Source organism: Anas acuta, chromosome 9, assembly GCF_963932015.1.
Source record: "Anas acuta chromosome 9, bAnaAcu1.1, whole genome shotgun sequence".
Lineage (NCBI taxonomy): Eukaryota > Metazoa > Chordata > Aves > Anseriformes > Anatidae > Anas > Anas acuta.
In genome coordinates this window covers 15,044,755-15,113,771 of record NC_088987.1, presented here as the reverse complement: position 1 = coordinate 15,113,771, position 69,017 = coordinate 15,044,755, and the positions used below count along the sequence as shown (strand labels likewise).

Here is a 69,017-nt window from a genome sequence, read left to right as displayed (position 1 = left end):
TGCCCCCACCCCTAGATAGTGTGAAAGAATACAAGTAGCCAGTGGGGCAAAATACTTGACTTAGGTCGCCTTTGCGCTATGCTAGCAGTACTGGCATTGGTCTGTGTTCCTTCCTGACCACATCGTTTTGAGATCTTGGAAACTGAAAGTTGGATGGTGTCCACCAAGCAAGAGTTTTAGCAAAACATTAGAGTTTTCATCTCTCCAGGGAAAAATATGGTCTATTTCTTGGTCTGGAGGAGGGAAAATAGCAGAGGCTGTGCCTTGGTGAGCTTTTCTGGAGAAAGCTGGATTCCTCTGTGCAATTAGTCAAACGCTATGCGTCAGCCCTTCCCCGACAAATGAGGCATCCAGAGGTATGCGGGGAGTTCTTGTCACTTGAAATTCTGATCTTATATTTGGGGTTGTGTATTTATTCTTATATTTGGGGCTGTGTATTTATTCCTGGGCATAAAAACTGCGTTTGATCACCAGAAAAACTCCTTTGGTCATTTGGACGCATTTCTTAAGCTCACAGACTTTAGGGAAAATAATGGCACGTGAGTTCATAGCTCTAGGAAAGACAGCACAGGCCCCCAGCATCCTCCTGTGTATCGTGTTATCTTCTTGTCCCTCACCCTCAAGGCCAGTGGCAGAAAGCAATATTTCCTAGTTAATATTCACCCAAATGTTTAAAATAGCTTTCCAAGGCTGGGTTCCTGCCTCTCCTTCCCTGCCCACAACAGCCTGTTTCCAACATGCGGGGTATGGCCATGGTGCCCACGCAGAGGTTTCCCGTGTGCTGGGGAGGATGAACATCGTGTGTAGGACACTCTCTACCTGACCAGACCCGTGACCAGCTCTGACTGCTCAGAAAACATTTTGTGGAATTTCTCGGCATAATTAACAGATTGGAGGAAATTACTGTAAGTGTGCCAGAAGCTCCCCCAGAAAGTAGAGCAGAAGGATTTTTTGGCAGTTATACACCTTCAGCACCACGTTGGCCTACTAATATCAGCAAGACAAGGTTTAGGGGAGAGGTGATGTTCTGTTCGTAAATATTGGTGGAAGTTGATGCTTTTTTCTACATACCTGCCCTCACTGCTGTAATGAAACCAGTGATGTTATCCAAGACAAAATTTGCACTCAGCTGAAGCATCAGGAAAGCTGATATGGGAAACTGCGCAATCACATCGAGATGTGGCCAGTCTCGTGGCACAGGAACGAAGTGTGAGAAAGGAGGGTTCAAAACTGCGTGACTAAGGGATCAGCTGATATGGTGCTTTCTTTTCTTTTTTTAAAATGTACCTTTTGCTGGACTTCAGGCCATGCTTATGGTATCTGCATGCTTAGTCTCAGCACAGCAGGGACAGTGAGCTCCTCTTTTCCTGGCTACGGTCTCATAGGGCCACCAAGTTGCCTGTGGGGGAACCCTGGAAGGTCAGACCAGGTCCTCCTGCTTGCCCCTCACTCCTTTACAAGGTGTTGCCCTTCACAGCCAGCCAGGGGCCACGGTGCTCTTCCCTGTTCTCTCCCTGGCTGCCCTACTACTTGTCTGCTTTTGGATATTTTTTTTTTTTAGTGATTGCCTTTAGACTTGTTTCCTGTTCTGTGGACTTGTCCAGTCTTCCCTTGAATCCCCCTCAGCCCTGTCATCCTTCTCTCTGTTAATGGGAGAGAAGTAGGATCTGTGCTTTGGATCATCTTCTTGGCTTGCCTTTTGAAAGTGCCTGGAGCCTTGCAGGGGCTGAATTGCTGGTGGTACAGCTGGGTTTTCTGAGGCTAGGGGCATCCTGGACCACCCCTTCTCCAAAATAGCCCCCAGCCTGGGTTTGTACTGAGCCTACACCTTCCCCAGGAGAGCTGTCAGCCTTGGCTAGAAGATTGCATGAGAGGAAAAGCTCACCCTTCCCTTGCTAGTTACCCTGGTTGGTCACTCCCACCCCTGACCATCAGGGTCCTACTGGGATGGGGCTTTCTCTTGGAGTAGTGCTGGCAGGCACCACCTCTCTGGTGGCCAGGGACTGGAGGTCCCGAGCTCCTCTTTGAAATGCTGGCTTACCTAAAAGCTCTACTGAGATGCCTGCAACTCCTCTTGTGGAGGAGCTCCCATGGCTTCACTTGCCCCAGGAGCCAGGGAGTGTCTGGATGAGAGTGGGTGGGTGGCTGGGAGTCAGGGCGCTGGCATAAAGGGTGCTTGCTAGTGCAGGCAAGCTGCTGGGCCCTGCAACACGTGGTGGCTAGCCAAGTCCCACCTGCCTTGGAAGAGGCTTCCTTAGCGGGTCTCCAGGCAGTGCCCAGTGGCTGCTGGAGGACCTGCAAGCCCAGTTCGGGCATCTCAGAGGGATGCTGAGCTGCTGGGAGCACAATGGGTGAAGGAGATGCGCAGAGCCCAAGACAAGGCTTGGCTTGGCCGTACCCTCAAGAGCTCCCTTACCTTTTGGGGATATGGCAGCCAGCCCTACAAAGGGATTTGAAAGGCTCTGACTGCCAGGTGGAATTTTTTTTTGTTTTGTTTTTAATAGCATTGCAAACATAATTATTTTGGTGATTTTCACCCAGTTTTTAAAAAGGCTTTGTGAGAAGAATGAAGCTGTTGCCATCTGCCAGAAAGTCTCTCTGCACCATTCCTGATCTGCCCTTCAGAGGTCTTTCTTTATTCCTCTTAGCCAAAAAGATCATTAGTTTTTTTTGTTTGTTTGTTTTTTGTTTTTTGTCCTTCCGATAAACCTCCGTTTGAATGAAAGCTGTGTGGTTTCTGCGCCCAGCAGTGACGTGATGGGCTTGGAGGGCACACGATGCCTTCGAGGGTGTCCTGGCCCCGTGCCCTGGGAGGAGGAGGAGAACGGGGCCGTCTCATCCTTCAGCAATGCAGATTGCTTTTGACCCGGGGGAAACTTGGGGCAGAATGGAAGCCTTCTGTGTTACCTCCAGCCCCAGCACATGGTCGCAAGCCAACTCTTGGGTTTTGCAGAAGCTCAGCCAGCAGTTGATAAGCACGGATATCAACAAATTGAGTGCCCTGGGAGCAGTAATGAGAGAGAGCAAGCGGAGGAGGGAAGGAAAGTGGAATGGTTTTCTCTCTTCTTCCAAGGGGAAGATGAGACTTCACTTGTGCATGGCTGTTGCAAAGCCTCTGTGGGCAGGTGAGGAGGAAACAATGGGAAAACAGCCTGGATCTGCATGATTTCTGTGGCCTGGAGAGGGTGGGCTGTGTCAGGGGCAAGATCAGATGGACGGGAGGAGGCACTGGCCATGAGGGTGGTGAGATGGGGTGCAAGTGGCCTTGGTGGGGAGGGGAATGGTGCAACTGAATGCCCTTGGAAATGGTCTTAGACAAGAGCTTCTGGGGGAGATGCTGTGCACAGAGTACAGTGGAACAAATCCTCATTGACTGCAACGGGTGATGGTGCCACAGCATTAATCCAGGTGAAGAGCCGAGCCCGTTTCTTTAGTACTGTGTGTCATGCAACACCCAAGCTCTTCCCTCCTGTAAAAGCCCATCAATACCAAGCGATCCCCTTGACAGAATTGCGAAGGTCTTGGGGATAATTCAGCTTCCCAAAACTGAGATAGAGAAGTGTACAGAGAAGAGAAGGGCATCAGAATCTGTCGCTGCTGCCCCTGAGCCCGTTGTCAAGGGGAGGTAAGGGCAGTGCTGTGGTACAGCAGAGGAGGGAAGTAATGTACCCAAACATAGATTCACTGGAAATTGGGCTGCTTAATCCTCCTAATACCAGAATGGCTTCATTTCTCCAAACCCGGCTGACTGTCCCCCAACAGTTTGCTTCTGAGAAATGGCCTTCCCTCTAAACTGAGATTGTCTGATAAAATTTACTAATTCAGTGCAATGACTCCGTCATTGCTTGTTTGTATGTCTGCATGGTTTTGGAGTGCTTTTTAAACAGAGACTGTCTTTTGGGAAGTAAAAGAAAAAAACCAACAACAACAACAACAAAAAAACCTCCCTAAATCCAGCAGTATTCAGGGAAAAAAAAAAAAAAAAAAAAAAAAAGGGAAGAAAGGTAAGAACAAAACAAGAGCAGGGAAAATGTTGCATTTCCATTTCAGGAATTTTATTTGTTTAAAGAGGATTCATCCCCATGGAAGCATTTCCTACCAGGATCTGATAACCTCTCTGGCTTTCCACTTGGCTGCCTGTCCCCCACCACACACGTGTCAGGTGTTGCAGCACTGCCAAAGCCCTGGGCGATGGATGGGGACCACGAATGTAGGCTGCAGCCCTTGCTCTTCAGTTTTCTCAGACGTATTTCCAAAGCCCATGAAACTGGGGGGGGGTGGGGGGGGGGAGTTGCTCCCTATTATGGAGGAGAAAAACAAATTCAAGAATGGGATTGGTTAAGCTGACTGTTTGCCAATCTCATCTTTGCTGGAAAAGTCTTGATGAGGCGCTGTAGCAGTAGAGTAACCAATGTGAAAACCTGTTTCTGTAAAAAGTTCTTCCTGCCTCGTAATAGCCAACTGCAGGGTGTTCCCTGTGGAGCACAAATATTTTCGTCAGGCTAAATAATTATATTCAATTAGTTTTCATTAAGGTGATGCCAACCTGCCCCTTTATTAGCTGCATGGAAACTCACTTAGCTTCTGAGAAGGCTCGAAAACAATGAAGCTGGGAGAATATCCTACTCGCATCATGCTCCTTTCCATCCGCTACGCAAAAGAAAGGGACCACCAGACTGCGTGGGCTATGCAATTACTTTCCAGACTTGGCAAGGGAGGCTAGAGCGAGTTTAAAGTAATCTATCTCTACGATGTGTTTTCATTTTTCCCTCAAAAAAAAAAAAAAGGCTGGGATTGCTTCCAGATTGTTTCTCAGAGGCAGTGGTGTCACAACACTTTGGGAGGCAGCAGGGGTGGCTTCCCCTGTGCCCATGGCCAGTGTGGCTACCACTAGTTGCAGAGGCAAGCCCGGATCTCACTGATGGCTCATGGGCATTTCTTACTGTATTCCTGCGTCTCCCCAGCCTGTTCCGTAAATAGAGGGAGGATGGGGAAGTGGCCCACCCGCCCACGGTCAGCAGTGAGTGCCAGCACAGATAACAGCCTGCTGTTAGTGGGCTTTTCTTCCCAAAAGCTGAAATTCCCCAAAGCTCAAGCCGTAAGTAACATAAGAACAATGGGGTGTAATCACCTGGCATGTGAAACAGCCAAAAGTGTGTGGTGGTGTCCCTGTCGCTCCGTCTCTGCCTCAGGAGTGAAGAAGGCCATTGTGTGTCCCCTGCGCCGTGTCTGGCCTGCATATTGCTCATGTGCTGGACCAGCTGGGTGGGATACGGCCAGGATCAGGCCAGGTAGGGTACAGGGTCACATTTCTGGCCAGGGTCACCACTGGGGAGGAGGAGCGGAAAGCGCTGGAGCCCCATGGTGGCAGGTCCTCGGTCCTCACTTGTCCTACTTCTGGGCTGCTGGTTTCCATTTCCTTCCCTCCCCCTTTGAATCTAGGGCGCTTGTTTCCAGACTATTTGGGCTCACCTTGGTTTCCTCAAGTTCTGCCTTTTCTATTTGCTTTCTGCAGTTCTCCATTGTGTTGTGGCCCAGCACAATTCCCATTTAACTAGGGGCAGAAGAAGCCTCTCCAGGCCCGCTCTGGCCTGATCGCATGCTTGGTTGGAGCACGGCCTGTTGCAGCTGCTGACTTTCATCCCGAGTGCTGAACCCTTACCCAGGAGCACCCTTCTTACGAATGTTTGTTGTGGAGAAAAAAACAACACCCAGACGCATGTCTCCAGCTGTGTTAACCACCCTGGCACCTCTTTGCCTGGTCCCACTCCAAGCCCCGTCAGTGATGAGGGGAAATCCCCCGGTCAAACAACAGAAGGAAACCTACTGGCATTCCAGTCGCTCTTTCCAAAATATTTTTGATGGGGGAACACACACGCCCTTCTTTTGAGCCTGACAAGTGTCCTGTTTATCTTTCTTCTGAGACTCTACAGGATGCTGGAGAATGTGGGCAATGTCCCGGCATCACCTGGCCCAGGGAAAAGGGGAATTACTCAAGGAAGGGTCGAAATGAAGCCTTGTCTTGGCACTTTGTTGGGTCTGGAAGATGCCAGCAGCACAGGTAAGGCTTCCAGGGACAGGGGTTGCAAAAAATGGTCAGAAACATCTGAGTCTTCACAGTGAGGACCCGACGGTGCTGCTTGGGGACGAGATGATTGACTTGGCACTGGGGAAAGCATTGAGGCATGTGGCTCTGATTTTTGTGGGGCTGATCAATGAAATTCTGCTCTTGTGTGGCTGACCCGTGAGGAAGATGCCCAGTTTCTTGTATCAGGGATGTAGTGCTTATTTTTCCAAACATCCTTTGCTCTGAACCATTACATGGCAGAGCGGGGTGCACCACTGCCTTGGAACATCAGGAAAGCTCACCAGCTGTCCCCAGCTGCTTTAGCCATCCTGGTGGCACCACCTCCAGTGTCAGGGACCTGCTGCCTGTACCCATCGCAGAGGCTTATGCAATGGGTTGTGTTCATGCCAGGCTGTAACTTTCCTCCTCTTTCTCACAGATGTAATGGAAAGAGTTTTTTTTATAACATCTATAATTCCTGTTTATCCCCGGTTTTGGATTGTGCCCTTTGTTTCTTCTCTGAGAGCTTTCCTAGCTAGCAAGGTGAGTCCTGTGGGTGACTTTAGGCTTGTCTCACCTCTTAGAGGGGCAGATGCAGTGCCAAGCCTGACCAAAGATGACCTCCCAGAACCACTCAGGCTTTGGACAACTGTCCCTTCACATCCTGCGGCTCTTGGCAGCCTGGTCCTTGTTCTGGGTCCCCCCCCAGCCCCGCAGCCCCGCATCTCTTCCGCTGGCAGGAGCAGGGGTTGGTGCTGGTGCTCGGCCCTGTGTGCAGAGCAGGGCAGGCACTGAGGGCCAGGCGCGTTTGCGTGAAAGGCGTGGGGCTTGCAGCAGGCCAGGAGTGAGTCAGGGTCAGTGCTGACCACTTGGCTCCATCGCTGCTCTGAAAAGGCACAGAGATTGTTTGACAGGCGGTGGAAATAACAAAAGCAGGAGAGGAGCTGCTGTTTTTATGGCATTGTGTGCTCTGGCCCTTGGCTCGCCTGCACAGCCTTCCCTTGCGGGCAGGACCAGAGAAGCAGGTGCCTGAGACCCAGCCAGAGCTCAGACCGTGCATGTGCGAGGGCCAGCTGCTGCTTCAGGGGCCTGGAAGAGCGGACACCTTCCCCTCTCTTTCAGCAGAAACACAGATCTGAGCTCGCTTCTCCTCACCGGCAGCCCATGCCAGCAACCTCTGCAGGAATTATTTTTTTCTGTAGTTATTCTCTGTGTGAGTTAGGAACCTGCTCTCCACCACCTGGATGGACCAAATGAGGTGTCTGCTGCCGTTTGTGGAAGCAGATGGGGACTGGCTCAGTCTTAATTTATCTTCTTCTCCTGCCGCTGCTGCTTCCTTCATCTCCAGACTTGGCCCTTTGAGAACGAATCTCCCGGCAGGTTTTGGAAAGGAGAGGGGTCTCCTCGTGCCTTTGACCTTCTGCAGGCAGCTGAAGACATCACAGAGGGCTGCTTGGGTCCCTGGGAGACCCCGAATGCAAGGCCTCTAGGGATGGGAGGAGATAAGTCTTGCAGTCTGAGTCATGAGAGAGAGGAATTGTTGCTGGACTCCGCCTATTGCAGCTATGTTACAACTGCCTGGGCTAGCATGGGAGACTGCTGAAGCCCAGAGATACTGCCTGTAAGCTATGAGTCAGTCATTGTCCAGAGAGTCTCCAAGGGACAGACATCATCATATCTTCTTTCCTTGGCCGCCATCTCAGCAACTGCGTCCCACAGCTGGCCTGGCCGCTGCCTCTCCTGTTTTGTTTGCTTCCTCCTGGCTCCGCGCAGCGTGCTGTCGCCCGAAGGCAAAGTGCCGATGGTGCCTTTCAGTCTATCCCACCTAAATTTAAACCGCTATTTTTGTCTCATTGTCTCCTATTTTAAAGCAGGAGCCAGTAGCCAAGAAGTCACTTGAGGAAAGGTGTTGTCCAGTGTTTGGTGCCATGGCGAGATGCGCCGCTGCGTGATGGAGACCTCGTGCCGGAAAGGCCCCATCCCCCTGTGGGCACCATTTCTGTGAGGGACGCGCTTTTGTTTCTTACCATGGTTTCCCAAAGGAGTGGGAAGGCACAGGAGCAGGATGACCTGCTTCTCTTCCCATTTAGCTGCGGTGAGTGTTTCCAGTCAAGACACCCTTTCAAAAGAGTGTTGACACACAGATAACACAAGCAGACGCGTTTCAGGAAGCGGTTCCCAGAACTGGCTTAGCATTTCTTATTGGTGTGACCTGAACGAAAACTGTCCTCCCTAAAGAAAGAAAAGTGAAGCCAGGGGTCAAACAACAGGAACAGGCATTGAGGAAACGATCCCTAGCTGAAATTAATGCCCTCGCAAGAATAACATGCCTTTCGGCGTGAGTCAGAGCTTTTCCTTTCATGGCTCTTAGGGGAGCATGGGGGTGTGGGTTTTCTGCTCGTCCCTCAGGTGTCCCAGAAGAAGGGGTCTGTGCCGAATCAGGGGAGGACTTAGGTGGTTCCTTGCTGAAAGGAGGACAGCTCTCAGAAAGGGATGGCTTTGACATCCCTCACTGATGTAATACCAAAGGCAGTGCAAGTACATTAGTGGCCGTGCAGGTTTTTGTCATTTGTATCAGAGATTTCCTTGGCATTGACCAACCCTGCTAGATGAGGCTACTCTTAAAGACCTTAAATCAGGTCTTCAAGCAGATCTGAAGAAAGGAACTGCAGGACAATGTGGTCCAAACTGCCAGCCATCAACCCCGTGTGCAGGCCTTGGCCTCTGCCATCCCACCCACATGGTAGGCTGCTCCAAATTCCAGCGGGGATTTTTGGGGATTTTCTTCACTAGAGACCAGCAGCATCTCCTGAAGCCTTCCTTTCCCTCAGAGGGCGAATAGGTAGCTTGTTCCCTGAGCTGTCAGCCACTCCTGAAATTATTGCTCTTGGGTGAGCTTTAGTGGACCTCTGTTGTCCTGTCCATCACGCCCTTTGCATGTTTCAGCATACCTCCCCCTTATGCTTCCTCATGCCATTGGCTTGGTTTTGGGATGCCAGAGGTGAAGTGGGGCCTCTGTACAGCCAGCCAGCGTGGCTCCTGCTGGTGGAGCTCAGTCATGTCTTTTGCTCTGGGGTTGAAACCTAACGTCAGGTCCTTTAGCTAACGTAAAATATAGTTGTCAGATGCAGACTAGGTAAACAACATTCATGATTCGAAACAGTGAATGTTTAAGGTAAGAAATTCCAGCCTCATCAAGAACTCAATGTTTATCTTGGGCAAAGGGTTTCTTTTTGGTCGGAGTGGACCATCATGGCTGTCACAACTGCTTTCCTTGTTAATGTCTCATTTTTTGGGTGCAGTTAATCAGCTGAGGGGCAGAGGCATACTTGGCTGAGAAGTCTGTCTGTTGTTGGATGGGATGGCTCTGAAGCATGCACCAGTGAAGTTTAAAGGCATGCTGTGAACATCACCAGAGCTGACAGCTCTTCACAGGATGTATTTATTTCTTGATGCTCTGCTTCCTTGTTTGTGTGTCAATTGATCACTGCTCTTCTTGGGGGAGCTATAAATAATCAAGTTCCTTGATTTGAGGTAAACCTAGGCTTGCCTGGTAGTGCTGAAACCCCGGAGGCAGAGAAGTGTGTTTGGGCTTGGTCTGAACGCTTGCTCTGGCAGTCGATGCCTCCAGCAGTGGTGACAGTGGTCCACAACACATGGCATGGTCTGAGAGCAAAACTGTGTTCTCCAACAGGCTTCTTGGAGCAGTTTAAGAGTGTAGCAGTATTCATGGCCTTTGGGAAAGACTCAGAGTCGCTGCTTCTCGGGAGTACCAAGAACTTTAAATGCTGGCCAAAACCTCAGTTGTGCAGTTAGAAAAGGAAAATCAAAGCTGGAAAAGAAACCCAGCTGTGCCATGGGTCTTTGCTGCTGTGCCGACGATGGTGGCACACCAAGGTTCACACCCCCAGCTCTGATCTTCTCTGCACAGTGTCACACCATGCTCAGAAGTCTATGGTCTGCCTCTGATGCTCACCTGCAGCAAAGTTATGTCTAATTCAAATGAAGTGGTCCCTAAAGGGAGGAAAGTACTGGCTGTATGAACAGGCTGGTTTTGGACCCTTTAGCAGATAGACACCCAAGTGTCGAGAGGCACCTCTGGAGACCCTTTAGTTTGTCCCCATAAAATGAAGGAGAACAGGAAGTAAAAGATCCTGTTTGCGAAAGCTTATTTTTAATTATTAACAGTGGCAGCTAACTTTTCACTGAAATGATTGTTTAGGACTGTGAGCTAATCCCATAGCACTAAAAGCCGTGATCTAAAGGAAATGTTTTGAAATTGGGAAAGGGAAATGTTTCGGTCAACCTCAACTTTTTTCTTCAAATTAAACTTTCCAAGAACAGAGCTGTTTATCTGGATTTGGTATGGGAGTGGTTTGAAGTTTCTCAGGCTCTTCAGGTATATGAAATCTGAGCACAGCAGGGCTGGGATTTTTTAAATTATTATCTTTTACTGCTTTTGTTTTATTTGTTTTTTCCTCCCCACTTCTTTGTGAAAAAACTGATAGGAAAGTATTTCTGTCTTCTAGTACCTTTGTTTGTTCTCCTTCTCTTGAGGTCTCATAGCTCCTTTCACAATTTGCTCGTACAGGATGAAATGGATCCTGCTGGAATGCCCTGCACGCCTCTGTTTTACCTGTTAAAAAGGGTGCTTTTGTGAGCTGTGCCCGTGGTGCCAGCTTGGATTGCTCCTTGTCACCCAGATGTGGCAGCCGGATGCGTCCCTCCTGCTCCACACTGTGACGGTGTTTGGTGGCTCTTCGGGTCCCTGCTGCCCAAGTGGGAGCAGCCAGGGGAGGATGGAAATTGTGATGGGGTGATTCCGATGTGCATCAGCAGAAACAAAATGTCATTTCCATCGGAAAGTATTTCAAGGTGTTTCAGACTTTCAAGATGAAACAAAATCTTTCCTTGCAAAATATCAGTTCCAGCCATTGTTCCAGTTTGACTTGCACGTTCCAAGGAAAACAAATAGATTTTGAGTTGAAATGGCTAATGCTGAAATGGCCAACCCAAACCGAGCCTTGTCTACTGCACATTCAGGGTTAGGAGAGGATCCTATAATGAAAAGCGTTCTTGCTGTTCTCATTCCAACCCCTCCAAACAGCAAGTTTGCAGCACTTTTTGCACCACGGACATTGTGGATTTCATCCCTCCCTGGGGACACCCATATCCTATCTTAGCCTGAGATGGGGCATGAGCTGCCAGCAGCGTAGTCACCCCTCCCTGTGTCCAGCACCAAGTGTGTCTGAGCCCTTGTCTCAGTTTTAGTCTTTTAGCTGTGAAATACAAATGTTGAAGCCCCATGGGAAGAATCACCCCACCAAGGTGCTTCATGTGGGGACATGAGGTGCATGTGGCCACGGTCTGTCCTGGGAAAGCTACTTTGGTGTGTGAATGCAGTGATCTTATTTTAGGCAGGAGCAGGAGGAAGCCAAAAAGCCTCTGCACCAGGGAATGGGACCACAGGTCAATGGCAAAGCCCCCTGAGAAGGATCCTGTCTCCTTTCGGGACAAAGGAGAAGGAGGAAAGGATGTCTCCAGAGGAGGAGGGGAGTGAAAAGATTTGAACTGATTTGGACATGCACGAGTGGGTTTGTCAAAACCAATTTCCAGCAGAGCTCTGCAAAACACATGTCAGCAGGGCTGGTGACTGCCAAATCCCAGCCTCTTACTCATGACTGCTGCGGCGCTGCCTTTGCTTACATCCAGCGTGAGGAGAACAGGTTTTATTAGTTTGTTTTGGTTTGCCTCTTATTGAAATTCAAGCTGTTTTATTTAGTGCATTGGTCCTAACACTGTAAGGGCCAAACCACATGCACACACATACACACACTCTCTCTCTTTGGCAGAGGGAAATTTGTAAGGTTTTGAACCAAACAAGGAAATTTTATGAAACTTCCAAGCAGCTGAAAGTGCAAGTTAGATGATTATGCAACTTGTTTGGTGCTTTTATTGCCATTAGTGTCAAATAAATTGGTATATAGTACAATAAAAATATTTAGTGGAGACTGAACCATTTTCAGCTTCTCTGATGTGTGCCTGTCACGCCGTGTTTAACAGCGCCTGGAGCTTCAGGACCTGCAGTGGTATGAGGACAGTCTTGTGGCCACATGTTAGGAATAAGATGTGTTGAATTCACCCTTTTATCCTCTTTTTATTGAATATGATATTTTCCAGAGGGAAACTGCTTTAACTGTCCTTACCATGACTTCAGGAGGGATCTAATCAGAGCTGTGATCATCACACAGCATTGGACTATCTCCTTCCAGGTAATGGGATAATGCTCTTACAGCTTTTGTGTACTTAATTAACTTATTTATTTTTAATTTTTCATTCAAGTGGTGGCTACATGAGCACTCTGAGGTCTTCTAGAGGGGGCAGAGAAGCTAAATAAAAAATTTCCAAGGTAAAATGTCAACATTCCCAACAACCATCAGCCCTTTGGGAAGGTGACGATTTCTAGTGGGACATGACGGGTATGGGCACATGGATCTCACCAGGATCAAGGGAAAATTTATTTTCTGAGTGTTTTTGGATGCTGTTTTTCAGTAGGGAAGTGGTACTGCTTTTTCTCTATGAACTCAAATTTTCACAGGACACAGCTGAGGGATCCCAGGTTCATTCCTGAGCCAGGAGTCTTGTTGCCACCCTCAGTCTGCATCTCTCCTGCAAAAAAGGCAAAAAAAAAAAAAAAAAATTAAAGGAAAAAGGGGGAAGAAAGATAGGGCAAAAAGTTTTTCTCTGTTTTAGGGGGAAAACCATGATGATAGCAATGGCAGCCCTAGCAGCAGGTCTGTCTTTTCCATCTTCTGTTCCCTGGTGGCTTGACTGGAAATATTGGTATCGATGCCCCAGCTCAGGAGCAAAGGGAAGATGAATTTCTTGCTTCTTTGAGACAATGTTTTTAGCAAGCTTTGCATCTCAGCATTGAACAGAGCAGGAGGGCTGCCCTGCAGGCAGTGCATGATTGCAAAATCGCCGCTGCATCCATCCCACAGCAGCATGTCCAGGCAGCAGCCTGATGTGCTGGGATGAGCACCAGGCATTTTTACGTGATGGCCAGGGGTATCTTCACAACAGGAGGAGGACGCTGAAGCTTGGCCCTCCATTGGCTCCCTTAGCCCTTCAGCTGGAGGGACTGCTGCTTCTGGGCTGCACTTGAGAGCCCTTGTTGAGACGGATGATGCTGGGATGAAGCAAGGAGAGGCAGACAGGAAAGTCAGCCTCAGGGCCAGACAGAGCCTGTGGCTGTGTCCCAGAGGCCCTGCAGAAACCCGTGTGTCACCTGCTTCCTCCCTGTGCTGGGCTGTGCAGCTGCATGTGGGATGTCATTCTGCTTGGGGGCTCCTCCAGGTCTGGCTCAGTCCCACTGCTTCCCCTTGCCCATCAGGATGGCATCCCCATAGACATGCTCCCAGGTTTAACCACGTCCCTGTGAGCACCAGCGGGTGTTAGCTGGCAGTGTTGCTGCTGAACAGTGTCTTTTCAGTGTGAAATAGCAGGATTGCCCTGCCCAACCAACCTCAAGGCCCAGGAGAGTCTCCAAAGCTAACCTGCATCTGTCTGCCTCTTCTGGGTCCGTGGGTCCATGGAAGAAGCAGGTTTTAGGAATTTTACAAAAATATTGGGCTCTACCTTTCTTGGCTGCAGAAGCCTTGCTTAGGGGCACAGTTCCTGACATTTTTAGTGACTATGAAGTTTATTGGCAGCAGGCAGAGGTAAATCAGACAATCTCATCGTATCCACTTGAAGCAATTTCAAGGAAATGCAATCCTGCTTTGAATGGCACAGATCCTTGTCTGCCTCGTATAATTGCTTTTACTACAGGATACTGATGCTTCAGATTGTAAATCCTTTGAGGCAGGGACTGTCTCTTTGTTCTGGGCTTGCTGAACGCATCCTGCAGCGAAGGCCAGGGCCCTGGCCCGACTACAAACACCTGGTTATTTTGAGAACTGTACTCAGAGAGTGCCAGGAGGGCTTTGCAGTGGTGCCCAGAGGGTGCGAAGGACATGGATACCTACATGGCACAGCCCTACTGGGTGCTGGCCCCTGTGATTTGCAGAACCCATATTGCTCTGAGTGATGCACATCACCTTTCATCCTTGCTTTTACTCTTATATATGGCAAGGCAGCATTCATGGTGAGTTTGTTCAGCCATGGCCATGCAAATGGCAGAAGCTGGAGGGTGAAATATCTTAATTCCCATCTCTTACCTCCTTTTGCCAACCATCAGCGCTGCTTCTCTGGAAAATGCTGAGCAAAAAGCCCTGAAGCCTGCAGAATGGCACCCCAGAAAGCTGCTACAGGGAAAGAAGAGGTGGAAGAGGTTGCTGGCCCAGCTGGACCCACCAAAATAACCCATGCAGCGGGTCTTCTCCAGTCTGACCAACGAACCTTTGGTATGTTCCAGCAGGGACTCAGCTGGTGAGGAAACCCAAGGGGCCCAATTGTAAACCAGGCTCCTCAAAACAGAGGAGGCAGAGGGAAAAAAAAAAAAAGGGGCTGCTGAAGACCTGCAGCGTAAGGCACCTGACTTCTGCCACTGCCCTGCAGGTGTCCTGCCCGACTGACCAGGTTTGTGTAGGGGATGGAGAGCAGAGCGGAGCTGCTTCGTGCACATCAACCAGTCACCAGCACGGATGAATGTCCTCTGCTTTGGGGCAGCAGACTGGGGCAGCCAGCCCTTGGAAGGGAGGGATGCCTTGGTGCTGGCACCTCAGCTCCTGCCACCTCCTCCTTCACCCAGCCTTGGCCTCGCTCCCAGTCCCCGGGCGGTGTCCGCAGGGTGGGCGCCGTCGGGGTGCTCACGTCAGCCAAGCCTGTTCTTCAGGTATGGCCATCCACCTCCCTCCGACCAGTATTTCTGCTCCAGATCAAGCATAAATTGCTGGCAAATTAAACCCAGCCTGTCACGGTCTGTAATTTCCAGTGAAACAACTGGTGTGCACGGGCTGCAGGGCAGGGGGGGATTTCTGCTCTCCCACCCATCCCCATCAGAGGAGGACTGTCCTCCCCACCCCATACCATCAGCCCTGGGTCTGCAGGGGCTGCACGGGGCATGCTGGCCTGCAGCCCCGGGCACTGGGTCTGGGAGCGGTGGTTCTTAATCCGTGTTCCCAGAGCAATGCTTGTACTTGCAAGTCTAAAACCTTCTTGGAGCCTGGGGGCTTTACGTTTGTTTTTGCAGCGGCTTGCACTGCCCTGGTACTCAGGTGTAGCAAGAAAACTGGGGGTCATGCAGCTCCAGGAAGTTTGGTTTTGAGCTGTGCAATGTTCCTGGATAAATACAGGGACTGCCTTTTGCTCCGTTCCTAAGCCTGCTTTTGCAACTGCACCACCCACAAAGCAGGAGACCCAGCACGTCTTGGGTGATAACCTCGAGGACTGCTTGTTTTGTGAGCCTTAAGCAGAGCCCTAATCCTGCTTTTGTTCCTTCCTCTCTCTCGCAGAGCCTCCTGAGGGCTTCCCAACATGATGTGTCTCCCACAGCACCTGTCCATCTCCGCGTCTCCTCCCGCTGCTGAGGTCTGCAGCAAGATGCTGTCACTGCGACGAGCCAGGGCACGGGCTGTAGCTTCAGGTGAGGAGCAAGGAGGGTTTTGTGGCCACATCTTGTCTGCTGGGAGTGTGCGGGGCTCAGACGGTGGCTGGGCCATACCCCCCAGCCAGGTGCTGATGTCCGGCCCCTTCTCCAACCTGTGGTTTAATGCAGTGTCCCAGGCTGGGGGCTGTGTAGAGGCAAGTCTACAGGCTTTGCTCTTGCTGTTGGATCACATGAAACCCATCAAGGGGTTTGGGAAGCTGCTGAGTCTTCTGGATCCACATCTTTGGATCTGGGGGAACAACTGAGTTGCTGAGTCCTCGTAGGGGAGGTTGCTGGGAATGAAATGCCCGCCTTTAAGATCTGCTGGTCGAGCTTCCTCTAGCAGGGACCATCCCACTGCACCTGCAAGGGACCATCTTCCAAGCTGGGATGGAGACTGCTCCCTCAGAGAGAATAAAGAGCAGAATCTCCTCTTTTAGCAAAAGCTTTTTCTAGAGGTCAGGGCGATCTTTCCTGCTGAGTTGTGTACGTGCCTGTGTGTGAAGGCACTGTTGTGTTTTAAAGCCCAGTGGGCAAAGGATCATTGAGAAGAATAGGTTGGGAAAACCATGGAGGAACACTGATATGTGGACTTCAGATTTCGGTTCCTGCTGGATAGAAAAGCAGAAAGACAGAAAGGCAGTGTGGGCCTCACCCCATGAAAGCAACAGCCCAGGCCTGGTGGAAAGAAATAAGGTGTTTGATGCAGGGAAAGAGAAAAGCTGTGGTCATGGTGAAAGAGTTTGACCAAGTCTCCTTTCCAGCAGAAGTAACATAGCTCTTGAGGGCTCTGATGTTCTGCAAGCGAGGTGAGCATCCCTCGGGAGTGAAGAGGGACCTGCCTCAGCTCCTAAGACGCAGTAAATTTGGCCTGCCCATGAGAAATGTGCTTGAGGGGTGTGTATCAGTCGGCAGCTTATGGATGAGGGAAAGGGGATCTTCATCTCCTGAAGGACGAAGGAGCTGTAGAGCTTGGGCCCTGCAGGTCAGGGACACCCTGCAGGGAGAGGTACGAGGAGCCACGTGGCTGCGGCACGAGAAGACCTCACACCGCCAAGTGGACCCAAGGCCTCTGAGCTGGGGTTGCCATTAACACCCTGCTGCTGGTGTCTCCCCAGATCCGTGGTGGCCTTCCCAGCTGGGCGAGGGACCGACCTCGTGGTTTGCTGCCGCCATCCATCACCGCGGCGATGAAAAGCAGCCCCGCGCCGGCCGGCGGCAGCCGATGTCTTGGCCGGGCCCACGCGCTCCTCTGGCACTGGGAACTTGTTTCAAAGGCCAAGGAGGAAAGGCGGCCCCAGGAGCCGTGTAAAATGAACCAAACCCCATCAATGTGCGATTTCTCCTGCCAGGCACTGAGCGTCGGCGGTAACGCCTAACAAAGCACCACGAATTTGAAACCAAGCTCCCCTCCCCTTCTCAGCACCATAAATCACTTTCCTTCTGTGCACTCATTTGCAGGCCGAAAAACTTCTTGCCAAGGCTGTAGCACTGGAAGAACTAAAATGCAGCAGAGAAGCCTCAAAAAGAGGCAAGAGCCCTATTTTCTTGTGTCCGTCTCCTTTTCTCACCTCTGTTGCACCATCTGTTGTCAGAGGTCCATCATTTACAAGCCGTGTTGAAGGAAGAGAGCTGTGCCTACAGGAGCTAAATTAGTGTCTGTGGGCTGGGATTTCTCTTGCAGCAGGATGAAGGCTGGAGATGTGGTGATGCTCTGTGATGGTACCAGCTGGATGGACTTGGCGTGGGCTGACCCAGCGTCCCATGCAGTTTTGGGGACACTGGGGAAGATGCTGCATGCTTCCATGTAAGCTATAAATATATGTTTAACGGGTAAACACCTCGTATAAATGAAGCGCAAAAGTCGATCATGTGAATTCACACTTCAGTTGTGTTTTTAAGCTCAGAAATAATCCCTTTGGGCTGGGAACCCCATTCCAGCACCTTGTTAGAGCAGAGCTGGCTCGGGGCTTCCGCTGCAAGACAAAGTCCTCAAGACATGCATGCCTCTAATAGCTGAAACCTCCACAATTGGCCTTTTCAGTTTAGATTTGCCAGCTTTGCTTGTCTTATTCACTGTATCTAGATAAGCTGCCAAGTCTTGGGCAATGCTCATTGCTTGGGAAAAAGCTCACTGGAAGTTTATTTCTGTGGGAATGGACCAAGGCAGTGTGTGGAGTGGGTGTTTTGCTGCCTCTGGTGGGGGTCATGACATGGGGACGCTAGACCCACATACTGCTTCGCTGTGCAGAGGCGATTTTACAGGGAAAAGTGACAGCAGCTGCTGCTGGAGGTGGTTGTTATAACAAAGCGAGCGTCACAGTTCTGCAGAATAAACGGCAACAACAGAGCTGCTCACCAGCAGGTTCGGAGTTCCCTGAAAAATGGGATCAGCAGCATATAGGGCTCAATGGGGGTGAGCAGAGGAGCTGGCTACATTCTTGAGCTGAACTTTCCTATCAGCAAGGTCAACATTTCAGTGCCATCACAACTCTTAGGGCTGAGAGGTGGGTAGCAGGGCTTGGCATTGCATCTTGACCCTAAACCCAGCAAATCTGGGGATCGGAATAGCAAAAGTGGAGAAAAAAAAGATTGAAAAAAAGGATGCTTGTTTTGCCAGCTGCAGGTAGGGACTGTCTGCCTGTCCCTGTACATGGTGCTCTCCAGCCATCAGGAAGCAGACACCCAAAAGCAGCTCATTTTCCCTTGGCCATGTGGGTTTTTGCACCGCTCTGAAGCCCCAGGGCTGGTGGGACTGGTTCTGTGTCCCAAGAGCAGAGGGGAGCACGCGGGTCCCTCTCCCATGGGCGCAAGGCACCCTCTCGTGGTGAGCAGCCACCCGTTGGTGGCGCTGGGTGCCAGCAGGGCCCCTTCACCCAGCTCCTTGGCATCTACGCCCTCCTTTGCCAAGGATCCCGTGGGGTTTGGGGAATCCACATCATAGAGGAAGTGCTGCCCCCCACCCTGGCACTGCTCTACTCTAGCCACCCCCCGAGCAGGACCTTGGGGTGCCAGTGGGACCCAGTGCTCAGTGGGGACCCCCTCCCCAGGACCCACCAGTACTCCCACAGCAGAGAAACTATTCAGGGAGGTGAGGTTTGGGTTTTCCAGGCTCAGGCCACCCCATTTCCCAGGGGGCCCTCCAGCTCTCTCTCCCACCTCCCCGCTTCATATGAGGAAGGAAGATAATTTTGACAGAGTGCTAGAAGCTGGCTTCCCCCAGCCCTTCTCCCTCTGACACTTTTTCTCCCTCATGATAATAAATCAGTGCTTTGCATAAACAAAGCCCCAGAGAGGTATTACTTAAAACAGCACCCAGGAACCACACAAATGCAGTTTTTTCCACAAGAGAGAAGCAGGAGGAGTTTGGGAGCTTTTTTGTGTGTGTGCGTGTTGTTTGTTTTTTCCTCTGTGACTCCTTGCCAAAGGGAGGGATTTCTCACCACAGTCCTCATCCCCAAAAAGTCCAGATCCGGTGGGCGCCCAGCAGCTTGCTGCACGCTCACGTTGGCTTCCTGCAGCTTTAAAGTTCCCTCTACACCCAAAGGAAAAGAGGGAGGAGAAAGGGTTTCATCATCACTCCCGAGAGCAGACTTATAAAAACTTTGCGCTCACGCTGCCTGGCTCACTCGCGGGCTCGCAGGGTTTTCGGAGCGGGACGGGACACAGCGGGACGGCGCTGGCGAGCGCTCACCGTCTCGGGAGCCTGCACACAGAGCCCAGCTCCTCGGGGAGCCCAGGGAGGCCAGCACACCATGGGAGTCCACCCTGAAGCCAGCAAGTCCCCGGTCAACGTCCCCAAAAGCTCCAGCACCTGCTCCCGCGGTATCTTCTGCAACATCAAGGTAAGGAGCGGTGCTCCAGCGGCGATGCGGGAGGAGGAGGCTGGCCCCAAGAGCAGCCCTGGTGCAAGCTGCTGGTAAAGCAGAGGCTGATTGCAAAGGTGCAGATAATGAATCTCACGTCCTTGGTCCCGAATAATGCCGCGGAGGACCAGGGGCTTGGCATGCCGTGGGCTGTGGGGCTCGCCTGTCGCATCCAGGACACGGTGTGCCGCCGCTTAGGGAATGATTAACCACATCCTGGTGCGAAAGGAAAACACTGCCCTATAATAACGCCGATTCGCTTGAAAAGTTTTGGCGGGGAGAAGAGTGGTTTTGTGAACGGCAGGGCCGGCTGGCACATCCCCAGCAGGGAGGGGGACTTCCCTGCTTTGCCTTGCAGTGTTCGAGGCAGCCAGGAGCAATTTTGGGGTGCACAGCAGGAGAACAGCTGTGGCAGAGGGGGACCCTTTGCCTGGGTGTGCTTCCCACTGGTGTTATCAAACACGGGTGGAGGTTTGCAGCATGCCAGCAGTGCTGTGAGGAAGACTTTGTCCGCGCTTCCCAGCTAAGTGCAGCTTTGGGAAGCTGGGGTGCAAAGCGTCATAGCCCAGGATGGGTTTGTTTTTTATTTGTCGCCAAGTGACAATGCTTTGGGTTCGTGGGCGATCACGCCAGGAGTGCGTTGGCAGCCAGTCCATCCAGTCCCACATCCCCGAAGGTCCCTGCTGCTGTCTCAGCGGGTGACTTGATGGCCCGTTCTGGCTGTGAGCTGCAGGAGGAAGAGCTGGAGATCACTCCAGGTAATAAACAGGATAATGGAGAGCTGCATGTATGGGGGGTGCAGAGGGGACTGGTGAAAAAAGGTGGCCCCAGCCTCCTTCAGGCTGTGCTGGTAATGCCCGTGGCTCAGGTGGGTGAAGCTGTAAAAGCGTTGCTAAACTCAGTGCTTTGTTTAAGGCTGTAAAATTACAAGGATTAAAAAACAAGCAAGCAAACACAACCCGCCACCACCAAACGTAAATTTGTTTCTCCAAGGATGGTTGGTCAGGGGCTGCGTGCAGGACCCCTCAGTGGTGGGTGGCACCGGGGTGTCACGGGCAGGGTGACCCTGCAAGCAGGAGGTGCGTTGTTATATATATATTTTTTTGTTTTTTGTTTTTTGTTTTTTTCTAAATAGAGGGGAATAAACCTCATTTTAATACAGCCCCACGCTGGCACCATGCAGGATATTAAAGGATGGTTGAGGCTCTATCAAAGTACCCTCGCCGACATTGGATGGGTGATGTGTACTGTCTGGGGTGGAGCTGGGACAGCCACCCATGTGACAGGTTCTTGCTTTTAGGAGCAAATGTATATAAAGGGACAGGCAATGCCACCTCCCACCCTTTCCTGACCTGTTCACTCTTCCCATGTTGCAAGTTTTGCTTTAAAAATATATATACACGTTAAAAACACAAACCCTGCTTTGAGGTAGCAAGGCAGGCAGCAGCCTGACTGCAGCCCTCAGCACTCTCAGCCCCCTGAAAAGTGGCAGAAAATAAAAGTGTCGTGACTGAATTTCCAGGTTTGGGAAGCTGTTTTGCTCTGGGTGGGTCCTCGGAGGGCAAGGCATACAGCAAGGGGCTCGTTTGCATGAGGAGCCCTTGGTGCTGCGGATAACACCTTGTAAAGGTTGGTGTCCTGGCTGCGCGTGAGCTGCTGGCAGCCTCCCATCAGAGCCAGCTGCTGGGTGGCATCAACCAGCCCCGGCACCCTCCTGTAGGCGAGGGCAGCTTCTGGCCAGGGCGGTGTTTCCAATACTCCCCAATCCTCCTGTTGTACTGGGCTCCGAGTCTTAGTCCTGCAGCTCACATTCATTCTAGGGGCTTACGTGCCACGTTGTTTTCAAAGTGCCTTCTGCGGGGCTGAGGCTGGAAATAAAAAATGATTTTTTATGTACTTGCTTATTTTCTGTGAAACATCTTGCTGCTCCATGTTCCCGTTGCTCTGGGCTCCTTGTTGTTGCTGGCTCGGTTACTGCAGGCTTTTGGAGGTCAGGAGCAGGATGGTCCCAGGGCCAGGGTTCCGTCTGCTCCATATCCCCTGGCTGGATTAATGCTGCTCATCTCCTCTTTGCTTTGAGCACCCACTGAGGGGAGCTTGAAGCCCTCCAGAAGCTGCCCACTTGTCACCTTGAAGAGAGGAAGCAAAAGTCCCAAAGAGGGGCTGGGAGGCTGCTGCTGAGCCCCTGTCACCCCAGGAAGCCCGGACATCTCCGTGAACCCCTGATGGTGGCAGAGGGGAGGTGATGAGCGAGGGCAGCTGCTTACTTTGAAGCCCCACAGAGCATCCAGGGTTGTGCTGAAGGTGCTGGGACCCGAGGGGTTGCAGTGGCAAATGCAGGATGAGGCCAACCTTTGGTGGCAGCTGGTGGCAATGTAACACCCTGGGGCTCGTGGCCTAGAGGAATGAAACAGGCTGGAAAGGTGGAGGAGACATGGGTGGCTGGTCCTTCTGATACCCGAGCATGGCCATGGATGACCCCAGGCCAGAGCCCCAGCTGCTGTCCCGTTGTCACATCCATGCCCACCTTGCCCTTCTGGACAGCCACCGGCAGGTTTATTGCCGCGGGGTTCCCTATTTGCAGCACCTCATTCCCCTGTCAAACATTCTGGCTTCTTTCCCTTTGCTGTCTCTTTTGTGGTTTTGCACTACTTTAATTGATAGCTAATTGCTTGTATTAGATCCCCAGGGATGTGACAAGGAGAGCTTTACAAACGCCCTGGCACTTAGCTGGGCTGCAGTGGTTTTGGTCAGAGAAAGCAGGCAGGAGGCATCGATCCCACAGACCGTCCAATGTGGGAAGGGAGCCAGGAGGATAACAGGGGGTTATTGCCCCTCGTGTCAGCTGGAAGAAGGCTGTGAGGGGGATTTAAAAGCCCTGGGAACAGATTTAAATTGGGTGCCATAAAGGAGCCCAAGGCAGTGAGCTGCCTCAACAGCGTGTGCACCGAGGGGCTGGGTGCACGTGGCGATGAAGAAGGAGCAGCAGGGTCAGAGGGGCAGGTTGTTTGGGAAAAGGGCTGTGGGACTTTGCTTTAAGGCACTCCACAAAAACACAGCTCGTTGAACATGCCTCTGCTCGAGCAGTCTCAGCATCAACATGCTGGATAAGGGGAGGGAGGTGGGCAGTGTCGGGGGCTGGAGGAGAGGGGATGGCAAGACCAGGAGGGGACTGTGGGGTCCCAGAGGTGCCAAGGCTTCCAAGGACCCCAGGACGAAGGTGATGTGGCCGGAGGGGTGCAATGGCCCGCAGCGAGGTGCTCTGCCCTCTCTGGAGAGGCAGGGTGTCTTCTGCAGAACTGGAAGCCTTGGGGCCTGAGGGCCCAGCAGCTCAGGGCAAGTTTTGCCCTTTTCTTCAAAGGAACTGAAGGAATTTGCTGAGAGGGGTGTATTTCAGAAGCCTGCAGAAATAACGGTCGTGCTCTCATCCTGTTGGAAGAGATTAGGAATTGCTGTATGTTGCTGTTGAAATGTGAGGAAGAAGGGAAGATGCATCAAGCTGTTGGCATTTGGCCCACAGTATGGCTTTAGGTTTGGAGAGGGAAGCATTGAGAGGAGGTGGTTGTTGTGGGTTTGGGCTATGATGAACCAGGAAGATCAGAGGGTATTTCAGCACTGCTGTGCAAGGAGGGATTTGGGCAAATCTTTGTGGCAAAGAAGCAAGCAGAATGAAGGGCAAGTGTGGTGGCAGAGGGAGAAGTACCTGGTGTGGCTGGGGTCTTCAACATTTGTGGCTGATGGTGCTGGCGTCAGAAAGAAAAGGCTGGGCTTCGATGGATCCAAGACTATATTTATGTCTGTTTTTGTTGGGATCAGATCATAAAACGGAAGGACTGCCTGGAAGAACATCAGCAGCAGGATGAGGAAAAAGATGAGGAAGAGCCAGAGGGTAACTCAGGTTGGAAAGGTTAATGGGATCAAGGTCTAGGGACATGCAACAAGCTAATTTTATGAGGGGCGAGGTGGTTCTGTGCCCAAACACAATCAAGGAGTGGTCAGCAAAGATAAGATTATCGCAAGCAAAATGGGAGAGGAGTGTCACTGATAGGGAGCGCGAGGCATGGCCGGGGCTGAGGGTGTGTGAGAGGAGTGTTTGCATACGTTTGTGGGCTGGGGAAGACGGAGCGAATCTGAAGCTATCTTCGGGGAGATCGCGATCGGACTTGACGCAGCACAAAGAGAAGTGAAAGCAAAGGCCCAACCACACGGCTGACCTGCTCCCGTGGTGTGGCTGTGGGAAGAGATCTGCCTACAGACCTGCCCCGCGTTGTGCAAGCAGAAGGGTTTTCTCAGCGGGAGATCAGGAAGGAGCAGAGGCAGCCCGCGCACCTCACATCTGAAGGTCTGCTCTCAGCGACACCCCCAGCCAAAAAGCCCCTTCCCTCCTGCAGCGGGCACCTGCACCAGGAGGCAGGGCTGTGCTCCTCGCCTGCAGCGCTCCCGCTACAGCAGCCAAGCAAAGCCAGGCTTGCGGGGAACCTGCAAGGGCATCGGGACCTGCAGATCCCACACGTGTTCGCTGAAACGAGAGCAAACATTGGCTTTGCACTTGACAGTTTGTGGTTGTAAACCTCAGGTCACTTGGCAGTAGGCAGTCATTATTGCAACTAATAAAGTGGGCAGCAGCCTGCTTTAGACAATCCCGGTTTTATTTGTTTATATTTTGCAAGAGAAATAAAATTTTAGGAGCCAGCTTCTGCCATGGGACCATGCTCCTGGCTGTGAGGTGTTGTGCTAAGACGTGTTCTGCGGCAGGGTAGTTGTTACCCTTAGTAGAAATGTTGCTTTGTAATTTATGTTTCTTTTTTTTTTTTTTAATTACTTTTCCATCTGTCATTGGTGCTTTCTGGTAGAGATGTAGACAGCTGCATATAGGAAAGAGACGTTGAGGAGGGATGTATTTCCCCGCACGTGTCCATGTGTTTTCATTTCCAGCTGTGTTTCTTTTTGAATGAGTGATCGCAGCCACACGACTGCAGGAGAATCATTTAGTGCTACGAGTGTTGATCATAGACAAGCTCTAAAAGAAACAGCAGAGTATTGATCATTTTGGGGATGTTCTTATTACTTCCTAAAGCCTCACATGCATGCACACACTTCTCCCTTTTTTTTTTCCTCTTGTAAGTTTGGGAGAGTAAAGGGGAGGAAGCCTGAAGGCACTTCCCAAGAGGTGGGCAGGTTGGGTTCTCCTGCTTTGGGTTGGGACTTTTAGAGCTCCTCCAACACTTCAGCTGGGAGAAGAGGGTGAATTTCAATACAATGAGGGCAAATTCATGGCCTGAGATTCCCCAAAGTCAGCCTGTTGGTTTTCAGTAGTGTAGGACACTTTCCAATGAAGTCCAAAGATTTTGGTTCAGCTCTCAGGAGCCCCACATACAAGCCCGATAGTACTGCGTAGGCAGAAAGAGCTAACAGAGCGTCCTTACTCCTCGTTCTTTCTAAATATTTACTCTAGCCAGATTCATTGTGCATCTCCCTGCAGCAACTTCTCTTGGCCACGTCATACCTCAGTGTCATCAATCAGCTGAGAGCAGTTTGATGGCCTCTGCAAGGATCTCCGCTGCTTTTTACAGCTCCCCAGGCAGCTGTTGTGGCCGTCTAATAAATTAAGCTCTGGCTCTTTCCATCTATGTCGTTAGTGGCTGTTCGGTACTTACATGAGCAGTGGTGTGAGTGCATGAGAGCAGAGTCAGGAAGAGGAGGTGGCACAGGCTGGAACCTCTGGGGCTGCTTCTGGTGCCCCCAGGGCTCTGTGGGGAGGCCATGAGTGTGGGTCTTCAGTCTTAGGTAATTTAAGAGCAGTAAAAAGCAGCTCAGTTGGCTTTGTTTTGAAATTCATTGCTCCCACTATGGTCTTGTTTCTCCCCAAATTATTCCATCTTCTGGGAGGAAAAGCTCTTCCTTTCATTCCCATTTTACCCTTTGCTTCTTCAGCATTTCTCCAGCTTGTTCCCATTCTTCTCTGGGTTGTGGTTACATCCCTGTCTTGCAGACATGGGCATGGCTGAAGAGGAGAGAGTGGGACCCATTTGTGGGTCCCATTGGACACGGCTGGTTCTTTTTCCTCTCTCCAGCTGGGTTTTCCCCAAGCATTTTGTGGGTGCAGACCCCACCATGGCACATGTTCCCAATGCTCATCGCAGGGTGACCTGTCCCATAGGACGTCCACCTTCCCTGTCTCCAGGCAGGTGAAGAGACTGAAGAACGAGATGAGGGATGACTTTGGGCATGGGTGCCACTGCCGAAGCATGAAGCTGTGGAAGCAGAGCTAGGAATTAACCCTTGAATCAGTCCTCCAGGCAGTGGAGAGGAAGGGGCAGTGCCCATGCCGCACGTAGCAGCATCTTAGAATCATGGAATTATTTAGGTTGGAAAAGACCCTGAAGGTTATCAAGTCCAACCATAAAGTCAAAAGTTCATCAAGTCCACCGTCTTCCTGAACCCTTGTCCCTGCAGAGCAGTGCTGGGCTCCTTCCTGGAGGTGCTGTAGAAGCACTTCACTCCTCTGAAATATCCAGCGGCCAGAATTTCCTGACCTTGCCTTCACTCTGACCTGCGTCCAGCACATGCATGCTGGGCTTATCAAGCACATTTTGTTCTCTCTCTCGCTTAGCCTCTTGCCAAGCATTTTGCTGGCTGCCTTGGTGATGTCCCCCCAAAAAACTCTTGCAAAACAGCCATCTTTCATAACAGGCTTTTTTGAAGTCCAGTCTCAACTTACCTAAGTTAGCGGTTCATTAGGGCCAGTGACAGTGTTAACAGTGCGTTATCTTACATAAACAATAATGGAAAGAGAGTGCCACGAGATAAGAGCCCATGGCTTAGCAGACCCGGTGCATGGTGCAGCACAGTGCAAGTGCAGGCTGCCTACCAGCAGTGCCCCAAAACTGGCTGCTCCTGGGGCACGCATCCAGCCCCAGCAGCCCCAGCCTCCTCCTGTCCCCAGAAGCTCACCTAAAGGGCAGGCTCACCTTACCCCCTGTCTCTGACCAACTCCTTCTTGTCTGCTTTTTGGATATCGGAACAGGTTCAGCATGAGGCTGGTTGAACCAGTCTCTCCTCCCAGAGCCCTGATTTGGGATCGCCCACAGAGCTGGCATGTCCCCGCTTTGAACCTTGGTCCAGACTGTGGTGGGATCATCCCCTCTGCTCCTTGTGATGGCGTGGGTTTGTCTGCCTCATGGAAAAGCCTTGCCCTGGGTGGTGCTGGTCCCGGTGCAGGGAGCAGGGTGTCCGCAAGGCAGACCTCCACCCTGAGGCATTTTCTTCCCTTTTAAATAAAGTGTGTCTTGGAAAGGAGTCAAGTGCCTTGTATAAACAGCCTGGAGTCAGGACCGCTCGGCGCTCTGAAGGAAACGTCAGGATGATGAAGAGGGGGCTCTGTGCACGTGTCCTGGTGTGGGTGGATGCACGCCGCCCTGCGCCCCGGCTGCCTGCAATGGGACCTGCCCGTGGCTCCAGCACAACCAGGCTCTGATGGGAGCTCCGGGGTCACTGCTGTCTTCCTAGGAGTGTCCCCAGCTCCTTCACCTCCCACCACGCCTTCACCTCCCTTCAAAGGACTTTGCTTGGCTCTTTAAACATCCTTCCCTGTGAAGTGTTACGAAAGACGGATGACAGCGGCTCCCTCCCCTGCTGGGGTGCTCGGTGGGTGCATGGGGCCGGGGTGGGACCAGGTCGCTGCTGGGGGAAGCAGCTGTGACCGTGCTGCTGAGCAGCAACATGCGGGGAGATGGATGGGGACGGACTCAGAGCAGTTCTCTGCATCTCCACCAGCACCAGAGGTTTGCTGTTCCCTGCCAGAGCATCTTGGCTAGTACCAAGGCCAGGAGGTGCATGGGCTCCTTTTGGAGAGCGCTGCCACCAGCTGAGGAAGCTCCCTTATCACAGCTATTTGTGCTCAGATTCCTCAAGGTTTGGGCGGTCTACATTTTAGTTGGCACTGAGCCTGCTGAGCGCAGGGAAGGTCTTAGTCTCTCACCACCGGACAGCCAAAGTGCCTCTGGAAGAGGCAAGCTCCAGCCGCATGAGTCCTGGAGCTGTGGCTGTTTTCTTTTGCTCTGGCTGTTTTGGGTGGCAGTCCAACACCAGCTTCTTCACAAACATCAAAAAAAACCTTCATCTACCCTTCCCCTCCTGTCCTCTTGGCTCTCCCCATCCCTCTGCCTCTTCCTGCCTTCCCCCTCTGACTACAGCCTGCCCCATCTCCTGCCCCCATCCTCTTGTGAAGCTCCGTCAGCGTGGCTTCCGCATGGTCCTCTACCTTTGTCTTCTCCTGCCAAGCCCAGCATTTCTTGAGGTCCATCTGCAAGCCCAAGCACATCTCTCTCCCCGACACTTCTCTTCCTTCCATCTGCTCTGGGATCAGGCTGACATTTGCTGCACTAAATTCAGCCGTGGTGATCCACCCTCTTTCCGCCCTGCTGGTAAACAGCTCTGTTTCTGCAGCTAACGCCTTGCGCTGGGAGATCACTGCCTCCAGCTGCTCTGCGTCTTAGGCGGTCCCGGTCCTCCTCTGTTTCCCTAATGCTTCCTCATCCGAATGACTTCAGTAAGGTCTGGCCAGAGCCGCAGGAACAAAAATTAATGTTCTCTGGCAACATGATCCCCTCTCAGCTTCTCTTCCTTGGAGGAGTCACCTCTCTGCTTCAGGCCAGCCGAGCTGCGTTCATCGATTACGCATGAGCCCAGGATTTGGGAAAGGGAAGGTGACAGATTCAGCTGTCACCAGCAGGACCATGTGCTCAGAGGTGTTTTTGGGTGCAGGGTTGGACAGCTGGCAGATTTAGTGTTTGCTTAGCTTCAAGAGCTTGCTTGCTCTCAGCTGTTTCACTTCCATTTTGTCACCTGCCTGGCAGCATTTCCCACGTCGTGCCCCACGTTGCCACTTTGCGACTTTTTGTCATGGCAGAGTCCCAGATGGGGACCTTGTCCTCCCCTGCGCAGCTGCTGCAGTGCCAGCCATGCATGTGGTGCATCCTTGTGTCTACTGACACCCTGCCAAGATGTTGATGGAGAGCTTGGCCTCGTTCTTATGACCCCTTGTCCCTCTTTTTGCATTCATCATATCTACTTTTGTGTGGTCTCCAGGTTATTTACAATGTTTTCTCCTTCCCCTTCATCTCTGCCTTCAGGTTCTCTCCTGATTCTTATGCTTTTGGATGCCCAGCTCTGTCTTCTGCCTGGTGCCATCCCACCTTGCAGAAGCTTCCCAAGAAGCCACATCCTTGCTGTAAGGACACGGAAAAGTGGACAATTTAATTTTTATTTTTTTTTCTGTGCCGGACTTCATGTGATGAATCCGGGCTCCTGGCTGCTACCGCCATTTCAAATAAATAGTAATAAGGAGTAATGCCGGTCCCCTAGCCAAGGACATAAGGAATTTGTCAGCACTGCAGTACCTTTGATCCCCCCATCCATCATCTTGGGCTTCCCGACATTATCTTTGTGGGACACACTTCCGGTGTTCAGCAAATATTTGATTTCCTGTGAATTTAACTAAAAAGACCTTTTCCCTTTTTTTCAAAAATGATTTTAAAATACTTTTGGCACCATGCAGACACATTCCATTCCAAGAAAAATAAAAGAAAACTGTTCCAACTAAATATAGATCAAAAGACACTTGTGAGCTGCCTCTTGCATCCCCGGCCGAGAACGCTTTCCTCTCTGCGGCCACCCCGGCTCGTTGCACCGTGCTCCTGCCCCATAAATCCGCGTATTCCCTCTTCTGCTCTTGGGATGCTCTGTGTCCATCTGGCTTGGTTTCTGGCCTGACTGAGAGACCACCTCGAGGGAAAGGTGCTGTTTTTAGAACACTGCAGAGGGCTTCCAGCAGTGAGAAGACGTGGTGCATATTTCACCTTCTCCCTGCGGGGTTTTCAAAGTCTTGCACCACCATTTTCCTGCCAACACCCTTTGGAGCAGGCTCTGCCGATTTGCTTTGCAGCTGAGTGGATCCGAGGGTGGATGGGAGAGGCTGGGGCTCAGGTAGGTGAAAGCAGTGCGGCTCCGTTTCGCAGGCAGGTCTTCCTCCTGGGCTCACCATCACACAGCTCGGGCATCGCATCCTTCCTCTGCCAAGGGCTGCTGTGGTGCCAGTAATCATGAATATTGGCAGCAATGGAGCAGAGGAAAGAAAAAGAGGGCTCCTCGCCCTCTCTTCTGAACACCCGGTTACTCATTTGGCAAAGCTAATGAGTTAGGTATATGGATTCGTTGTGTGCTGGAGGTGCAGCTGTGCCAGCTAGCTTGGGTCCATGTGTGTGTGACTCTGAAATCCCTCGGGTGGGACGTGCTCACTGCATCAGCTGGGCAGCCAATGGGTACTGACTGGGATACTCTTTTTTTGCCCGCAGGTATTTGTGTTGTGCCATGGCCTTCTGCAGCTCTCCCAGCTCCTCTACAGTGCCAACTTCAAGAGCAGCCTCACCACCATCGAGAAGCGCTTTGGGCTCTCCAGTCTCTCTTCAGGTTTCATCTCCAGCTTGCATGAGGTAACTGGATTAGGTGCTTGTGCAGGGGCCTCACAGCGTGTCCAGAACAGGGGAACTTCCCAGGATAGGGCCTTGGGGTTGTTAACATCCAGTGTTTCCTTGGCTGTGCCTACACGTGCTGGATGAAACAGCTGTTGCTGTGTACCTGAACACCTCTTCTTGCTTTGCTTCTGCTCTCTCCAAGAGCCACCCCGTTTCTCCAGGGCTCCCAGCTCCTGACAGCCCTGTGGCAAAGGACTGTCTTTCACTGGCATCATGCTGTTGCTGAGCTGGCCTCAGTCTGAACTGTGGCCAAGGTGCTTCTGAGCTTCTTATGAAGCTTCAGGGTGGCGAGAGCCCTGATTTAAACCTGACATTTGATGAGTAGTCACTCCATGACAAGATCTTTAGGCAGTTCTGGATGCACAGGGGGATACACAACCCTTTGAGGTATATGCCATAAGAATATACACCTTCTGCTGTGCAAAATTGCCACCTGTCTGCTCTGTCAAGGCATGGAGACATACCGGGTATCATCTGAGGGCAGGGGGAGAGCCCAGCTCAGGACAAAGTGACACCTGAGCTGTTTTGGCAAGGCTCTAGAAGGGCACTGGTATGTGTGGACACAAATGCCTGAATGGAGGAGTTTCTCCCAGGCACTAACCACTTACTCCTCTGGAAAAGGTTTTCTGGTTCCTAGTGTCATGAGTTGTATCCCGTCTGGTAGCTCTTCAAGGCTAGCTAGGAAAAGACCTGCTGGGAGAGACTTGGTTGGTGCAATTATGCCCTGCAGAGTATCCCACCCCTCACCGCAATGATGCATCAGTAACCCTTGTGCTCCTTATCCAAGTTACTTAAACTTATTTGACTTTATGCCTGGAGATGTAATATCAAAACAAAAACCCTGCATGCCTTGGACTATTATCCTTTCTCATTTAGTCTGCAGCAATTCCAAGAACAAAAACCACAGAGACAAACAAGGGAGCCTATGTAAACATGCGTAAAAAGGATATTTAGACATTCACCAGGGTTAAAATGTTTAGCTTGTCCCAAGTTGACAAAAAGCCATGTAATGGCAATTTTTTTGGTGTTCATCTTCTTATCTGAATGCTGCAGTTCATATACAGAATAGACTGCGTGTTTTCTTATCTTTTAGCTGATCAAGGAGGATGGGACTGTAGATAATGTCTGCAGTTGCGAATGCCCAGTGTCACAAACATTTGCAATGAGCTGTACTTTGTGGCTTGGCTTGTGTCCTCTGAGAATCATGGAAATGAAGGCAATGCACTTTGTTTCTTTCTTGGATTTGGGGGAATCATTAGTTTATGCCACATCTTATGGGGTGGGAAGCACATGTGGGTGCTGAACAACGCCCAGGCCAGATCACGGGCAGGTTGTGAAGCAGTCTGTGATTGCAAGGGATACACACAGGCTACCAGAGACAAGGAGTTGTCCTGCTGGCTTTTGATAAGAAGACAGCAGTGAATTGTTATGAATACGCAGGGTGAAGCTGAGGGTTGCCCCATTCCTACTCTCGTGGGGGTCACAATTACCACAACTGGTAAGCAATTATGTGAGCTCTCCACCCACCTGGACATGGTCATGGGGGGGCCAGGTACAGAGCAGGGCTTGACCTTCTCTGTGGGATCTTCTAACCACCTCCTCATCTCACTGTGCTCTTTCCAGATTGGCAATGTGGTCCTCATCATCTTTGTCAGCTATTTTGGCAGCCGAGTTCACCGCCCGCGGGTGATCGGAGCTGGGGGGCTGCTGCTGGCGCTGGGAGCGTTCCTGGTGACCCTTCCCCATTTCCTCTCGGATCCCTACGAATACACCACCATTAGCACCGGTAAGTGCCCGTGCCCTTCCATGGGGAGGGGGATATCAGGAGAAAACAAAGCTGAGGAGCTTCCCCAGCTTCAGCTGTGGCCAACTGTGTAGTGCAGCAGAGAGGGTGAGCTGGGGAGGCCTCTCCTTACAGAAGCACACAGAGTACAGGCATCAACCAAGGGCCAACATTGCTCCTGGGTCTTGGAGTAGAGATGTACAATGCCTCCTCCTCCTCCAGGGCACTCCAGTGCTGTGCTCTGCCAGGTTTCATGCGACCCGCTCAGAGGCCCTGCTCCTCTGCTCCTTGTTTCTTCCCAACAAGTCTGATAGATGTGTAGGACATCTGAAGTGCTGAGTTGTCTGAGGGCCCACAACCTCGCAAGACCAAAATACGAAGCACAAACACTGGATGTAGCAATCTGTTGCATCATGCTGGGTGGTGACTACATTTCGAACCTGCCCTTCTTACCTGCAAGAGCCAAAAAAAGGCAATCAGTGAAGAGGCAACCTTTAATGCAAGTGAAGGTGCCCACCTCTATCACCCACTTCATCTTTTACCTTCACCTCAGCCTCCGCAAGGCTCTGTGGTTGCTGAGTCTTGCCTTTCTGGGAGCCTGCCCCATCACAAATCCATCTCCAGTGGCTCTGGGCTGGGTTTCCCGTGCCTCCTCCAAAAGCGTGGTATCCACCCCACACAGAACTTAAACACAGTGTTTGGAGGGAAAGGCTTAAGGCAGAGTTTTACTATTTTACGCCCAACTTCAGTATAGTTTTTCAACTCCTTCTGAATGTGATAATTACATGTGGGATCCCTTCTGCCTCTTCTGAACATGTTGTTTGAGCCACAGTTCCAGGTTATGAGTGTTTTGGTCATTGTGAAGTACCCAAATTCTCCAAAGATGCTCCTGAAGGCCTCCAGAGGGAGGCATCTCCCTGCCTGAGTCTGTGGGCTGTCCACAGGCTGCCAAGGCCCGCTCCCTCTCAAGGAGAGCCCCCAGACAGGCGTCATGGACATGCCACCCCCAGGAACATTTGTAAGGAGCCTCTGCATTGAGTAAGAGAAGTGTATCTTTATCAGTGTGGACACTATAAAATAGTTAGACTGGAATACTAATTATTTACCTTGTTTAATACGGTGTTTTTACCATACTTCTCTCCTGGCTATGCTCACCCTCCTCTTTCCAGATCTCTAAGTGTGTCACATCCCTGGTTTCTGCATGGGTGCTGGTGTCCTCCCAGCCTGCTCCTGAGCGTGCTGGAAACAGGTTTGCTCTCTGTAGCATCAGAAGAGGTCCAACCACAGCTCTGAAGCTGCAGGGCTTGCTGGTGGTGACGGCATCATCACTAATGACTGCCCAAAGAGCCAGGGAGAGAGTGTGAAAGTGGTGATGAGCAGAGGTGGGGCAGCAGACAGGGGCAGGAGCCCTGGGATGCGGGCGATGATGGGTCTTCTGTTTATGTCCCCTGTGACTGCAGAAAAATTGCTTCCCTTCTGGTTTCTGAGGGGCAATAGTGCATTTCCTGGGGATGCCCAGAGGTTCTGCAGTGCCTTGAGGTTTCCTGAAAGCTGAGCTGGGTTTGTACCAGAAGTCTCAGTCACATCGGGCTTATCTGCTCCAGACAATAATAGCTACGGCATGTGGTCAGCCTTCACGTGCTTCGAGGGCAGAGGAATTTATCTGGCTGACACAAAGGCTTGAAAGAGCAGTGCTGATGTGTGTGCATCCTGGTTCTTGCCTGCAATCAGGGAGGCTGCTCCCGGTGCCTTGAGGAGGGTGGAGACCCCCATGAAGTTGTCAGGGTCTGGCTTTGAACAGACGTAGGCTGCTCCTGAGCACTGGGAACAACGGAGGTTGGGTGGGCAAGGTGTCCTGCTTGGGGTGCCACCCCACGGCGCATTGCTCCTGGTCCCATGAGGGAGCAAAGACCATCAACACTGACAAACCAGTCCTGGATTAGGTTTGTCCTCATTAAACTTCTGCAGCTCTCGCTGCTGCTGCAGTAAAATCTTTATTAGCTGAAGAGGCTCCTTCTGTCTGGCAGCACAGACCCTTCTGACAGCGCGGCTTTGAATGAACTCACACCAGGATTTTTGTGGTGACCTACTATTAGGAATGTGCCACCGCACTATGCCAGTGAAAACCCCTAATCACCTGGCAAATATTTGTTTCCCTTTTGTTTCTGCTTGCTCAGAAGTGTAGAAAATCCAGAGTTATTATATTAATGAGAAAGATGTGATAGAAATGTTGAAACAATTACAAACAATAATAAACCCGAATGGGAAGAGCTAACATGAGAAGAGCAGGGATTACTCTGTTTGCTCTACAACACCGTCAGTTTGCATGCAAAACAGGTTTTTCCATCAGTGAATATTTATACTTTCCCACCGACTCCAACACTGTCGGTCCAAGGGCTTTTGTCACTTGGCTGAGCCCAGCATTGCTGTGGCTTTGATGAAGAGCTTTTTATCCTCCGCTGACAGCTTGACTGTGACTCACTGGAGCTGGGCTGCAGGGCCGACCTTTCTCCTCCACAGTTGCAGCAGACAAGAGAAATGACTTTGCTTCCTTCTTTTCTTATCAGCCTGCCCTCGAGTCTGATAAAAATCACAGCTGGTCTCTTTGCTTCCCTGAGCTGAGTGCCCCAAAGGATGGGGAAGGGAGAGATAAGTGCTAACTAAAGGGGTTGATCCATCCAAACCCCAACAGACAACAACGTGTCTCCTCCTGTCAGGCCACACAGTACCCGAGCAAGGGCAAAAACAGCTGTGCAGAAGAGGAATTAGGGATTTAGGGTCAGCCTGAGCGGGTTCCTTCACCCTGTCCCCCTGCAGCTGTGGTGATGCAGGGGTTGGAGAAGGCAGGATGCATGCCCAGCTTTGTAATGTTCATCCCTTTCCATTCCAGGTAACAAGACCAAGGTCCAGGCTGAGCTCTGCTATGCAGAGAACAAGTTTGTGTGCCCAAATGCCACCCAGGATCCCCAGAAGGAGGCCAGCAGTGTGTGGGCAATGATGGTCGTTGCCCAGCTGTTGGCTGGAATCGGGACGGTTCCCATCCAGCCCTTTGGGATATCCTACGTCGATGATTTTGCAGAAGCAAACAATTCCCCGCTGTATGTTGGTAAGTGGAAGGGGCATTGCTCTTACATCACTCTGCTTCACAGAATCACAGAATCAGTGGGGTTGGAAGGGACCTCTGGAGATCACCTGGTCCAACCCCCCTGCAAAGCAGGATCACCTAGAGCACATTGTGCAGGATGGCATCCAGGCGGGTTTTGAATATCTCCAGAGAAGGAGACTCCACAACCTCTCTGGGCAACCTGTTCCCGTCCACTGTCACCCTCACAGCAAAGTGCCCCCTTATATTGAGCTGGAACCTCCTGCACTTCAGTTTGTGCCTGTTGCCTCTTGTCCTGTCACTGGGCGCAACAGAAAATAAATGGTTCCATCCTCTCTACACCCTCCCTCAGATATTTTTATACACTGGGGAGGCCTCCCCTCAGTCTTCTCTTTTCCAGGCTAAACAGGCCCATTTCTCCCAGCCTGTTCTCACATGACAGGAGCTCCAGTCCTCTAACCATCTTTGTAGCCCTCCTCTAAACTCACGCCAGTAGTTCCATGTCCCTCTTGTACTGGAGAGCCCAGAACAGGACACAATCCTCCAGGTTTCCTTAAGGCCCTAGAGCTGAGCTGGAGAGGTGCTCATCTGGAGCACCTGTGGCCTCCGGGGCAGAGGCTGAGCACCCAGTGGGACTCTGATGAGCTCAGTCTCCATGAAGGTGCTGGGCTGCCTCTCCCCTTGTTAGTCAGTTACTCCCTTTATGGTTATATTTATGGTGTGAGCGTGAGGAAGCCGAAGAATCGGGGCAAGGTGAAGATCGTGCTTTAACCAGAGGTATGACAGCCTGCAGGAGCAAATTAACACAGGTTTTGCAGCAATGTTGACATTTTTGCTATGGAATTGGCCACGAGTCCCTGTCCAGTGCAGGCTCCCCAGCTCAGGAGGGCTTCTGATCACAAAGAGATAGGTGCTGGCTTCCATGTTAAACTGCATTTTTTTTCCCTGTGAATGCCAGAGCCCAGCTGGGGCTGGTGTGTCTACGTGAGATTTGAGCTTAGTTCACAAGTTTATTTAAAAACTTGATTCCTCCCGGTGATGAACAATGTCCTTAAAGCAGCCAAAGGTGTCAGAGTGATTTAGGAATCAAAAGCGGATGTTCCAAAATAAGGTAAGCACTTAAGGAGAAGGAAAAGCCTTTGGGAATAGACTCCCAAGGACTGGCTTCAGACAAGTGCTCAAGGGCTTGGCAGGGTCTCCAGACCCACCCAGGCATGCTTTGCTTCAGGCTCCTGCTGGATAGGGCTGCCGCACCACGTACGAGCTCTGGAGCAAGTTTCCCATGCAGGCATTAGTTGCTTCTTGCGACTCAAATATAGAAATTTGTACTGGCAAAATGAGTTTTTTTCTTTGTCCCTTTTTCTTGCTAAGTGTCTCAGAAAAAGCCTTGGTAGTAAGAAAGGACAGTCAGAGTTCCCATTTGTAGGTGGTGTGTCCTTGCTGAGGACCACAAAACCCTTTTTTGTCTGCTCAGCACCTGCCAGGTGACATTTCCACGAAAGATCTGGCACACTGAGCTCACACGGGGCTCAAGTTAGCAGTCACACAACGCTGGGACTCCTCTGAAGTCCTGGCTGCCATCTCTTCCCGTGGATGAAGACAAGAGACTTGGTTCCTAGCGTACTGCAGCACAATGCATCCCTGTCTTGGAGAACGGGGCTGGCTTGGTCTTGACTGCATAGGTGGTCAGTTTAGGCCCATAGGAACATCCATGATGAGGGGTATGGCTACTGTGCATCTAGGTTGCCTCAGAACAATATAAATATTTGTTTTTTTTATGTTTTTTATGTTTTAGGTCCCAGTGTCTTCCCATGAAAGGGGGGAACGTTAATTATGTGTGAGGTTAAATTCTTCTCTAAAGATCCTACCCTTAAACAACTGGGTTTATGCTATAGGAAAAAATGAGCTGCGTTGCCTATTTGGGGAAAAAAAAAAATAAAAATAAATAAAGTTAAAACTAGGAGCACAGCCTGAGGCACAGCAATGGGACTAGGTGCTTTCTAGGTGCTTTCATACCCAACATGCTCATAAGCCCCAGACCAGCAAAATGCACAGAAATGGTCACCGTGTCTCAGGCAAATCGTCTCCTTTTGAATCAAGGAATTTATTCCAGGAAGAAAAACTGAATACTTTCATTCTGAAGACTTTAAAAGGAAATATTTTGACCTTTTGGGATGGGTTTAACTTATCTGTTTTTTGAGCAGAAATAGTTCAGCAGAACCAAGGGTGATTTTCTGCTCTTTCTGCTCTTCCTGAATCAACATATTTTACCTCCCCTGATGTTTTGACCAAACATTTTTGCTCATTTCTAAAAGGCTGAGATGATGGCTTTGCTTCCTGGCCCTTCTGTGGAAGATGAAGGTCTCCATCACCTGTGAAGCTCAGCGGACATTTTATGAACTTTTTATGGATATTTCACAGGAGGACAGAGCCTTATTTGCAGTGCAGCTACTGTTACCTCCTCACTCTCTGCTCCTTTTTTCAGCCATCCTCTTTGCCATTGCGGTGTTCGGCCCTGCTTTTGGATACCTGTTGGGGTCTGTGGTGCTGCGGCTCTTCGTGGATATTGGAAGAGTTGACATAGGTGAGTATTTACCAAGTAGGGGTGGTTTTCCTAAAAGCCCTCTGTGAATCAGAAGTCTGCTGTGAGAGAACCGGTGGCAGGAGCGCATGCCTTGCTCTGGTGACCCACAAAACCTGCTTTCCTGCAAAGCCCTGACCTCGAATAGACCCCCCGAAGTGCACTTCTCTGCTCCATCTCCCCATGAGAAAGGCTACAGCTGGACCTGAGGTCACCACTGGAGCAGTGCCCTTCAGTGAGGGCATCTCAATGTCCATCTCACCGCGATGGTCATTGCCTCCCACCGCTCCCATGCTGAGGAAGAGCCGCACTGCCCCGGCACAATGCTGTGAAGGAGCAGGAACATCTGAGGCAGCCAGTGAGGGAGAAGACAAGCATGGGGCAGCCACTGCCCTGCGTGTGCATGGGAAGGCTCGAATCTGCTCAGCCTCCTCCCCACCGCCCGTCACCAACATCCACAGAGATGGGACCAGGTCAGCGCCACCGGAGGGTTTATTTTCTTTATCTGCGACGTGTGCTTGTTATTCCTGGTAACTTAATCACTAAAGAATTCTCCCCAGCTCCACCATTAATGTGGCTTTTCCTGTGTTCCTCTGAGAGATCAGAGCCTGCCTGACATTTTTGTCTGGTGCCTGATAAGAATAATAAATGAGCCTGAAGCAGGAAACGGCAAAAAGCCTTGGCTTGCTCCCTGCGGCGGCAGACGGATTTAGCATCCCGTGCCCAGTCGCTCCGTGATGACGTCCAGTCCCGGAGCGGATCGGTGCCGTTTGGGGAAGCAGGGTGATTGTTTCGGTGGGGCGTTGGACCCTTCGTGCCACACCCGGCACTATTCCTGACGGTTGTTCCTCTCCCACCTGCGATGTGCTGACGATGGGGAGATGTGCTCGCCACGCCAAGCCAAGCAATCCTTCGCCCTCCTGCCAGCAGTGCTGGCCCAGCAGGATGATGTCCGCAACGGGGATGGAACGGTGTTTGTCTCCTCCTTTTTCCGGACAAAGGGTGTGAGCACCCGGAGTTTTGTCCACTCGGAAACCAGTATCATTAAAAATGCTCCTCTGCCAGCACAGGGCTCTGCATGTAGAGAGTTACCAAGCCTGGAACAATGGGAGAGGAGATGATTCCAGGAAAGCAGCTATGCCCTTTCCCGGTCCCCGTCTCGCCTGGGCAGCCCCAGCAGATAACGTGCTCTAAACCCAACCGTGTACCCGGGCAGAGGAGGATGGAGCCAGGGCCCCATAATCACCAGCTGGCTGGAATGCCTGAACCTGTGCCATCAGTGTGCTTCGATGCTGACTACGCGCATCCTGTGGGCACTGGGAAGGCTCCGCGTTGTTTAGGTGGGGGCCGGTGAGGTTGGCTTCTGGCTGGGGGAAGAGAAGGAAGTCAACCACAGTCGACCATGGAGTGGAGGGACCCGCACCCAGGGCTCATCTTGCTACGAGAGCTGGCGCAAGCTCTCACCTCCCTCCATTTGCCACACCAGCAGGGAGACCCTTGGGGTGCACCCACATGTCTTTGTGCTCCACCGATCCATATTTGCATGGGCATGGGTATTTGCCTCTTTCGCCATTGGGCACGCAGAGGCAGAGCTCTGATGATCAGTCTTTGTGTCTTGCAGCAACGGTGGCCTTGACACCGAAAGACCAGCGGTGGATCGGGGCCTGGTGGCTGGGGCTGCTGATCTCCTCCGGCTGCTTGGTGCTTACATCCATTCCCTACTTCTTTTTCCCTCGGTACATGCTGAAAGGAGAGGTAAGACCCCACCCTGGGTCTGGGCGATGTCTTCTCAGGGTTCCTGCATGCAGCCCACCTTGGTAGGGCCCTGTTCTCGGTGACTTGGCCCTCCTGGATTGTCTGACCTGCTTCTCCCCCTGCCTGCTGGCAATGGCCAGATCTCAACACCCCACTGCAACACATTCTGCGAGGTCACTCTCACTGTTTGAAACATGGGCTTTTTTCTTTGAAAAAAATTGTGGCAGAGAAAAGTTTCCCATTAAAACAAATAAAAAAGGCAGAAAGCTATCGAAACATTCCACTTCAGTGTTTTCAAAGCCAAGCCCCACTAGTTAAGCCTCAAAAAATAGTGTTTGGCGTTTTTTTATTTTTTTTTTATTTTTTTTTTTTTTTTTGAACTTGTGTAATCATCAGTTCTTTAAAGGTCAAAATGAAACCCCAAATATTTCAAGATTACAGTCTGAGGACCCATCAGACTAGAACTGGCCTGTCTCCAACTTCCATTTCCAGACTTTTTGCAGAATTTAAGAAGTGATATCTTCCCTTTCATCAGGCTTCAAAGCTTTCCATGCTCTTAAATATCCCCAAGCGTTTGTCTTGCTGCTCTACTCAAGGGCTGCAGTGATTTTTGGAGGTAACTCACTCCTTTGCTGCAATGGGCAGGAAAACTATTGGTCTCAGCAGTGGGTCAAAGGCGTCTGTGATGGACTCTGCTGCTCCCTGGCCTCACTGCACACTGGGACAGCACTCACCAGGCACCTGTGCTCCTCTCTCAAGGCAGGATGCTCTTCTCTCCCCTCCCAGGACCCCAACTCGGAGGCTGGCATGCTGAGGAAGATGGAGAAGAGGGGGCTCGAAGAAACCTCCCTGCTGGAATTTATAAAAAGTAAAGTGTTGGCACTTAGAGGCGAGGGTGAATGGGCAGAGTCCACCACATCGCATTTTCACGCTTATCTCCTCTGCGCTGGGTGGAGATGCCAGCTCAGGCACCTCCAGGGTTGCAGAGTCCTTCCCTAAGGACTACTGGGGGTTGGACACTGCCTCCTCCTTGCTAAAAGTCACCAGCACTGAGGGACCATTTAATGACTTTTCTTAGGTCCATAACAACTTCTTTACAGCTGAATTCACCCCTTCTCTCCCTCCCTAGCCACTGCAGTCATGTTCTGCGACTGTCAGCTCCCTCTTCTCTGTTTCCCTGAGCTTTGATGGATGGCAGCCAGGGCTGTCCTGGCTGGGCAGGGGGACACAATCCCTGCTCTTTCGTCTGCTTGCACCACCCAGGGATACGGCTCCTGCTTCAGAAAAATAAATGCACTGGGGCTGCTAAGTGCTCAGGGGCTTGTGGGTTTGGAAAGCATGGCAGGAAGGGCCATAGGCAGAGCTGGCCCTCATCCTCCCATCTCAGGGCAGTCTGGCTGTGGTCCTGCAAGTTGCCTGGCCAAATTGGTGTCTCCCCTTCAATTTTCTCATGTCCTTACACATCCCCTGTTTAGCCCACTGGGAATAGTCTGAAGGTGGGATATTTGGCAGTATGAATTGCTGATATCAGTACCACATTGCTAAAATACATTTTTCTTGCTGTTTCCCTGCAGGATTCCCAAAGGTCTTCCTCAAGCTGCTCCTCAACCCCCTCTTCATCCTCCTCGTGCTTGCTCAGTGCAGCTTCTCCTCGGTCATCGCGGGTCTCGCCACCTTCCTCAACAAGTTCCTCGAGAAGCAGTACGGCGCCACCTCCTCATATGCCAACTTTCTCATAGGTGAGCAGGGGCTGGATACTTTCATTCACTTGCTCCCGAGGGTCAGAACTGCTCTCGTTGGAAATGTGCAGCCCTGCTACACAGTTGAAGCAGGTCTGGATCACTCTGATGCTGAAAGAAGCTAGCAAAAAGCAAGCAATTTCACACCGAAGTTTGATCTTGCATCTTCATACTCCTGAGGATGCAGTGTCTCATAGGTGTCAACAGCCCTGGGATTGAGTCTGTCCTGGATAACAGTGGAGTCTGTGGATTCTGCCAACCACCATGAGCTCCTCAGAGCCACCACTTCCACCCCTTGCCAGCAGAGAGGAGCTTGGCAGGCAGGACCCCTGGCTGATGCCTTTATTCCTCTGCAGGAGCTGTGAACCTGCCAGCAGCAGCACTCGGGATGCTCTTAGGAGGAATCGTCATGAAACGCTTTGCCTTCTCCCTCCGAGCCATCCCCCGGTTCTCTGTGGTGGTGCTCGTTTTCTCCATCCTCATCTGCCTGCCCATTTTCTTCATGGGCTGCTCCACGGTGCACATCGATGGCATCTACCCCTCCAGGTATCGCAGGGTTGTTTCCAGCTCTGTATTCCTCCCTTCTCCAGCTCTTGACCTGATTATCTGGGTGGGGGGGGAGGGTGTACATGTAGATGGAGGCCAAAAGGTGGTAAACATCACCTCCTCCTGGATCCTGCTGCCTGGAGCAGATCTAAGCACTATACAGCACAGAAAGGAGGCATTTATTCCTGAGTGTTCTGTACCAAACAAACAGGGTATATTTTTTCATTCTAACCCTGTATTTCTAGGGGGAAATTAGGAGTGTCAGTGACCATGTCCACAAGGAGCACGCTCCGTTCCAGCTAGACATCACCTTTCTGCTTGGCTGGGTGGAAACTTCTGGCTGTCACCACATCTTTTTACTTACTGAAACAACATTTAGATTCCAGCCCGGGCTTGCTGTCAAGTACATTGTACACAGGCCGTTTCCCAATGCACTGCCAGCATATCAGCAAGGGGCTTTCAGACATGTTTCCCTTTGCCAGTGATAAGCCTCCTGCCTCACAGTATGGTGGAGAGGTGAGGGACAAGGTAGTTCCTGCACTTCAACCCTTGCGCACTTAAAAACCACTCAAATAACCACAGTGAAGAAAAAAACAAAAACAAACAAACAAACAAAAAAACGAAAAACAAACAAACAAAAAAAACAACAACAGTGTTCTGCAAACAAACTCACACATGAACTGCAAGTTTCTATTTTGTGCTGAGGTGTGTGCTGTTAATACCTGTATAACAGCATGCATACTGCTAATTAACAGTACACTGGCATATACAGTTAATTCAGGAGCATATGAAAACCCACCAAGGCACTGGCATGCCAGCTTCTTGTGAGAGAGCAAGGCTTTGGACCCTCAGTTCAGAATCAGGTGCTACATGTGCTAAATTTTGGAAGGCACCTTAGCCTCACAGCACTCACCTCTTGCTGCCAGCATCAGCCCCGCTGGGACACACCAGTGCTTATGGGGTTTGCAGGTGGAATGGGGAGCCGGCGGAGGGGCTTGCAGGAAAAGAGGAGGCAGGAATAAGGCAGGGATTTATCTCACATTTACAGCCAGGGTCCTTAGCTCACAGACCTAGCTCAACCCTTGCTTTTTCTGCAGTCCTGTGTACCACATGGGATGGGAGAGATGAGGCTGTAGGGTTTGGGGAGCTTGAGGTGGATCCTTCCACCTCTAGCAGCTCCTGAGATTGCAGAGATGCTGGTATCTACACAGGGAGAGTCAGTCCACGAGTGGCACGGGGCTGCTTGGGAAAGCCTGTGATGGAGTTGTCCGTGCTCCCTCTTGCAGCAGCTGCCTTGTGCTGACTGGAAAGGAGCTAGGAACACAAAACTGTTGCCTAACACACCCGAGGGGGTTGTCTCCTTGGTCGTCACATCCAAGCAGACCCGTCCTTCTCATCAGGGACTTTGCTAGAGGCTCACTTCCTGACAACAGCTGGGTTCTCCACTTCTCATAGTCCCAGCTTTGACATCCCCCCCGCTTCTCCTTCTGCAACACCTGCAAGAGTCCAGTTCAGCATGCAGGCTGCTCTGACTGCTTGTAGCTGTGGCCTCATATTACGGCAGAAACTCCCCCCCTTGCAACAGCAGCAATGCTTAGGCATGAAGCCCCCTCTCCCCTTGAGCTCCAGCTCGCTGGGAGTTAGGTATCTATGCCCACCATCCCCAAGGAAGGGTCAGGCAGACCGCGCTGCTCCAGCAGATGAAACCCCTTGGGCAGGGAGGCAAGACAGAACAGATAATTCAGTTTGTCCTCTTGCCTTTCACACTGTCATCAGGTTTGTTTGGAAGTGAGCCTGCTTCCAGTTGCTGTCTGGATGGCGTTTCCAGCTGAGGCTCCTTGCACATCTGTTTGCGTGGTTTTGGATGAAGCCCAGAAAACATTTCTCCAGGCATTTGCTGATTAGTTTTCAGCTGGGAAAAAAAAAAAAGAGAGAGAGAGAGAGAGAGAGAGAGAGAAAGTGTGTGAGCACTTGTTTGCAGACATAACATAATTATGGACTGCTAAGTTCGCTGTACACTGCAGAGGTACCTGCAGGGGATCAGGATCTGGCACAAGGCCAGCCTGCTGCTGGCAGCATCCCAGCGCACATAGGAACAGGGAAACTAGCTAACGCTAGTAAGAGGTCTGAGAAGATACTTTCTTGTTTTGTTTTGTTTTGTTTTGTTTTGTTTTTCCTCCTGTCCTATTTCTTCATTTTATTTATTTTTATTTATTTTCTCCTCTTTGGCAGAACATCGAGTTCCCAGCCACAGGTTAAGGCGCCGAGTGGGTGCCACTGCTCCGAGCACATCTTTCACCCGGTGTGCGGAGAAAACAACGTGGAGTACATCTCACCCTGCTTCGCTGGCTGCACCAACAGCAGCACTAATTCCTCTGCTCCCAAACAGGTGGTGAGTAGTGGGATGGGAGCATGGCCCCCAAGCCAAGCCATTGTGTCCATGCCAAGATCCAGAGTGTTTCCAGGTTTTGGTTTTGGCAAGGTGGAGTGCACTTTGCTTGCTGGTCACAGCAGAGGCTGCTGCAATGCTGTAGGAACTTGGACGTAGTAATGTGGTAGAGCTGTTTGGAGGGAGATCTGTGTCTACCTGGAGGGCTGGACTCCTGAAAAGGTGTGATGGAGGAGACCAAGTTCCCTTTGGCTGGTAAAGGGCTGGCTGGAGAGCATGAGCATGCCATTTTCCCAACAATTTAACATTCTGAACAAGTCGCCCATAAAACACCTCTAAGTAGAGCAAGAACTCCAGTGCCTTCAGGCATCTGATGCTCACGCCGAGCATTCCTCAGTGCTCAGTTGTGCCAGCTTTCCCATTGAGCCCTGTTTAGGGAATGGCTGGAAAGCCCTGGCAGTCTGCTGGGACAAATGGGAAATGGTGGCACGTCCCCTTGCAGGAGGCTGGGACGCTCAGCAGGATGCTGTGGCCATGCCTTAAAATCAAAGCTGGTGCTCTCACCGCTCTTATGCAAAGTGACGCGGCCTGGTGCATTGCTTGACTTTGGGAGTTTTATGTGTTTTTGTTGTTTTTCTTAAAATGTTTCCAACAGACCTACAGGAACTGTTCCCAGATCTCTGCCGGGAATGGGTTTTCCTCCGCCAAGACCGGCTCCTGTCCCCTCAGTTGCTCCCACATGCTCCTTCCTGCCATCTTCCTCATCTCCTTCGCCGCCCTGGTAGCCTGCCTGTCCCACAACCCCCTCTACATGATGGTTTTACGGTGAGCAATGGACAGGGGGGCCTGCAGAGTAATACGTTTGAGCTGTGTAAAGGTCTGAGAAGGAGAAGGGTGCTTTCTCACCAACTGACCAAGTTTTGCAGGTTTCTGTGCTCATCAGAAACTTGCCCATGAGGGTCTGCAAGAAGTAGGATCCCCCTTGTTTTAGTGCTTTGAGTGCTACTGCAGAGAGACCCCCCCACTCTCCTCCACCACCCTTGGAAATCAGGGCAATTTCCTAAAAATCAGTGTTTACTATTTCAGCAAGGCTGTTCCTTGAGTTTGATGTACTGGGAGAACCAAGCAGAGCATTCCTTAAAAACAAAACATTGTGTTTTATCACCTTCTTGACTTTTCAACCCAACCCCTCCTCCCTGGTGCAAGCTCATCCCACCACTCCAGGGTGCCTCTGCTTCCCCTCCCCAGATGGAGGAACTGAGGAGGAACTGGCTTCACAGCTAAACCTGGCAGTGAAACCAGGAGAGCTGAGCCACCACTGCCACCAGCTCTGACCTCCTGTGGCTTCTCCCCTGCAGGGTGGTGAACCAGGAGGAGAAGTCATTTGCCATCGGCGTTCAGTTCTTGCTAATGAGGCTGCTAGGTGAGTGTCCATCTCCTAATGAGGCTGAGGGAGGGCAGCAAGGTGCTCAGAGGCTTGCTGGAGCCCCAGGAGGTGTTGAATCTCCTCGGGGACAGTGAGTAAAGCACACAAGCAGGCAGCCTGACTCGGTCCCCTCCTCTCCAAAGCTTGGCTGCCGGCTCCAGCCATGTTTGGTGCCCTCATCGACTCCTCCTGCATCTACTGGCAGAAACAGTGCTCTCAGCGCCGCTTCTGCGCCTACTACAACAACGACTTCCTCCGCAACAGGTACCTGTCCCCAGCCCCAGTACCTGAGGCTGCCATGGGACGGTCCCTCAAGCTGGCACAGCTGGGGGGCCACCTCCAGATAGGACATGTCCATCCTCTTCTCTTAACAGATACCTGGGGCTGCAGGTGGGGTACAAAGTGGTGGGCACTGTGCTCCTCGCCCTCATCGGCTGGAAAGTGAAGAGGAGCAAGGAGTACAATGTACAGGAGAAGGCAGCGGGACTGGTGTAGCCTGCCCAAGGACTGACTCTGCACCTCCCATCCTCACCACAACTACCTTGTCTTTTGGGGAGTTTTGGTGGTATTTTTTTGTTGTTTTGTAAGGGAGCAACTTCACGATAGCAGCTCTGAACTCCTCTCGCGACACACACAGCAGCCGGTGACCAGCCCGTGGCAATGGCATCTCTGTGCTCCCGGCAAGGGCTGGTCCTCGCCAGTCCCATTTTGGCTGCCCACCTGGGACACATCATGAAACAGCTCCTCCCAGGCTCTTGATCCAAGTCTCACCCATCGCTTCAGGCTCCCCAGGGAGCAGGAGGTAGATGGGACTGGAGCGCAGCCCTATCCTGTATACCCAGAGATGCCAGCAGTGGTCCTGGCCCTGCTCCACTGTGACTTTTCCAGCCAGGGGATTCCCCCTGGCAAGGACAGGAGCAGGGTGAACGGTTGCCAAGTCCTGGGGGCTTCCCTGTCTGCCCCTGCCCACCCCTCTTGCACAGGTCAGCGTGGACGCGCACAGGCATTGTGAAAAGCCATCAGTTGCGGTCTACTACAGAACATTTTGGGGTGGGTTTGGTTATTGTGTTGTGTTTTGTTTGGTTTGTTTTTTTAATAAAGGTCACTTTTCCAACTGCAGTGGTTTGTTGATCGCCCCCCACCCTGCCCAGAGCCATCCCCAGCGGCAGGCAAGGGATGGCCCTCAGCTCCTGAAAAGATGATGGGATGGGTCTGGGACTTGGTGAGGGGGACTTGCAGTGGAGCCAGGAAAGGGGATGAAGCTGGGAGAGGAAATGGAGCTGGGATGGGAAAATGGAGCTGGGCATGGGAGATGGAGCCACCATGGGGGATGGAGCTGGGCTGGAAGCGGGGAAGCTGCCTTTGGTCATGAGGCTGCCACAGGGAAGGGGCAAGTAGAGATGGAGCCATGCTAGGGGCTTCAGCACAGTAGGGAGCCTTGGGGGATATTCAATCCCTGCTGCATGAGATCAAGGAAGGGCACTCCTGGGCTTTACTGCTGCCAGACCACATGAACTTGTCACACATGCAAAACAAAATCGTTTGTTTGTTTGTTTCCCGGTGCATAAAAAGATCTACTGGTTTGAGATGAAGGGAAGACACAGGGTGGGAAGGAAAGCTTCCCAAACTGCTGTCCAGGCATGACAGGGTGGTTCCTACTGCTCCCGACATGATGGAGGCATGAGGGATGGCTTTGATTTGAGAGCAGGCTGTGTTAAACCACACATTTGCTGCACGAATGACTGCAGGCAGTTGCGTTATAAAGGGAACACCAAACATTTAATCATGTAGTAAAAGTGGCTGCCACAACCAGCCCGTCCACAGGAGAAGCCCAGCCATGCTGCCCAGCAGAAGACCCTCACGTGGCAGTGAGCATTGTCTGTACACCTGGGGACCCTGTCATCGCCCGGTGGAATGGTGACAGCAGCCAGGAGCTTGTACAGACTCAGACACAGTCACAGGCTAGCCATCTGGCCATCAGAAGGCCAAGCCCACCTGGCAGCCTCCTTCACAGCTGCCCCGCTGCTCAGGCCTGGCTGAATGGACGCGCTTTGGTTCAGGTCCCTGCAAAACCACCGGACACACAGTGGGCTCGGGCTTGGAAGGCACCTCTGCAGGTCACCTGCTCCAACCCCCATGCTCAAGCAGGGCCACCTGCAGCCACGTGGACACTGGGCACCACTGAGAAGAGCCTGGCTCCATCTCCTTTGCACCTTCTCTTCACATATTGAGATCCTTCAGCCAGATCCCCACAGGCCTTCTCCACAACGAGCAGTCACGGCTCTCTCCAGCTCTCCCCAGAGGACAGATGCTCCAGTCCTGCCACCAGCTTGGCTGCCATTCACTGAGCTCCCTCCAGTAGGCCCATGGCTCTCCTGTCCTGGGGAGCCCAGAACTGGACCCAGGCCTCCAGCTGGGGCAACTCCAACAAGCCTTGGGCTCTCCAGCTTTCCTCCCCAGGGCCTCAGCTTCAAGCTTCCCTGGCGTCAACTCCAGGAGGATCCTGCCAGGCCATTTCTGGAGGGCAACACCACCCTCTGGTGCATCCCTATCTCCTCCCAGCTTGGATCAGCAGCAGACTTGCTGAGGGCACGGCCTGCTCCGCCCTGCGCATCATTCATGAAGAGGCTGGGCAGGACTGGGCCTGGACGTGACATTGTTGCTACTTCGTGTCCCAGCCTCGCATCTCTAGTGGGTTTCTGTGGCAAGGTTTTGGTAGCAGGGGGCAATAGGGGTGGCTTCTGTGAGAAGACTCTAGAAGCTGCCCCATGTTAGATAAGGGCCCCGCTGCTGGCCAGAGCCAAGCCAACAAGCAACGACTCTGTGAGAGCATATTAAAGACAGGGAAAAAAAAAAAACAAAAACAAAAACCAACCAAAACAAACATGTCTACACAGCAGCTGGGAGAGGGAAAGGAGTGAGAAACAGCCTTGCAGCCCATGGAGTACCACAGTGGAGCAGGGGTCCATGCTGCAGCCCGTGGAGGAGACCACGGGGGAGCAGGTGGCCCTGCACTGACAGAAGCTGAGGCCTGTGCAAGACCCCTGCCAGAGCAGATTCGGGGCCAGCCTTGTAGCCCGTGGAGAGGAGCCCATGCAAGAGCAGGGGATGGAGGGGAACTGCTGCCTGGGGGGGACCCGGGCTGGAGCAGTGTGCTCCTGAGGGATGGAGCCTGTGGGACGGAGCCATACTGGAGCAGTTCTCGAGGAGCTGCTGCCTGTGGGAAGCCCACGCCGGATCAGTTTGGGAAGGACGGCATCTGTGGGAGGGACCCCACGTTGGAGCAGGGGACAAGAGTGACCGAGAAGGAGCGGCAGAGACGAAGTGCTACAGACTGACCGCAGCCCCCATTCCCCCGTTCTCCTACGCCACTCGGGGGGAAGAGGTGGAAGAGGACGGGTGGGGGAAAGGTGTTGGTGCTGTTGTTTCATTTTGTTTCTTTGTTTCTCACTTCTCTGCTTCTCCAGCAGCCCGTGAGCCATGTCCCTGTGCCCTCCTCACAAGCCACGAGGGTTTCTCCCTCGTGTTTTCTCTCCCTGTCACGCTGAGGAGGGAACGAGACAGCAGCTGGGTGGGCACCTGGCCGCCAGCCTAGGCCAAGCCACCACGGCCATTCACGGGGATGAAGAGGCTGCACCGTGGGCTTGGAAGCCCAGGGGGTGTCTGTGAGGCTGGGGGAGCTCCTGGGCCCTGCCGCATCATCCACCACTCCATGGTCTCCTAGTGACACGGAGGGAGCACTATGACACCAGTGACACAGGCGAGGCTGTGAGGGACTTTGCGTCTCTGGTGAGCGCCAGGCGTGGAGGCAGCAGCTCCTGGCAGCGAGGCGAGGCCAGGCGAGGCGAGGAGTTGCTGCGCAGCATGGCTGCTGGAGAGGAGGAGAAGGCCCCTGAGGCACAGGAGGACGGTGAGAGCAGATGCCCCAGCAGCTCCCTGGAGGTGGAGGGCCCTGAGCACCCCCTGGGGCTGTGCAGAGCCGCTTGGGCTGTGGACACCCGGGGACGCCCTGCCAGGAGCCCCCGAGCAGGCCCTTGCGGGCGTCCCTCGGGGACACCTGCCAGGTGCTCAGTGGGGGGATGCTCTCATCCATGGCTGCCGCCCTGCCTCCCCCAGAGTGCGTGCTGTGCCACCGCTCGGACACCAGCTTGGATGGCTGCGGGCCGATGTTGAAGGTGGACGGCGTCTGCGCCCACGTGCACTGCCTGGTGAGCTCCCCGCGGCTGCCCGCGCCTTTCCCCGAGCCCTTGACTGGCACCTGGAGCCCACAGGCCTGTGTCATCCCCAGCGCGCTGCTCGCTGGCTGTCACCTCCTCCTGCTGCGCTCCCAGCACAGCCTCCCCACCATGGTCCCTATGTCCTTGCCCTGAGCAGCTGCGGGGCTTTTCTGTCTTCCAGTTTCCAGCCCAGGGCCTGTACCAGCGAGGCCCTGAAGGGGAAGGAATCTTGGGATTCCGCTGCGCGGATATCAGGCGGGTAGCGGGTCGGGCAGCTCGCAAGGTGAGGGCTTTTTTGGAGCAGACGAGGCTTGTGGCAGCTGAGCCCAAGCCCTGGCAAAGAAATCCTCGAGGCTCTGGACAAGCTCCGGGCAAGTCCCAGTGGCCCCGGCCACGTCCCTGACGGGGCTGCTGTGCTCTTTGCAGCGCTGCTGCGTCTGCCGCAAGAAGGGGGCCACCGTCGCCTGCCGGCAGAAGCGCTGCTCGCGCCGCTTCCACCTTCCCTGCAGCTCCCAGCGGGGCTGCATCTCGCAGTTCTTTGGGAAGTACAGGTACGAGCTGCCCTAGCTTGGGCTGCAGCCCCCTCAGCCTGCGCCCTGCAGGCAGAGTCCCCGGTGTGGCACGCGTGGTCCCTGGCCTCACTCAACTCTTCCGTCCTCACGCAGCTCCTTCTGCTGGGAGCACCGCCCGCAGCAGACCGTGGAGACGCTGCAGGAGGGGCACACCACGTGCATCATCTGCATGGAGGTGGTGGAGGACAGCCTGTCCTACACCACCATGGTGTGCCCCTCCTGCAAGCACGCCTGGTTCCACCGGGGCTGCATCCAGGTAGGAGGCCCTTCCCTCTGCCAGCCCGCAGGGACACCATGCGCCCGCAGCGGCGTCCTGCTCACACGGGGAGTCTCTCTTCCACAGGGACAGGCGCTTCGGGCGGGCCTCAGGCACTTTGCGTGCCCCCACTGCCGGGACTGGGAGCGCTTTGTCCCTGAGATGCTTCAGATGGGAATCTGCGTGCCAAACATGTGCGTTCCTTCCTTCCTTCCTTCCTTCCTTCCCACCCCACTCAAGGCAGGAGAGGGCACAGCCCCAGGCCCTAATCCCTCCAGGCAGACTGTCCCCAACAAAAGGGGCTGCCTGGGGGACAGCAGGACGCTGGCCTGCTGCCAGGGATGCCCCTGAGCCCTGTCCCAGCATCAGCACTGACACTTGCTGAGTGCCCCATGAGCTCGTGACCTTTCTTTCCTACTTTCTCTTGAAGAAAGCCGGCTTGGGAGCAGGAGGAGGAGCTGGCACTGCCACAGCTGCATGGCCGCTGCGATGCCAGGCAGTGCCTGTACAGGGGAGGCCGGGAGCAGTGGGAAGAGGAAGGGTGAGCATCCACAGCAGCAGCTCCCCGGCTGCTGGGGGCTGTGAGCCACATCTCCAGCAAGCCGTGCAGTGGCTGCTGGGGCTCTGCCCAGGCACCTTCCCCTCTGCTGGGGTGCCATGAGCAATGGTTCTGGAGCCCTGGGGGCCTTTGTGGCGCCACTGCCTGCTGGGCTCTGCGTGCTCACCAGCACAACTTCTTCCCCAGGCCCTGGCAGCTCCTGCTCTGCTCCTCCTGTGCCGCCAGCGGGACCCACCGCCGCTGCTCCGGCCTTGCGGACACCACCCAGCAGTGGGAGTGCGCTGGCTGCGCTGGCCCGGGCACTGGTAAGGGGCACGGCGCGCTCAGGCTCGGGGCGGCAGAGCCCTCCGGGCCCTCTCAGGGAAGGACCGCAAAGCTGGGGCCTCTGCAGGCCAGGCAGGGTGGGCAGATCTGCTGACCTTCCTGCCTCCCCTTGCAGCTCCCAGCTCCTCTCCCTCACCACCGGAGAGGAGAGCCGGCCGTGGCAGGGTGCTGCCCCAGCGCCACAGCCCCTACAGCCGGCCACAGCACTGAGCCTGCAGGCACGCCTGGTTCCACCGGGGCTGCATCCAGGTAGGAGGCCCTTCCCTCTGCCAGCCCGCAGGGACACCATGCGCCCAAGCAGCGTCCTGCTCACACGGGGAGTCTCCCTTCCACAGGGACAGGCACTTCGGGCCCTTGCTCTGCTTCTCCTGTGCCGCCAGCGGGACCCACCGCCGCTGCTCCGGCCTTGGGGACACCACGCAGCAGTGGGAGTGCGCTGGCTGCGCTGGCCCAGGCACTGGTAAGGGGCATGGGGTGCTCAGGCTCGGGGCAGCAGAGCCCTCCGTGCCCTCTGCAGGCCAGGCAGGGTGGGCAGATCCGCTGACCTTCCTGCCTCCCCTTGCAGCTCCCAGCTCCTCTCCCTCACCACCCGAGAGGAGAGCCGGCCGTGGCAGGGTGCTGCCCCAGCGCCACAGCCCCTACAGCCGGCCACAGCCCTGATCCCGGCCTGGGGACAGATGCTCCATCCAGGTGTCCCGCTGCCAGACAGGGTCAGGCTGTGCACTTGCGGGCGTCCTTCACGGAGAGGACCTCAAGGAGGTGCTCAGTGGGGGAACGCTCGCACCCAAAGGCAGGCGAGGGGTGGCACTCAGCTCCTGCCGAGATGAGGGGATGGAGCTGAGACACGGCGAAGGAGCTGGGACTTGCTGAGGAGGAAGAGCCATGGAGCCAGGATAAGAGATGGAGGCGAGACCAAGCCTGGAACTGGATGGGGAGATGGAGCTGGGTCTCCGCGACAGAAATGCGCCTGGGTGTTGGAGCCAGGACGGAGATGGAATTGGGATGGTTACAGAGCCACGCTGGTAGGGAGAGAGCTTGGGCAGGAGATGATCCCTCAAGCTGGAAGGGACCCACCAGTGCTCTCCTAGGTTTGTAAACTGTCCCTACAGCGCAGAGGCAGGTAGTTAGCCTAAGCCAGAGCCTGAGAACAATGTTTACCAGGAAGAACAAAAACAGCGCACAAAGCTGACCCAAAGGAGAAAACAACTCCCTTGTTTCCCATTCTGCTCTTTCCCTCAGCCACTCAGCACACAGTGTGCTGCAGCTCGCTTGCATTTTCCTGTGCATTTTCTTGTACAAATAAAGTGTGTTTGGTTTCTTGTCTATGTGATTATCACTTCTTGAACACTCAGACTAAGACATAAATACACACAAAACACCCATCCCGCAAAAAAAGAAAAAAGAAGAAAGGAGGCACTGCTATTTAAGAAAACAGACCTGACCACCAAGCAGGAAGGTGACCCCCAGTGCTGTGCTCAGCAGAAGCAGAGCCTCAGCACGTGGGCACTTGAACAACTCTGAGAAGAGTCAAGGCAGAGACAGACCAACCAAATCAGGACTGGAGCACAAACAAACATTTAGCCAAAGACTTTTTTTTTTTTTTTTTTTTTTATTAAAGGAATATATTTATTAAAGAATAACTTAAAAGTGGTCGTGGCCTTGAACTACCTTCTCCTACCAGAAGCTGATGCTCAGCCTCCGCTTTGGAAGAAGGCTCTATGCAGAGTTACCACCCAAAGACAGCAATATTCTCCTTTCAGCATTATGGATTGAAATACGGTGTCCTGTGAAGGGGCTCCAGCAAAGAGAGTTCAAGCCAAACAAGTTGCAGCAATGGTCTGGCTGCAAATAGAAGGATAGATAGAAGGCACTTCATCAATATAAGCCTCCCCACCTCCCATAGGGACACAACACCTCCTGGCTTGGTCTGGAGGCCAGCCTCGCCTCAGCTCTCCCTTGCAGTCACCAGCCAGCCTGGAGCTTCCCCTGCACAGGAGGCCACAGCCCCTTCCTTGCTCAGGACCACCCCCAAGCACTCCCAGCTGCAGAGGAAAGGGCCAGGTGCCCACGAAGACACACCAGGTTCACAAGACTACAAGTGCCAGGCCCAGCCCCATCGCAAGCACAGGTCTTTGCAGAAAAGGCTCTTCTTGCTCTTCCCACCACTACTAACCCTTGAGAATGCGACAGGGAGGCAGAGGATGCCCAGAAAGAAGGGAGAAGAACACGACGCATCAGTTGAGCGATTAAGGAAGCATCAAACCAGAGATGTCTGCAGAGGACAGAAAAGCTCTATCAGGAACCATTCAGTCCCTCCTTCCCTCAAACAAAAGAGGAAGCAAGAAAAATGGAGGAAAAGCTTCAATGCAAGAAGACCTTGCAAATCCAGAACGGCATCCTCCTGGCAGCGTCCTTCACAGCTGCCCCGCTGCTCGGGCCTGGCTGAATGGCTGCGCTTTGGTTCAGGTCCCTGCAAAACCACCGGACACACAGTGGGCTCGGGCTTGGAAGGCACCTCTGCAGGTCACCTGCTCCAACCCCCATGCTCAAGCAGGGCCACCTGCAGCCATGTGGACACTGGGCACCACTGAGAAGAGCCTGGCTCCATCTCCTTTGCACCTTCTCTTCACATATTGAGATCCTTCAGCCAGATCCCCACAGGCCTTCTCCACAACGAGCAGTCACGGCTCTCTCCAGCTCTCCCCAGAGGACAGATGCTCCAGTCCTGCCACCAGCTTGGCTGCCATTCACTGCGCTACCTCCAGTAGGCCCATGGCTCTCCTGTCCTGGGGAGCCCAGAACTGGACCCAGGCCTCCAGCTGGGGCAACTCCAACAAGCCTTGGGCTCTCCAGCTTTCCTCCCCAGGGCCTCAGCTTCAAGCTTCCCTGGCGTCAACTCCAGGAGGATCCTGCCAGGCCATTTCTGGAGGGCAGCACCACCCTCTGGTGCATCCCTATCTCCTCCCAGCTTGGATCAGCAGCAGACTTGCTGAGGGCACGGCCTGCTCCGCCCTGCGGATCATTCATGAAGAGGCTGGGCAGGACTGGGCCTGGACGTGACATTGTTGCTACTTCGTGTCCCAGCCTCGCATCTCTAGTGGGTTTCTGTGGCAAGGTTTTGGTAGCAGGGGGCAATAGGGGTGGCTTCTGTGAGAAGACTCTAGAAGCTGCCCCATGTTAGATAAGGGCCCCGCTGCTGGCCAGAGCCAAGCCAACAAGCAACGACTCTGTGAGAGCATATTAAAGACAGGGGAAAAAAAAACAAAAAACAACAAAAACCAACCAAAACAAACATGTCTACACAGCAGCTGGGAGAGGGAAAGGAGTGAGAAACAGCCTTGCAGCCCATGGAGTACCACAGTGGAGCAGGGGTCCATGCTGCAGCCCGTGGAGGAGACCACGGGGGAGCAGGTGGCCCTGCACTGACAGAGGCTGAGGCCTGTGCAAGACCCCTGCCGGAGCAGATTCGGGGCCAGCCTTGTAGCCCGTGGAGAGGAGCCCATGCAAGAGCAGGGGATGGAGGGGGAGCTGCTGCCCGGGGGGGACCCGGGCTGGAGCAGTGTGCTCCTGAGGGATGGAGCCTGTGGGACGGAGCCATACTGGAGCAGTTCTCGAGGAGCTGCTGCCTGTGGGAAGCCCACGCCGGATCAGTTTGGGAAGGACGGCACCTGTGGGAGGGACCCCACGTTGGAGCAGGGGACAAGAGTGACCGAGAAGGAGCGGCAGAGACGAAGTGCTACAGACTGACCGCAGCCCCCATTCCCCCGTTCTCCTACGCCACTCGGGGGGAAGAGGTGGAAGAGGATGGGTGGGGGAAAGGTGTTGGTGCTGTTGTTTCATTTTGTTTCTTTGTTTCTCACTTCTCTGCTTCTCCTGCAGCCCGTGAGCCATGTCCCTGTGCCCTCCTCACAAGCCACGAGGGTTTCTCCCTCGTGTTTTCTCTCCCTGTCACGCTGAGGAGGGAACGAGACAGCAGCTGGGTGGGCACCTGGCCGCCAGCCTAGGCCAAGCCACCACGGCCATTCACGGGGATGAAGAGGCTGCACCGTGGGCTTGGAAGCCCAGGGGGTGTCTGTGAGGCTGGGGGAGCTCCTGGGCCCTGCCGCATCATCCACCATTCCATGGTCTCCTAGTGACACGGAGGGATCACAATGACACCAGTGACACAGGCGAGGCTGTGAGGGACTTTGCGTCTCTAGTGAGCGCCAGGCGTGGAGGCAGCAGCTCCTGGCAGCGAGGCGAGGCCAGGCGAGGCGAGGAGTTGCTGCGCAGCATGGCTGCTGGAGAGGAGGAGAAGGCCCCTGAGGCACAGGAGGACGGTGAGAGCAGATGCCCCAGCAGCTCCCTGGAGGTGGAGGGCCCTGAGCACCCCCTGGGGCTGTGCAGAGCCGCTTGGGCTGTGGACACCCGGGGACGCCCTGCCAGGAGCCCCCGAGCAGGCCCTTGCGGGCGGCCCTCGGGGACACCTGCCAGGTGCTCAGTGGGGGGATGCTCTCATCCATGGCTGCCGCCCTGCCTCCCCCAGAGTGCGTGCTGTGCCACCGCTCGGACACCAGCTTGGATGGCTGCGGGCCGATGTTGAAGGTGGACGGGGTCTGCGCCCACGTGCACTGCCTGGTGAGCTCCCCGCGGCTGCCCGCGCCTTTCCCCGACCCCTTGACTGGCACCTGGAGCCCACAGGCCTGTGTCATCCCCAGCGCGCTGCTCGCTGGCTGTCACCTCCTCCTGCTGCGCTGCCAGCACAGCCTCCCCACCACGGTCCCTATGTCCTTGCCCTGAGCAGCTGCGGGGCTTTTCTGTCTTCCAGTATCCAGCCCAGGGCCTGTACCAGCGAGGCCCTGAAGGGGAAGGAATCTTGGGATTCCGCTGCGCGGATATCAGGCGGGTAGCGGGTCGGGCAGCTCGCAAGGTGAGGGCTTTTTTTGAGCAGACGAGGCTTGTGGCAGCTGAGCCCAAGCCCTGGCAAAGAAATCCTCGAGGCTCTGGACAAGCTCCGGGCAAGTCCCAGTGGCCCCGGCCACGTCCCTGACGGGGCTGCTGTGCTCTTTGCAGCGCTGCTGCGTCTGCCGCAAGAAGGGGGCCACCGTCGCCTGCCGGCAGAAGCGCTGCTCGCGCCGGTTCCACCTTCCCTGCAGCTCCCAGCGGGGCTGCATCTCGCAGTTCTTTGGGAAGTACAGGTACGAGCTGCCCTAGCTTGGGCTGCAGCCCCCTCAGCCTGCGCCCTGCAGGCAGAGTCCCCGGTGTGGCACGCGTGGTCCCTGGCCTCACTCAACTCTTCCGTCCTCACGCAGCTCCTTCTGCTGGGAGCACCGCCCGCAGCAGACCGTGGAGACGCTGCAGGAGGGGCACACCACGTGCATCATCTGCATGGAGGTGGTGGAGGACAGCCTGTCCTACACCACCATGGTGTGCCCCTCCTGCAAGCACGCCTGGTTCCACCGGGGCTGCATCCAGGTAGGAGGCCCTTCCCTCTGCCAGCCCGCAGGGACACCATGCGCCCGCAGCGGCGTCCTGCTCACACGGGGAGTCTCTCTTCCACAGGGACAGGCGCTTCGGGCGGGCCTCAGGCACTTTGCGTGCCCCCACTGCCGGGACTGGGAGCGCTTTGTCCCTGAGATGCTTCAGATGGGAATCTGCGTGCCAAACATGTGCGTTCCTTCCTTCCTTCCTTCCTTCCTTCCCACCCCACTCAAGGCAGGAGAGGGCACAGCCCCAGGCCCTAATCCCTCCAGGCAGACTGTCCCCAACAAAAGGGGCTGCCTGCCTGGGGGACAGCAGGACGCTGGCCTGCTGCCAGGGATGCCCCTGAGCCCTGTCCCAGCATCAGCACTGACACTTGCTGAGTGAGTGCCCCATGAGCTCGTGACCTTTCTTTCCTACTTTCTCTTGAAGAAAGCCGGCTTGGGAGCAGGAGGAGGAGCTGGCACTGCCACAGCTGCATGGCCGCTGCGATGCCAGGCAGTGCCTGTACAGGGGAGGCCGGGAGCAGTGGGAAGAGGAAGGGTGAGCATCCACAGCAGCAGCTCCCCGGCTGCTGGGGGCTGTGAGCCACATCTCCAGCAAGCCGTGCAGTGGCTGCTGGGGCTCTGCCCAGGCACCTTCCCCTCTGCTGGGGCGCCGTGAGCAATGGTTCTGGAGCCCTGGGGGCCTTTGTGGCGCCACTGCCTGCTGGGCTCTGCGTGCTCACCAGCACAACTTCTTCCCCAGGCCCTGGCAGCTCCTGCTCTGCTCCTCCTGTGCCGCCAGCGGGACCCACCGCCGCTGCTCCGGCCTTGCGGACACCACCCAGCAGTGGGAGTGCGCTGGCTGCGCTGGCCCGGGCACTGGTAAGGGGCACGGCGCGCTCAGGCTCGGGGCGGCAGAGCCCTCCGTGTCCTCTCAGGGAAGGACCGCAAAGCTGGGGCCTCTGCAGGCCAGGCAGGGTGGGCAGATCTGCTGACCTTCCTGCCTCCCCTTGCAGCTCCCAGCTCCTCTCCCTCACCACCGGAGAGGAGAGCCGGCCGTGGCAGGGTGCTGCCCCAGCGCCACAGCCCCTACAGCCGGCCACAGCACTGAGCCTGCAGGCACGCCTGGTTCCACCGGGGCTGCATCCAGGTAGGAGGCCCTTCCCTCTGCCAGCCCGCAGGGACACCATGCGCCCAAGCAGCGTCCTGCTCACACGGGGAGTCTCCCTTCCACAGGGACAGGCACTTCGGGCCCTTGCTCTGCTTCTCCTGTGCCGCCAGCGGGACCCACCGCCGCTGCTCCGGCCTTGGGGACACCACGCAGCAGTGGGAGTGCGCTGGCTGCGCTGGCCCAGGCACTGGTAAGGGGCATGGGGTGCTCAGGCTCGGGGCGGCAGAGCCCTCCGTGCCCTCTGCAGGCCAGGCAGGGTGGGCAGATCCGCTGACCTTCCTGCCTCCCCTTGCAGCTCCCAGCTCCTCTCCCTCACCACCCAAGAGGAGAGCCGGCCGTGGCAGGGTGCTGCCCCAGCGCCACAGCCCCTACAGCCGGCCACAGCCCTGATCCCGGCCTGGGGACAGATGCTCCATCCAGGTGTCCCGCTGCCAGACAGGGTCAGGCTGTGCACTTGCGGGCGTCCTTCACGGAGAGGACCTCAAGGAGGTGCTCAGTGGGGGAACGCTCGCACCCAAAGGCAGGCGAGGGGTGGCACTCAGCTCCTGCCGAGATGAGGGGATGGAGCTGAGACACGGCGAAGGAGCTGGGACTTGCTGAGGAGGAAGAGCCATGGAGCCAGGATAAGAGATGGAGGCAAGACCAAGCCTGGAACTGGATGGGGAGATGGAGCTGGGTCTCCGCAACAGAAATGCGCCTGGGTGATGGAGCCAGGACGGAGATGGAATTGGGATGGTCACAGAGCCACGCTGGTAGGGAGAGAGCTTGGGCAGGAGATGATCCCTCAAGCTGGAAGGGACCCACCAGTGCTCTCCTATGTTTGTAAACTGTCCCTACAGCGCAGAGGCAGGTAGTTAGCCTAAGCCAGAGCCTGAGAACAATGTTTACCAGGAAGAACAAAAACAGCACACAAAGCTGACCCAAAGGAGAAAACAACTCCCTTGTTTCCCATTCTGCTCTTTCCCTCAGCCACTCAGCACAGTGTGCTGCAGCTCGCTTGCATTTTCCTGTGCATTTTCTTGTACAAATAAAGTGTGTTTGGTTTCTTGTCTATGTGATTATCACTTCTTGAACACTCAGACTAAGACATAAATACACGCAAAACACCCACCCCGCAAAAAAGAAAAAAGAAGAAAGGAGGCACTGCTATTTAACAAAGCAGACCCGACCACCAAGCAGGAAGGTGACCCCCAGTGCTGTGCTCAGCAGAAGCAGAGCCTCAGCACGTGGGCACTTGAACAACTCTGAGAAGAGTCAAGGCAGAGACAGACCAACCAAATCAGGACTGGAGCACAAACATTTAGCCAAACACTTTTTTTTTATTATTAAAGGAATATATTTATTAAAGAATAACTTAAAAGTGGTTGTGGCCTTGAACTACCTTCTCCTACCAGAAGCTGATGCTCAGCCTCTGCTTTGGAAGAAGGCTCTATGCAGAGTTACCACCCAAAGACAGCAATATTCTCCTTTCAGCATTATGGATTGAAATACGGTGTCCTGTGAAGGGGCTCCAGCAAAGAGAGTTCACACAAAACAAGTTGCAGCAATGGTCTGGCTGCAAATAGAAGGATAGATAGAAGGTACTTCATCAATATAAGCCTCCCCGCCTCCCATAGGGACACAACACCTCCTGGCTTGGTCTGGAGGCCAGCCTCGCCTCAGCTCTCCCTTGTAGTCACCAGCCAGCCTGGAGCTTCCCCTACACAGGAGGCCACAGCCCCTTCCTTGCTCAGGACCACCCCCAAGCATTCCCAGCTGCAGAGGAAAGGGCCAGGTGCCCACGAAGACACACCAGGTTCACAAGACTACAAGTGCCAGGCCCAGCCCCATCGCAAGCACAGGTCTTTGCAGAAAAGGCTCTTCTTGCTCTTCCCACCACTACTAACCTTTGAGAATGCGACAGGGAGGCAGAGGATGCCCAGAAAGAAGGGAGAAGAACACGACACATCAGTTGAGCGATTAAGGAAGCATCAAACCAGAGATGTCTGCAGAGGACAGAAAAGCTCTATCAGGAACCATTCAGTCCCTCCTTCCCTCAAACAAGAGGAAGCAAGAAAAATGGAGGAAAAGCTTCAATGCAAGAAGACCTTGCAAATCCAGTACGGCATCCTAGAAAGCAATCATCCTCACAGAAAAGCCATGCTGAGCTAGTACCCTAACAAAGGACAAAGCTGCTGGGCAGGGTGACTGCCTGGTGTTTTAAGGCTGTTTGTTGTTCAGGAAAGGGAAGCCGAATAGCCCGCATGACACCAGGGTCTCATCTCCCACATGGCCAGCACTAACGCTGCTGCAACATTTCCCTTTGGATAACCAACACTCCTGGCAAGAGCAAGGGTCCTTTGGAAAGTTGAGGTCTAATGTATGCTGAGTTAAGATACCACCACCATCACTTCCAGCCTCCAAATAGCCAGCCGAGCCGCTGCAAGAGCCAGAGCAACAAGCACTCTCTGAGTGAGAGCACGCATACAGCAGCACTTTGGCTTCAACCACCACAAAGAAACACTGGAAAAAAATCACATTTCCTTCTGCACCAAGCATCTTTTTTCAGGGAGGAATCACGCTCACACATGAGTGTGCTACCTGCCCAATATTCTCTCTCACTTTGTTGCAACTGCTGATTACAAACACAAAAAGGTCTCTTTATTGCAGTCACTAGGGAGGAGACGGGCAGGGGATTGCACAACAAACAATCTGGCATGACAAATCTCACCAACAACATAGGCATCTATCTAAAAATGCCTCTTCCTCATTGCTTGAAGCCAAGACCCTTCTGTAACTATCATATGGAAAGCGTGCATTCATGTCTGTCAGAGGAGAGGGAAACAAGCTTTCAGGTCGTAGCCCCCATTTAAAAGAAAAACTCCCAAGAACCATCCAACAGAAGAAATCACCCAAGGACAAAGGCACCGCAGCCAGACACCGGCAGTGCACAGTGACAGAGGTAGATGAGCCAGCCTGCTTTGGGGATTTATTAAGTCGCTCCAGTCCCACAGAAACTGGACTGCACCAGTCTGGAAGAATGGGGAGGTAGGAGATGGAGGAAAACAGCTTTTTTTACTCGCCTCAGCAACTGCACAACAGAAAGAGTCTGTGCACTTTGCCAGGGCAGCAGGTAAGTAAGCAGAAGTAACAGGGATGCAACGCTAAACCAAAGCAGAAAAGGACAAAGATTCCAGTCTCTAAAGACTCACCTGGCAGTGCTCTTGTCCCTAATTTGCCTGGCAGCTGTCACATGAAAAGACCAAACACTTCAAGGAAACACAGAAGCCCATAGGGTAAGCATCCCAGAGAAAGATGAAGGAAGAAGGAAGAGCAAAAAAAGGTTGCAGCGTGATGGACACAGTCAGAGAAATCACACCAGATATTACATTACTCCCAAGGCCATAAGCAGCAGAGGAAGACACCGCAATGCTTGTTTCCAGCTTTTTCTAGAAGAAATTTCCAGAAGTATCTTCTACAAGATGAGATTTAAGTGCCTCAAACCACCTCTTTCCTTTCACTCTCCACGTGTCCCACCCACCCAGCCTCCCCACATCTCTCCCTCCTGCCCTGCCCTTCTCCGTTCAAGCGATCTTGGCCAGCCACTTCTCAAGGCCCTCGAAGTCAGCATCTCCCTCCTCTCCCTTGCTGCCACGGGCGCTGCACTCCACAAACTCCACCCTCATTGGCAGCTGGGAGAAGTCAAAGTCCTTGCCCTTCTTTCCCAACTGAGCGGGGCCCCCTACGGCAGAGCCATCCAGGCTGGTGGGGGCTGCAGAGCGGGTCACTCGTAAGGTGTTGCTGCAGAGAGAGAGAAAGGAGAGGATTAAGAACCGTGAACCAGAACAAATTACCTGTGTGACAGCTGCTGAGATGTGGTCTCTGCACAAAGTGAATCTTTTCCATCAATGTGGTCAGCCTGCCAAGAGCACAGATGGATACAAACCAAGCACATTAGAGGGAGCAGAATTATTGAGCTGTGCATTAGCAAATTCATTCATTCCCAGGTCTGACCCCTCTTCAGCAAAAACATGCGAATCCGATGCAAACATGAACCTGGAGGCACTGCAGGCTGTACTAGACTTAATTTAGGATGCTGAGGGGAGAAAAAAAAAAGTCAAAAACATTTGAGTTGCAATGGGTGGGGGCAAATTGGTGGGAAGGGCTAACGCAGGGAAGTGCTGCTGCTCAATTCCTCAGCGAGGCATGACTTCCAACCACAAGTGTCAATTTGGAGAGGGAAGCAGAACTTCAGAAGAGGCAAAAACCTGTTCTCATTCTAGGGAATGAGCCTGGACTGCGAGAGCTGCTTGTCTGACTGCAAGTGCCTGAAGTTAAAAGGCCCACAGCGCTCAAGACCTTCACTAGTTCAACAGGTCATCTGGGCAGGGGGAGGCACCGTGATATCGGGGATCACGCACTGTGATTTGACTGCCTCCCAAAAGCCAGGCTAGGGAAGACAAACAGCAATCTCTGCCCAGGATTTCAACTGCCTTACAGAAGGGAGGTTAGGCACTCAGCAGTGAAGAGGAAGCGGTACAAATCACCCTGCTGCCATCTACCGGCCAAAAAGCAGGGCAACGAGACAGCTGCATTCCAGGAACACGCATTAGTTTGGAGACTTTTAGGTAAGGACTGGGATGTTCTCCACACTACGGCTTCTAGCAAGGAACACACTGCCTTTTTTTTTTTTCCCCAAGACTGCAGCAGTCCTAGATCAAGCAATCTTCTCTCATCCTGATTACACCTACACAGACAAAACAGAATGCTCTTTATCTTCAAAGAACAGATGTGGCTCAAGGGGCTCACTGAGCATTGGCAAAAGAGACAGAAAGGACAAGAAAGAAATGCACAGAGAGGTTTAAGATCCAATTTCACACTTACAGCTCTTTCTCCAGCTGCTGTTGAATAAGTTTTGCTGATTTTGCCATTGTGACATCTAGACAGAGAAGAGAAAAGGATATTAGCTCTTTGGTTTTGTCAGAGGTCAGAACCTGCTTCAGGCTCCTAACGTTACAGCAAGGCCTGCTCACACCGTGCTGTCATTAGACCTAATGGCACAACAACAACAGTGTCTGTGCTAGGATAATGGAGAGAGGAGCTTTGTGTCCGTGGGCACGAATGGCAGCAAGTCAAGTGCCTGATATAAGGCAGAAAATTTGGTTTTTTTTTTCCTCGTTGTCTGAAAGCACCAAACCTGATTCTGGCAAAAAGCTTCTGATTAACTTACAGGGATCCACACCTCCACGGGGAAAGCTGTAGAGACCTGAAAATCTAGCAGCACTCCTAAGTTGTGATTTCACTGTCACATATGGCCGTTAACCCCAACAGTCACTCAGGGACTGAACAACCTCCACTCCCACCTTCAGGACTCCCACAGTACCTTGCTTGTTGCAAGCTATCAGCAGCGCGGGTGCATTTTTGAGCACTGTGCTGTCGACCAGGACTTGGTACAGGAACTCTGCCACATCCTTCACCTCCCGCTGGAAAGCTACGCTGTCCACCACAAACACAATGGCTCTGGAGGAGAGAGAAGGGAATAGGTGCTGGGCACAACCCTCTGTCATCACCTTCCCCTGCAAATATGGCAGCCTAGGCCAAGACAGCTGTTTCCACACCCAACCTCATTCAATCTAAAAGCAGGTCAGGACATGGGGGCTGATACACACCCCGTGTTCACACCCAGCAGGAAACCTGTCCCTCTCTGTCCCAAAGACATACCGCATCCCCAAACCCTCCCTGCTGCATTTGCTTTGCCTCCTGATGCACTACAAAGGCAGGCAAGTGGGGGAAGCAGAACCCCCAGTGCCTCAAAGCAGAGCTGACTCTCAGGACACACACACACACAACCCAGCGCACGGCACCCTCACCTGGCTCATCCCTGGCAATAAATAACATCCCCCACCTCCTCCTCCCCTGCCAACCGCCTGCACCTTACCTGGCTGCAGCCTTGAACCTCTCCAGGAACTGAAGCCGCAGGCTCTCATGGCCTGGGAGGTCGATTAAAGTCACATTAGCGTTCTAGGAACAGAAGCGAGAGGTTGTTAGCAACACCTGCACCTGGGGAAAACCAGACTGATGGCAGGCTCTAGCTGGGGCAGCAGTGAGGAGTGACCCCCTACAGCACAGAAACACGTAACACTCCCCTGGGTGCAGTCTCTCCATCGGCCCAAACAATTATGACAGGCTGAGGTGCTGTCTTAGAACCACTGAGGAACACTCGTGGCCAGGACTCGGTAAGGAGAGAGCGACACCAGCAAACCGCCCAGCAGAGCAGTGAGGACGGCAGAGCAGTGAGGACGGAGCACAACTGTGCAGAAACGAGCACGCTCCACCCTCTCCTCCTCCAGACAGCCCTCCCTGCGAGCACCACGCACACAGTGCAAGTGGCAGAGCTTTAGGAAGGCTGCCTCACTCGGTAAAGGGCAGATTTACACCATCTCTGTTGGAGAATATACCTCTGTACAGCAAAACCACAGCCTCCCGCTCTGCATCAAGACATCTATTCAGGCAGACAAGCTACCCAACTGCAAGCCAACCTAAACGCACACAGCTTTGTTAGGAAATAAGGCAAAAGCAGCCTTGCAAGAAACTTCTTCAATTAAAAGCAGCAATCACTTCTCTTTCCACGGGCAGCCAGCCAGCCAAAGCAGTGACATTAAAGAGAACGAATGCCTCTCGCAGGCTCCTGACAGATGTGACCACAGAGGGCCACGTCACCGTTCTCAGCATAACACGTGCTGTTCCCGAGAGGGGAAAAACCGCTACACGGGATCCTGTCTGCTCACTGCTTTCGTATTTTAATGGAAACCTTTGATCAGAAAAACAGCAGCCTGTCTTACAGCATTCCATCACCCCAAATATCTGTCTGCTCAACCTTCAAGAGACTTTAATTTAAAAAACTAAAAAGCCCTGCAATTCTTTTTACTAATTTTTTAACCCCTTATTATTACCTTTGTTAACACAGATTGCCACAGAAAAAGCAGAAAAGCTTCTACCTTTAAAATTCACCAGCAGGTAACATGCTGTCAGCTCATGCTTTCGCTGCCACGTGTGCACCCGGCAAGAAAAAGAAACCCTTCTGAAACTAAAGAGATCATGGTAAATGGAAAATAACCGCAGCAGCCTAGCATCTGGAAATAACCAACCCCTTCTGGGGGCCAGATGAAGTTCAGCTGAAGGCCATTTTTAAGCCTGCAAACCTTCCAAATACGGATTTTCTTGGGAGTGAAATGAATGCCAAGCAAATAAACTCAACGCAACAGAACAACGCTTCCTCACAACTCTTCCTGCTCCGTGCCAGACCCCTCTCTCCACTGCATATTTTACTCGGTGCTGCATGTTTTACTCAGCTTTAAAAGCTGCTCCTTTTCCTCTTGTAAAAATAAAAAAAAAAACAAGGAGGAAAAAGAAACACCTCTGCAGACAAGGAGCCCCCAATACCTGCCAACCTTCTCCTGCCTGCACACCGCCTAAAGGAATCCTTCCCTGCTGAGGCCCAGCAAAGGGCTGGCTCCGAGCTGGAAGCTGGCAAAGCACAAAAGCTCCCGCAGCGCTGGGAGGCTCACTCACCTTGTCGCTGCTGACCCTGTAGACGGCGGAGCTGTCGGTTATCGACGTCTGCGTGTCCCGGTACTTGCCCGTCAGCAGCTGCGGGGAGGAAAAAAAAAACAAAAAACAAGGAAAAAACAGAACCAAACGACGAGAGGGGGTTAAAGGGAGGGCAGAGCCTTCAGGGAGCCTCGCGGCCGGCCCGTCCCGCACTCACCCTGGCGAACAGCAGCGTCTTGCCCGCGTCGCACAGCCCCAGCAGCAGCACGGCCCTGCGGCCGCTCCTCCCGGCCTGCGCGAGCCTCCAGAGCACTGCGGGGCACAGCGAGGCCGGCCTCAGACACCGGGGGCCTCGCCGCACCCCGCACCGCCCCGCACCCCCCCCGCGACTCACGGAGCGTGAGGGCGACCAGGAGCAGCGCCAGCAGCACGGAGAAGGCGGCGGGGCCGGGCGCCTGCAGCTCCCGCCGCAGCGAGTCCAGGTACGGCTCCAGCGCCCCCGCCATGGCCGCGCCTCGCCTCACCGCGTCCCGCCTCGTCCCGCCTCGTCCCGCCGCTGCTGAGGCGCCGCCGCGGGGGCTGCTGGGAGTTGTAGTCCTGGGCTGGCGGGGGAGGCGCCCTGAGGGTTTTCCAGGGCCAACCCCTGCCCAGGGCCTCGTCCAATTTGGTCTTGGGTCTCTCCGTGGTCCAAGCTCGATGGTCCTTGGGTGAAGCCAGGGATAGAATAATCGCATTAAAATAGATATTGCCGAGTGTCTTTGCTTACTTAATCCCATTAAAATCGATACTGCCGTGTGTCTTTGCTTACTATCCAAAATAAGGAGTCTCGCAGCCCCTCACAGAAGGCATTTCCTGACAAAAATGGGGAACCTGCCTCAAAAACCGTCCCAGACCGACCTTGTGGTTTGGACAAGAGCCAAGGAGCAGCTCAGTCTGTACCTTTGTACAGGGGGCCAAGCAGTGGTGATGAAGAGGAGTTCTCAGCCTTCATCCCCACAGCCCCCCGACGACCACCACCACGCAGGAGTAGATGGGAGGAGTTTATGGAAATGACTGCTTGGAGCTAATTTTAATACAAAGTGGGGATAGATTATGAATATATATGGGCGCATTGGGAAACTTCATGCATATGTAACTTTTTACTGCATATAACCAAAGCAGGTTGCCGCATTAAGGTGCGCATGCGTTTGGGAGCTATCCCGCATGTGCCCAGCCCCAAAATAAACAACAAACCTACTTTATAACTTATTTGCTTTGAGTTATAGAGTTCTTCCACAGATCATACGGATCCCCTCCAACTCAGGATATTCTCTGATTCTATGATCTCCAGGGATGGGGTATCCACAGCCTCTCTGGGCAACCCATTCCAGTGCTTCACCACCCTATGAGTGAAAAACTTCCTCCTGATATCTAACCTAAATCTCCCATCTTTGTTTAAAACCATGCCCCCTTGTCCTGTCACTATCAACACATATAAACAGGCGTTCCCCCTCCTGTTTACACGCTCCCTTCAAGTACTGGAAGGCCACAATGAGGGGTAGGGATGCCCAGAGGGGGAAAGGGACACAGGTGGAGAAGCAGAGGGAAGAGGCCACCATGGAGAGATGGCAAAAAAACATCCCAAATTGGTTAAAACTGAAGGAGTGTCATCCCCCAGCTCTGCTGGAGGTCTGGAGGGTGGCTGCGGGCAGAGCTGCTGCTGGCATCCTGAAGGCTCTCCCCGCTCCCAGGTTGTCACCAGAAGGTGATGGAGTGGTGGTAGGCATGGGTAGCCAGCATCTGCCCAGGCAGCAGAGATGTCAACCGCATCCCTGGAGCACAGCCAGGTTGGGGTGGTGATTGCTGGCCTCTGCCTAGCACTTATTAGACCACACCTAGCTGCTGTGGCCAGGTTTGGGCCCCTACTTCAATGAGACCTTGGTGAACAAAAGCAAATTCAGCAGAGAGCCACCAGGATGACCCCGGGGGCTGAGGGACCAGGGTTTGTTGAGGCTGGAGAAGAGATGGCTTCAGGGCAGACCTGGCACCAGCTGCCACATTTCTTCCAGGTGGCAGGAAGACGGATCCAGGCTCTTCACAGTGGTGCAGAGCAAGAAGCAAGGGAAGCATATTGAAACAAGAGAGGTTCAGACTGGATATGAGATAAACTTCTTCCCCTCAGGACAGGCAAGCAGTGGGACAGACTGCCCAGGAAGGTTGTGGAATTTTGTTCTTGGGGAAAACTTTCCACCTGTAGCAGTAGTTAGCTGTAGAAACAGGCTCTTTTAGGGACACTGTCTCTCTTTGCTGATTCTTAAGAACAGATTAAACAAACCATCTGTCCAATATACTTGAACCTACAAAAGTGCAAAGCACAGAATATCATTGCTTCCACTTTAACTTTCTGTCTTCAAAAGTGATCTTTAGTTAGGCTAGTGGATGTCTTGCAATATGTGCCATGTGCATTCAAATATCATCACTTCAAATCCATCAAAATATTAATTCTTGCAAAAACAGGAATTCAACATTTTTCTGTCCTCAGCAGTTCTTCTCTGCCTGCCTCGAAAAGAGGGTTACTACCTGCTGTTTTTGTGTGTTTGTTTTGTAGCTCAGCAGAAGCTCAGCAAAAGGCAGGTTTCCAAACAGGTCCTCAATTTTTCTCATGAAAGGAAGTCTAAGCCTGTGCTCTCCACAGCGACATACTGCATTTTAAATGTACTGCCTGGTGGAAATAACTCTGCTTCTGCACTATTCATATCCACCCAGCTGAGATATGAGATGGAGTGGTTTCCATTCACACCTTCCATCTTACAACCACTATATTTTTGTGTTTTTGTTGCTGTTGTTGTTTTTTTTTTTTATCCTCTCTACCGTTCAGCTTCCCTCACATAAACACTCTCTGTCTTTCTATATCCCAAACACAATGGGCAGCTGTTGTCTCCCGGGGAGATAATGGGATAATCTGGGTAAAGCGGAAGCACAGATAATATAAAATGTCTGTTAATTAGACTCTAGGACACCTTTAATCCATTTTGCTTTAGAAAATATTGAAAGGAATTTCGCTATTGGGCAACAATAGCCTTGAATGGCAATAGCCAGATTGGAGTCTGCCACTGGCCTGCAGCAAGAGGTGCCAGGGCAGGAGTGGGCATAATAACTACTTTGAGAAATCTCAGGAAACCTCTTTAGACTTCGAGATTTTATTCCTTGCTGTGACAGCAGCAGAAAACCGTGAAGTTTCAAATAGCCACTTTCAGAGTGATGGAGAAGGGCAGAGGAAGCAGTGAAGGCAGAGGGCCCTCTGTGGGTCAGTGTTGGAGCTGAGGGCACGAAAGGAGTCACGGCACTAGGTTTCCTCCCCCTTCAATGAGGACTCTTCCCATCCTTTTACTTGTCCTCAAGGAAGGTGCACACCTGGAGGAGATCTGAAAATGGAAAGGACAAGGAGGAATTCAGACCTTGCATTTAAACAGAACACGCAACATCGCTCCCGTCCCACCAGTGCACAGCCAACCGTGCCAGCATTGTCATACCGTGGAAAACATATCCAGCATACCACCAGAAGTGAGCATTAACCACAGATCAC

General features: G+C 53.1%; 3 protein-coding genes across 3 annotated transcripts in view; 1 reads left to right on the top strand and 2 right to left on the bottom strand.

Moving 5' to 3' along the window:
- The first annotated feature begins 19,227 nt into the window (after positions 1 to 19,227).
- On the top strand, positions 19,228 to 46,498 carry SLCO2A1 (solute carrier organic anion transporter family member 2A1). Its single transcript, XM_068692024.1, has 14 exons — positions 19,228 to 19,501; positions 29,878 to 30,015; positions 31,681 to 31,843; positions 34,731 to 34,946; positions 37,429 to 37,527; positions 39,146 to 39,279; positions 40,066 to 40,147; positions 40,854 to 41,018; positions 41,375 to 41,564; positions 43,797 to 43,956; positions 44,609 to 44,778; positions 45,312 to 45,376; positions 45,523 to 45,643; positions 45,754 to 46,498. The coding sequence occupies exons 1-14, from the start codon at positions 19,412 to 19,414 to the stop codon at positions 45,872 to 45,874; spliced, it is 1,914 nt and encodes a 637-aa protein (XP_068548125.1). The 5' UTR covers positions 19,228 to 19,411; the 3' UTR covers positions 45,875 to 46,498.
- A 14,042-nt stretch (positions 46,499 to 60,540) lies between these two features.
- On the bottom strand, positions 60,541 to 66,006 carry SRPRB (SRP receptor subunit beta). Its single transcript, XM_068691701.1, has 7 exons — positions 65,847 to 66,006; positions 65,670 to 65,764; positions 65,474 to 65,551; positions 63,840 to 63,922; positions 63,285 to 63,421; positions 62,786 to 62,840; positions 60,541 to 61,702 (listed from the first exon to the last, which is right to left on the bottom strand). The coding sequence occupies exons 1-7, from the start codon at positions 65,956 to 65,958 to the stop codon at positions 61,486 to 61,488; spliced, it is 777 nt and encodes a 258-aa protein (XP_068547802.1). The 5' UTR covers positions 65,959 to 66,006; the 3' UTR covers positions 60,541 to 61,485.
- A 2,607-nt stretch (positions 66,007 to 68,613) lies between these two features.
- The window catches only part of TF (transferrin), a 15,012-nt gene continuing 14,608 nt past the window's right edge, over positions 68,614 to 69,017 (bottom strand). The window contains exon 17 of the mRNA XM_068691699.1: positions 68,614 to 68,856. Within this exon, the coding sequence (XP_068547800.1) occupies positions 68,819 to 68,856 (38 nt within the window). The 3' untranslated portion in view covers positions 68,614 to 68,818. The remainder of the gene's footprint in view (positions 68,857 to 69,017) is intronic.

Bases quoted from the DNA above. Each gene is read 5' to 3' on its own strand.
- SLCO2A1 (XM_068692024.1), top strand. From the start codon at position 19,412: ATGGGAGTCCACCCTGAAGCCAGCAAGTCCCCGGTCAACGTCCCCAAA. The intron at 31,844-34,730 runs GTAAGTGCCCGT...TTTCCATTCCAG, and splicing joins ATACACCACCATTAGCACCG to GTAACAAGACCAAGGTCCAG. The intron at 37,528-39,145 runs GTGAGTATTTAC...TGTGTCTTGCAG, and splicing joins TATTGGAAGAGTTGACATAG to CAACGGTGGCCTTGACACCG.
- SRPRB (XM_068691701.1), bottom strand. From the start codon at position 65,958: ATGGCGGGGGCGCTGGAGCCGTACCTGGACTCGCTGCGGCGGGAGCTG. The intron at 63,923-65,473 runs GTGAGTGAGCCT...TTCTGTTCCTAG, and splicing joins ACAGGGTCAGCAGCGACAAG to AACGCTAATGTGACTTTAAT. The intron at 62,841-63,284 runs GTACTGTGGGAG...TTCTCTGTCTAG, and splicing joins GATAGCTTGCAACAAGCAAG to ATGTCACAATGGCAAAATCA.